The following is a 72,089-nucleotide window of genomic DNA, read 5'->3' as shown; positions in this document are numbered from 1 at the left end:
AGTGATAAGAATACAGTCGTTTATAAGTACATTAATTGTTATTTTTTTATTTTATTAATTTTTGAATTTTTAATCGCTTTAAATTACCAATAGATTCATCGATGCAGACTAAACTATTGAAACCTTCGTTACGAATCTACACGCTCACAGGGGGAATATTGTGTTAGACCTTTCTTTTGAACACCGAATCTTGCCTACGAATTAATTGAAGCTTAGCCCCCGCCGCACACCATTGTGTCAAGACATTTAATTAATTATATAATCTTGCCGATAAATCTATTGACGCATACTTTTGCCTTTGGGGTATAATAATTTGCTTTTATTGCCTTTCGTATGAATATCGTTGCATGCATGTTTCAAGGACTTTCCCTATCGCCGTCTATGCTCGCGTTACTAGGAGGAATTAATCAATTGTTCGGTTGCCTAGTGAAACAACGCAATCATTGATGGTTAAATGTGCTGCTCACTGAGGGAAATTTCCCCGATGATACTGTGGATAATTCCAAGCATGAGAGTTCGCGTATTAGAGTGTTACGTTTTTTTTATAATTAAAATTGTTTAACACAGAAGAGTCTGAGTGCTTCCTTCCAGAGTTCATGCGTAATAATCTTACTTATAAGAACTGTATCCTGCGTTGAGATTTGAATTTGGAGACCTGACATCAACACACTAAGACAATCAGTAAATGTTAAAGCGTGAATAATTGCATTATCCGGATTGATAATACGAACCTAGACAACGAAGCTAAGCCTAATTATCATAACTGCCCACATTAGCATCATCACATACAATCGCATAACTAATGCAAAAACTAATGCGATAATCTCCCTAATTAGCGCAATTTCTAATAATTATGCATTTTTCAAATCTTCATTTAATTTTTATTATTTTTTTTATCAATTTTTCAAAACCCGACATATACAACAACTCACTTGCCAGGTGTAGTTTGAACTCACATGCCAGGTGTAGTTTGAACTCACATGCCAGGTATAGTTTCAACTCACACGCCAGGGTGAAGTTTGAACTCACACGCCAGGGTGTAGTTTCAACTCACACGCCAGGGTGTAATTTCAACTCACACGCCAGGTGATGTTTGAACTCACTTGCCAGGTGTAGTTTCAACTCACACGCCAGGGTGAAGTTTGAACTCACACGCCAGGGTGTAGTTTCAACTCACACGCCAGGGTGAAGTTTCAACTCACTTGCCAGGTGTAGTTTCAACTCACACGCCAGGGTGAAGTTTCAACTCACACGCCAGGGTGTAGTTTCAACTCACACGCCAGGGTGTAGTTTTAACTCACACGCCAGGGTGTAGTGTGAACTCACACGCCAGGGTGAAGTTTCAACTCACACGCCAGGGTGTAGTGTGAACTCACACGCCAGGGTGAAGTTTTAACTCACACGCCAGGGTGTAGTGTGAACTCACACGCCAGGGTGTAGTGTGAACTCACACGCCAGGGTGTGGTTTCAACTCACACGCCAGGGTGTAATTTCAACTCACACGCCAGGGTGAAGTTTCAACTCACACGCCAGGGTGTAGTTTGAACTCACAGACCAGGGTGTAGTTTGAACTCACACACCAGGGTGAAGTGTGAACTCACACACCAGGGTGTAGTTTGAATTCACACACCAGGGTGTAGTTTGAACTTACACACCAGGGTGAAGTTTGAACTCACACACCAGGGTGAAGTTTTAACTCACACGCCAGGGTGTGGTTTCAACTCACACGCCAGGTGTAGTTTGAACCAACACGCCAAGGTGTAGTTTCAACTTACACGCCAGGGTGTAGTTTCAACTCACACGCCAGGGTGAAGTTTGAACTCACGCCAGGGTGAAGTTTGAACTCACACGCCACGGTGTATTTTCAACTCACGCCAGGGTGAAGTTTGAACTCACATCAGGGTGAAGTTTGAACTCACACGCCAGGGTGAAGTTTGAACTCACGCCAGGGTGAAGTTTGAACTCACACACCAGGGTGTAATTTCAACTCACACGCCAGGGTGTAATTTCAACTCACACACCAGGGTGTAATTTCAACTCACACGCCAGGGTGAAGTTTGAACTCACACACCAGGGTGAAGTTTGAACTCACACACCAGGGTGTAGTTTGAACTCACATCAGGGTGAAGTTTGAACTCACACGCCACGGTGTATTTTCAACTCACGCCAGGGTGAAGTTTGAACTCACATCAGGGTGAAGTTTGAACTCACACGCCAGGGTGAAGTTTGAACTCACACACCAGGGTGTAGTTTGAACTCACGCCAGGGTGAAGTTTGAACTCACACGCCACGGTGTATTTTCAACTCACGCCAGGGTGAAGTTTGAACTCACATCAGGCTGAAGTTTGAACTCACACGCCAGGGTGAAGTTTGAACTCACGCCAGGGTGTAGTTTGAACTCACACGCCAGGGTGTAGTTTGAACTCACACGCCAGGGTGTAATTTCAACTCACACGCCAGGGTGAAGTTTGAACTCACACACCAGGGTGAAGTTTGAACTCACACACCAGGGTGTAGTTTGAACTCACACGCCAGGGTGTAATTTCAACTCACACGCCAGGGTGTAGTTTCAACTCACACGCCAGGGTGTAGTTTCAACTCACACGCCAGGGTGAAGTTTGAACTCACACGCCAGGGTGAAGTGTGAACTCACGTCAGGGTGTAGTTTCAACTCACTCACCAGGTGATGTTTGAACTCACACGCCAGGGTGAAGTGTGAACTCACGTCAGGGTGTAGTTTCAACTCACACGCCAGGGTGTGGTTTGAACTCACACGCCAGGGTGAAGTGTGAACTCACGTCAGGGTGTAGTTTCAACTCACACGCCAGGGTGAAGTTTGAACTCACACGCCAGGGTGAAGTGTGAACTCACATGCCAGGGTGTAGTTTCAACTCACTCACCAGGTGATGTTTGAACTCACACGCCAGGGTGAAGTGTGAACTCACGTCAGGGTGTAGTTTCAACTCACACGCCAGGGTGTGGTTTGAACTCACACGCCAGGGTGAAGTGTGAACTCACGTCAGGGTGTAGTTTCAACTCACACGCCAGGGTGAAGTTTGAACTCACACGCCAGGGTGAAGTTTGAACTCACACGCCAGGGTGTGGTTTCAACTCACACGCCAGGGTGAAGTTTGAACTTAAGTCAGGGTGTAGTTTCAACTCACTCACCAGGTGATGTTTGAACTCACACGCCAGGGTGTAGTTTGAACTCACACGCCAGGGTGTAGTTTCAACTCACACGCCAGGGTGTAGTTTGAACTCACATGCCAGGGTGTATTTTGAACTCACACGCCAGGTTTAGTTTGAACTCACACGCCAGGTTTAGTTTGAACTCACATGCCAGGTAAAGTTTGAACTCACATGCCAGGTATAGTTTCAACTCACACGCCAGGGTGAAGATTTAATTCACGTCAGGGTGTAGTTTCAACTCACACGCCAGGGTGTAGTTTCAACTCACACACCAGGGTGTATTTTCAACTCACACGCCAGGGTGAAATTTCAACTCACACGCCAGGTGTAGTTTCAACTCACACACAAGGGTGAAGTTTGAACTCACATGCCAGGGTGTAGTGTGAACTCACACGCAAAGGTGTAGTTTGAACTCAGATGCCAGGGTGAAGTTTGAACTCACACGCTAGGGTGAAGTTTGAACTCACATGCCAGGGTGAAGTTTGAACTCACACGAGTGTACATACCAGCGACGCAACTCCGACTGGATGCAAATACATTGGGGATTGCGAACTTCTAGCAATTTAACGGGCCCTTGCCAAGGCCTGTGCACTTTAGGGGATGTACCCACAGGCACCTGCAGACATGGCATGTTGCGTCGCAACCGACGAGCATATCGCTCGTTCCGGGCCTGTGTCCGGGCCGTAGCGAGCTGGCGGCCTCCCGTGCCTCCGTGACACGGCGAAGCGACTCGCGGACGTGTTCAGGCAAGGACAGGGCAGGTTCCTTTGCGGCCGTAGCCAGTTGCACTTAAATGGGAGGCACGTTCTCCCGCCCGTACATAAGGAAAAATGGCGAGTATCCCGTAGAAGCGTGCGGGACCATGCGGTAGGCAAACAGAACGCCAGGTATGTGCAAGTCCCAGTCGGTCTGCTTTTCACTCACCGTGTGACAAAGCCTGGCCGACAGGGTACGGTTAAACCGTTCCACCATTCCATCCGTCTGCGGGTGGAAAGGGGAAGTGCAAATTTTCGTTGTGCCCAAAGCTGTGCACACATCCCGGAGCAATTTAGAGGAGACGTTACGGCCCTGGTCCATGAGTAACCTTTCCGGAGCACGTTTGTCCATCACGTAGCCATTCAGGAATGCTTCGGTGATGGACGAAGCCGATTGGTTGGGCAGGGGCCAGGCCATCAGCCAGCGAGAAAAATATTCAACTCCAACCAAGAGGAATTTGTTACCCCTAGCTGAAGGGGGGAACGGCCCAAGGATATCCAGAGCAACTAGCTCATTAATCCGCGACACTTCGATCGATTTCAAGGGCAGAATATATTTCTCACGCGGCGGTTTCCGCCTCGCACATTCCTGGCATGCCTGGATAGCCTTGATAACATCCGCCGTCATACCGGGCCAAAAGAAATCCCTCTGCATCGTGAGCAAGGTTTTCTGCACACCGAGACGCATCAACTTGTCGGCATGCAGCGCGCGGATAAGATCATGACGGAGTGATGTCGGCACGACAAGCCACAAACGGCCCAACAAGCAGTCTCTACACATAAGCAACCCATCCCGGTTGGTAATCAGCTGCGAGTTCCCGCAGGACGAATGAGATCCCAACCCTCCGGCCCAATCTCGCAGAGGAGCCAACGAGGCGTCGGCCATCTGGTCAGTGTGCATGATGAATTTTCTACCATAAAGATAGGGCCGGTACTGGCGAAAAAAATGGACGATCGCCAGCAACTCCCGGCGAGTGATGCAATAACGAGTTTCAGCGGGGGATAAAACCCTGCTGCCATACGCCACAACTCGTTCAATGTCGTTTTTACATTGAGACAGAACAGCACCGATGCCGGTGTCGCTAGCGTCCGTGTCAAGGATGAAAGGCTGTGAGAAATCCGGGTAGTCAAGCGTCGGTGCAGTAGCCAATCGATCCCGGAGGGACTGGAAGGCCAGTTCCTCCTCTGATCCCCATTTGAACCTCTGATTATTGCCCGTCAAGACATGCAGATGCTTTGCCAGCGTGGCGAAATTTTTAACGAACTTACGATAATAAGACGCAAAGCCAATGAACCGTCGCACGTCACCTACGGAAGTGGGCGTCGGCCACTCATGGACACAAGAAGTCTTGTCCGGGTCAGTGGAGACACCGCCAGAGCTGACAATATAGCCGAGGTAATGGACAGAATGCTTGAATAAATGGCACTTCTTAGGCTTAAACTTGAGCTGGTGTTCTTCGAAAGTGCGATTAAAGACAATAACGTCGTCTAAGTATATGAGGCTCACATCCCACTGCAGTCCTGCCAATACGAACTCCATCAGGCGTTGGAACGTCGTGGGCACGGCATTCAAGCCCATGGGGAAGCGGTTAAATTCGAACAAGCCTTGAGGCGTGCGAAACGCCGTTTTTGGCTTCGACGCATCATCGAGGGGAAGCTGCCAAAATCCCGACGAGAGGTCCAGGGTAGAGAAAAATTTAGCCCCCGGCAAGGCATCCAAAGAATCGTCCATCCGCGGCAGGGGGTAAGCATCTGCCACGGATATTTTGTTCAACCGGCGAAAATCAACGCCGTCCTTTTTAACTAACACAACCGGGGCGCCCCAAGGGCTGTTGAACGGCGATATGTCAGCCGCTAGCATGTCGTCCACTACGCCACGCATGTGCTCCCTTTCCGCAGGACTCATGCGGTGTGGGTTCATACGTATCGGGCCTGCCGCACCAGTGTCAATGTGGTGTGACAAGAGCGAGGTACGACCCAAATCAAAATCATCTTTGCTGAAGACGTCCGCGTACTGCGACAGCAGTGAACGCAGCGCGTCACGCTGCGGAAGGGACAGGGACGAATTCTCCCGGCACAATTCGGCGATCCATCTATCATCCGAATCAGCGGTACGAGATACGCCAGCAGCCAACTCATGCAGGCGGTCCCCATCGAGGCCAGTAAAGGCGGTAGTGGCATGGGCCAAAACCGCACCTACCGGAACGACTACCCGTTCCGGGCCCCCATTCAAGACTTGCAAGAATGGGGCTTGTCCGGCCTGAACAATGGTTTGAGCCGCGACAAAAGCGAAAGCCTTAAGCCAAGGAATTCGACGGGGATAGCAAAACACCTGCTGTCCCATCCGCAACCTCCAACCGTTTACGGTAACACAATGGGATGAGCATCTGCGTACCAGGAGGGATCTCTACCGCGATATCGGCAAGCGCGTGAACGGCGTGTTCTGGAGGTGGACGGCCCAACAGGGACGGTAGGAACCACAGTTTACGTCATTCAGGCATTTCCAAACAGCCCTGATCCACAAGGATCTTAACAGGCATCCGACGAAGTAAATCGGTGCCCAACAGACAGGGAACCGCCAATGACCACGAGATAAGGACCGAACCTGACGCGGCAACGTTCCCTATGGCAAGATGGACCTCGACCCTTCCAATGATACCCATGCTACCCCCATTAGCGGCAATACACGCATCAAAAGCCGGCTGAACCTGCGAAGCAGGGATGGACAGCAGGTGAAAAATAACATCGGAAATGATGGTGGCCGACGCTCCGGTGTCCACCAAAATACGAACGTCCACCCCTTGAATGGTGCCCGGCACCGTAGAAGACCCCGACGAAACCACCCACCGAGCCAATTTTTTCCACTGGGTAATAGTGCGCGGTGCCGAATCTACATGTCCACAATTATCATCAGATAGGCCCTCCGGGGTGTGAAGGGATGCATGAGGTGTCGGAATATGCCAGGTGTCTGATGCATGCCGACTTGCCCAAGCAGAACGGCGATCCGCCTCTAGGGGAAAGGATGGAGGGAGAGTCGACGGAGGCAGCGAAGGACGGGAACGGCGCCGACAATCTCGAGCGAAGTGGCCCAAGCGGCCACACTTGAAGCACGTCACGGCTGCCTGACGGCTGGCCTCCTCGGCACCGGCCCGCGGCATCCCGGCACCGTCGCGTCGCATCCCCGGCCGGCGCTGTGGCACCCAATGAGGAGCGGCGGCCGCCAAGTCGTTGTCGCTGGACCCGTCCGGAATGTGAACGACACGAGACGGGGCCCAACCCAGCAGTTCGCCGTCCTTGTCCCGGTCCCCGTCCACGCAGCCATCTGCTCCCAACGGCACAAGTTGATCTTGGCGTCCAGACACCGAGCTGCCCAGTGGGACGTCAGCGGCCCATGGCCACACACGGGCAGCGAGATGCCCATTTCCTGCGACAGTTCGACCATCCTCGTAAGGAGGAGAGGATCGAGAAGGTCGGCGGAGGAATCGGGGGGGAAGGGCATCACGACCGCCAACAGCGCTCCGCGATACGCAAGAGGCGTTTCGTCGGAGCCCCGACGCCACTGCATAAATTTCCTGTGAGCGGCCGACGGCGGCTCATAAACCTCCGCCATCTCAGCGAACGCGTCCTTCAGCATCTTCTTTTTGTCGGCAGGGATGGAGCGGAACACTGCCAACGACATGTCGTCCAGCAGTGTAGGCAAAGCGTCCAATGCCTCAGCCTCCATCCACCGTACAGATCGAAAAGCGGACTCAAGCCGCCAAGTAAAAGCGCTCCAGTCAGCACCGGTGACAAATTCCTTGATGTTGGGGAGGCGATGGCTGCGGCCACCGTTGTCGTCTTTGGGCGTGCCCGCTCCCGCCACCCGCGCAGCACGCAGCTCTACCAAAATGGCGGTCACAGGCGGCGTGGCTGCGACCGCGCCCAAGATGGCGGGCTCACTCCACGTGGCGGGCGTAATGGCGGCCGTCTCCTCCGAGACCCCCCATAGGAGGCCCTGGTCGTCCGCACTCGGCATCGCATCCCGAGGCCGTCCCGGGGCAGCAGATGACGTGACCAACTTGACGAGGCTCAGCAGCACCACAAGGAGAGATTCAATCTGCTCCGCCATCCGCCGCCAACCCTCGTCTGCAGCCGGAGTCGCATACGCGCCGGCCTCTCCGTGCAGCGCGGCGCCCAGTGCAGCAGCGGTCGCCGCAAGCGGGGCCGTCGCCCCCTGATGCAGCAAGCTCTGGTCGAGGGAGTCGTTGTCGTCGTCCGAAGGCGGGTCTGGTGGGTTCTTTTTCTTGAGGTGCCTGGACATCGTTGTTCTTGGCCCAAGCGGTCTCAAAAGTCACTTCTGACACCAATGTAATAAATCCGCTCCGGACGATATCGTGTCTTTTGTCTTTTCTTTGTTCGTTCTTCATTACACAGATCCCTCACACGCTGGGTTCCTTTTTCCCCGTTACTCCCGTTCCTTGAGCGTGGCGTTCGCTCGCTTCCTCGCTCCCTCACACCGCTGGCTGACGGCATGTGGGAGACAGCCTCCGGCCTGCCACATGGCCGCTGGCGTGCCGAAGGCACAGACGTGGTCTCTCTTCAGCCCCTCTCCACACTGACCCCGAGCTGTCTCTCTCCACCCCTTATAACACCTGGCCCACTTGATACCACGCAGCCAATCATCAGCCTCACCCCTGAAACCTTCCAGATGATGCTATGCAGCCACAGGGCTACGCCCCTGGCTCAATGTCCCATTGGCTGCGGGCTGAGGCCGGCAGAGCCTATCACCATCACCCAGTTACCCCCCGGGTGCATCCTCATATTACAAATATAAAGCAGAAAATACATCTGTTTGTGTGAAGCAGCAAAAACTCTGGAACGCTGAGCTCTGACGTCATTAATTTTACACAACTTATGCTGTCTGGAATTTGTAAGGGAACACGACAATTTTCAGCACTCACATCATTCCCTTCCCGAGTTGCCTAAATCGTTTAGCAAACTTCCCAAAATGCTACTAACTTGAAATTTGGCATGTCAGTAGCTTCCAGACTGTACACAATGCTAAAAGTAAAAAAATAGACTTTTGTATTTTGGGGGGGGGAGGGCGCAATTATGGATATAATATATTGCGTGGCAAGTGAGCGGTGACGTCACATCTGTGATGTCACCCGCATGCAGCAGCGTGACGCAGTGTGCCTGCTGACATCACGCATCCCCCCCCCACCCTCCGCGTAGGCTGTCTATTAATCCAAGACAAAAATCCAAGACAAGAATCCAAGTCTTGGGCGAAGTCGGGTAGTAAAGCTAGTTTGCTATATAGTCAGAGAATACGACAAATCGCTAACCTGAAATACCCAGCCCCGGCATTGTGTCTCACCAGCCGTGGTCTCAACAGGAGCCTCACTCTCCCCCCCTACTCCACACCCCTGCCCCCTGCATCTCTCCTCCCTGGCTCCTCCCCCCCTCTTTCTTACCTATAAAAGGCATTCTTTGTCTGCCTGTCCATCTGTCCCTGTGCGTACGCTCACTTGCGAGGGATTTGGCGCTCGGACCGTGGGGTACACGTAGAAACAAATTTGCCGGGCGGCACGCCCCGAGCCCCGCGGTGGGAATAGGATATTCAGTTTTCTCATCCGTAAGGTTTTTGTGCGATTCATCTTTATTCATTTATTTACTTTTGCCGCCCAAGCTGCAGGGGGGTTGCCCATGGCAACGCACACGAGCCATCGGTGGAGGGTGGGGGGGATTTCTCATTCCCGTTCAAAATGCACACAAATTTACACGCAACGCTGATGTAAATTCATCACAGTGTCACAACCTCTTCTCTCTCCCCCCGCACCCAATGTGTGCACTTACCATTATAGGGTCGTTAGATACTAGAATTATAGCGCCTAGACAGGATTATTGTAGCATGGACGGTGGGGGGGTAGCGGCCCAGCCCCCAGCCTCGCCCGGCTGGGCAATCTAGGCGAGGCCAGGGGCTCTGAACGGGGCTAGGCCTCTCTGTCAGGTGAGTACTTTGTTCTATAGAGTCGATATATACTGCTACTGGTGGGAAATACCCAGCGTTGCCCAGGGGAAAATATATTTTAAAACTTCTTAAAACTTAAAAACATAACATACAAATGAGAATAAAACGCAAATAAAATTAAACCCGAGCATGCCAAGAATCGATTATTTAAATCACGTAAAGGAATCGAAGGTTGTAGATTACTTTATAATCGTCTTGAAGCGACGACGCGCAACAGAAACATCCTGGATAAACCAGCAAATCTTACAAAAAATATATTACAACGCTGTGTGCTCAAATCCCAGTGTGATGCAAGTCAAACAATAACCATAAGATAGATTAAGCATATGTTTTCTATATCACCAAAATAAAGTGAAAAAAACAATGTAACAAGAGTAATCATAGGAACTGTGATTTTCAATTTAACAATAAACGATATACATGACATGTACGACCAAACTTGCAGCCATAGCTGGCAGCATGACACTCCCTGTGTATGATGTGTGAGTGAGTCAGTGGTAGTGTGAGTGAGTGTATGATGTGTGAGTGAGTCAGCGTATGATGAGTGAGTCAGCGTATGATGAGTGAGTGTATGATGAGTGAATTAGTGAATTATGTGTGAATGGGTCGGTGGTTATGAGTGAGTGTATGATGTGTGAGTGAGTCAGCGTATGACGATTGAGTCAGCGTATGATGAGTGAGTCAGCGTATGATGAGTGAGTCAGCGTATGATGAGTGAGTCAGTGTATGATGTGTGAGTGAGTCAGCGTATAATGAGTCAGCGTATGATGAGTGAGTCAGCGTATGATGAGTGAGTCAGCGTATGATGAGTGAGTGTATGATGAGTGAATGGCTCAGTGGTTGTGTGAGTGAGTGTATGATGTGAGTGAGTCAGCGTATGATGAGTGAGTCAGTGTATGATGTGTAAGTGAGTCAGTGTAAAATGAGTGAGTATCACGGCATCCTCCACGCCATCACGGCCTCCTCCCCGCCATCACGGTATGCTAAACATGTCGAACAGACAAACATATTCACAAATGAGCTTTTTCTGTATAAGATAGTGTCAGGATGTACTACTGTAGTGATAGCAGGTACCACCACAGTCGGTATCCACTGCTGTAATCATAGCAGGGACCACCACAATTTGCACGGCTGTAATCATACCAGGTACCACCACAGCAATATGCACTGCTGTAATCATAGCAGCTACCACCACAATATGGACTGCTGAAATCATAGCAGGTACCACCACAGTCAGTATGCACTGCTGTAATCATAGCAAGTACCACCAAAGCAGTATGCAATGCTGTAATCATAGCAGGTACCACCACAGCAGTATGCACTGCTGTAATCATAGCAGGTACCACCACAATATGCACTGCTGTAATCATAGCAGGTACCACCACAGTCAGTATGCACTGCTGTAATCATAGCAGGTAACACCACAATATGCACTGCTGTAATCATAGCAGGTACCACCACAGTATGCACTGCTGTAATCATAGCAGGCACCACCACAATATGCACTGATGTAATCATAGCAGGTACCAGCACAGTCACTATGCACTGCTGTAATCATAAAAAGGTACCACCACAAAATGTACTACTGTAATCATAGCAGGTATCACCACAGCAGTATGCACTGCTGTAATCATAGCAGGTACCACCACAGTGTGCACAGATGTAATCATAGCAGGTACCACCACAGTCGGTATGCACTGCTGTAGTGAAAGCAGTTACTATCACAGCAGTATGCACTGCTGTAATCATAGCAGGTACCAACACAGTCAGTATGCACTGCTGTAATCATAGCAGGTACCACCACAGCAGTATGCACTGCTGTAATCATAGCAGGTACCACCACAATATGCACTGCTGTAATCATAGCAGGTACCACCACAGTCAGTATGCACTGCTGTAATCATAGCAGGTACCACCACAACAGTATGCACTGCTGTAATCATAGCAGGTACCACCACAGTATGCACTGCTGTAATCATAGCAGGTACCACCACAATATGCACTGATGTAATCATAGCAGGTACCAGCACAGTAACTATGCACTGCTGTAATCATAGCAGGTACCACCACAAAATGTACTACTGTAATCATAGCAGGTATCACCACAGCAGTATGCACTGCTGTAATCATAGCAGGTACCACCACAGTATGCACAGATGTAATCATAGCAGGTACCACCACAGTCGGTATGCACTGCTGTAGTGAAAGCAGTTACTATCACAGCAGTATGCACTGCTGTAATCATAGCAGGTACCAACAGTCAGTATGCACTGCTGTAATCATAGCAGGTACCACCACAGTCGGTATGCACTGCTGTAGTGAAAGCAGGTACCACCACAGCAGTATGCACTGCTGTAATCATAGCAGATACCACCACAATATGCACTGCTGTAATCATAGCAGGTACCACCACAGTCAGTATGCACTGCTGTAATCATAGCAAGTACAACCAAAGCAGTATGCACTGCTGTAATCATAGCAGGTACCACCACAGCAGTATGCACTGCTGTAATCATAGCAGGTACCACCACAATATGCAATGCTGTAATCATAGCAGGTACCACCACAGTCAGTATGCACTGCTGTAATCATAGCAGGTACCACCACAGCAGTATGCACTGCTGTAATCATAGCAGGTACCACCACAGTATGCACTGCTGTAATCATAGCAGGTACCACCACAATATGCACTGATGTAATCATAGCAGGTACCAGCACAGTCACTATGCACTGCTGTAATCATAAAAAGGTACCACCACAAAATGTACTACTGTAATCATAGCAGGTATCACCACAGCAGTATGCACTGCTGTAATCATAGCAGGTACCACCACAGTATGCACAGATGTAATCATAGCAGGTACCACCACAGTCGGTATGCACTGCTGTAGTGAAAGCAGTTACTATCACAGCAGTATGTACTGCTGTAATCATAGCAGGTACCAACACAGTCAGTATGCACTGCTGTAATCATAGCAGGTACCACCACAGTCGGTATGCACTGCTGTAGTGAAAGCAGGTACCACCACAGCAGTATGCACTGCTGTAATCATAGCAGGTACCACCACAATATGCACTGCTGTAATCATAGCAGGTACCACCACAGTCAGTATGCACTGCTGTAATCATAGCAGGTACCACCACAGCAATATGCACTGCTGTAATCATAGCAGGTACCACCACAGTATGCACTGCTGTAATCATAGCAGGTACCACCACAATATGCACTGATGTAATCATAGCAGGTACCAGCACAGTCACTATGCACTGCTGTAATCATAGCAGGTACCACCACAAAATGTACTACTGTAATCATAGCAGGTATCACCACAGCAGTATGCACTGCTGTAATCATAGCAGGTACCACCACAGTCGGTATGCACTGCTGTAGTGAAAGCAGTTACTATCACAGCAGTATGCACTGCTGTAATCATAGCAGGTACCAACACAGTCAGTATGCACTGCTGTAATCATAGCAGGTACCACCACAGTCGGTATGCACTGCTGTAGTGAAAGCAGGTACCACCACAGCAGTATGCACTGCTGTAATCATAGCAGGTACCACCACAATATGCACTGCTGTAATCATAGCAGGTACCACCACAGTCAGTATGCACTGCTGTAATCATAGCAGGTACCACCACAGCAGTATGCACTGCTGTAATCATAGCAGGTACCACCACAGTATGCACTGCTGTAATCAGGTACCACCACAGCATTATGCACTGCTGTAATAATAGCAGGTACCAACACAGTCAGTATGCACTGCTGTAATCATAGCAGGTACCACCACAGTCGGTATGCACTGCTGTAGTGAAAGCAGGTCACACCACAGCAGTAAGCACTGCTGTAATCATAGCAGGTACCACCACAATATGCACTGCTGTAATCATAGCAGGTACCACCACAGTCAGTATGCACTGCTGTAATCATAGCAGGTACCACCACAGCAGTATGCACTGCTGTAATCATAGCAGGTACCACCACAGTATGCACTGCTGTAATCATAGCAGGTACCACCACAATATGCACTGATGTAATCATAGCAGGTACCAGCACAGTAACTATGCACTGCTGTAATCATAGCAGGTACAACCACAAAATGTACTGCTGCAATCATAGCAGGTATCACCACAGCAGTATGCAATGCTGTAATCATAGCAGGTACCACCACAGTATGCACAGATGTAATCATAGCAGGTACCACCACAGTCGATATGCACTGCTGTAGTGAAAGCAGTTACTATCACAGCAGTATGCACTGCTGTAATCATAGCAGCTACCACCACAGTCAGATTGCACTGCTGTAATCATAGCAGGTACCACCAAAGCAGTATGCACTGCTGTAATCATAGCAGGTACCACCACAGTATGCACTGCTGTAATCATAGCAGGTACCACCACAGCATTATACACTGCTGTAATCATAGCAGGTACCAACACAGTCAGTATGCACTGCTGTAATCATAACAGGTACCACCACAGTCGGTATGCACTGCTGTAGTGAAAGCAGGTACCACCACAGCAGTATGCACTGCTGTAATCATAGCAGGTACCACCACAGTCGGTATGCACTGCTGTAATCATAGCAGGTACCACCACAGCAGTATACACTGCTGTAATCATAGCAGGTACCACCACAGTATGCACTGCTGTAATCATAGCAGGAACCACCACAGCAGTATGCACTGCTGTAATCATAGCAGGTAACACAACAATATGCACTGCTGTAATCATAGCAGGTACCACCACAGCAGTATGCACTGCTGTAATAGCAAGTACCACCACAGCAGTATGCACTGCTGTAATCATAGCAGGTACCACCAGTCAGTATGATCTGCTGTAATCATAGCAGGTACCACCACAGTCGGTATGCACTGCTGTAGTGAAAGCAGGAACCACCACAGCAGTATGCACTGCTGTAATCATAGCAGGTACCACCACGGCAGTATACACTGCTGTAATCATAGCAGGTACCACCACAATATGCACTGCTGTAATCATAGCAGGTACAACCACAGTCATGTGCACTGCTGTAATCATAGCAGGTACCAACACAGTCAGTATGCACTGCTGTAATCATAGCAGGTACCACCACAGTCAGATTGCACTGCTGTAATCATAGCAGGTACCACCAAAGCAGTATGCACTGCTGTAATCATAGCAGGTACCACCACAGTATGCACTGCTGTAATCATAGCAGGTACCACCACAGCATTATGCACTGCTGTAATCATAGCAGGTACCAACACAGTCGGTATGCACTGCTGTAATCATAGCAGGTACCACCACAGTATGCACTGCTGTAATCATAGCAGGTACCACCACAGTATGCACTGCTGTAATCATAGCAGGTACCACCACAGCATTATGCACTGCTGTAATCATAGCAGGTACCAGCACAGTCAGTATGCACTGCTGTAATCATAGCAGGTACCACAACAATATGCACTGCTGTAATCATAGCAGGTACCACCACAGCAGTATGCACTGCTGTAATAGCATGTACCACCACAGCAGTATGCACTGCTGTAATCATAGCAGGTACCACCACAGTCAGTATGAACTGCTGTAATCATAGCAGGTACCACCACAGTCGGTATGCACTGCTGTAGTGAAAGCAGGAACCACCACAGCAGTATGCACTGCTGTAATCATAGCAGGTACCACCAGAGCAGTATGCACTGCTGTAATCATAGCAGGTACCACCACAGTCAGTATGCACTGCTGTAATCATAGCAGGTACCACCACAGCAGTATGCACTGCTCAAATCATAGTAGGGACCAGCACCGTCAATATGCACTGTTGTAATCATAGCAGGAACGACCACAATATGCATTGCTGTAATCATAGCAGGTACAACCACAGCAGTATGCACTGCTGTAATCATAGCAGGTACCACCACAGTATGCACTGCTGTAATCATAGCAGGTACCACCACAGCATTATGCACTGCTGTAATCATAGCAGGTACCAGTACAATCAGTATGCACTGCTGTAATCATAGCAGGTACCACTACAGCAGTATGCACTGCTGTAATAGCAAGTACCACCACAGCAATATGCACTGCTGTAATCATAGCAGGTACCACCACAGTCAGTATGATCTGCTGTAATCATAGCAGGTTCCACCACAGTCGGTATGCACTGCTGTAGTGAAAGCAGGAACCACCACAGCAGTATGCACTGCTGTAATCATAGCAGGTACCACCACGGCAGTATACACTGCTGTAATCATAGCAGGTACCACCACAATATGCACTGCTGTAATCATAGCAGGTACAACCACAGTCATGTGCACTGCTGTAATCATAGCAGGTACCACCACAGTCAGATTGCACTGCTGTAATCATAGCAGGTACCACCAAAGCAGTATGCACTGCTGTAATCATAGCAGGTACCACCACAGTATGCACTGCTGTAATCATAGCAGGTACCACCACAGCATTATGCACTGCTGTAATCATAGCAGGTACCAACACAGTCAGTATGCACTGCTGTAATCATAGCAGGTACCACCACAGTCGTTATGCACTGCTGTAGTGAAAGCAGGTACCACCACAGCAGTATGCACTGCTGTAATCATAGCAGGTACCAACACAGTCAGTATGCACTGCTGTAATCATAGCAGGTACCACCACAGCAGTATGCACTGCTGTAATCATAGCAGGTACCACCACAATATGCACTGCTGTAATCATAGCAGGTACCACCACAGTCAGTATGCACTGCTGTAATCATAGCAGGTACCACCACAACAGTATGCACTGCTGTAATCATAGCAGGTACCACCACAGTATGCACTGCTGTAATCATAGCAGGTACCACCACAATATGCACTGATGTAATCATAGCAGGTACCAGCACAGTAACTATGCACTGCTGTAATCATAGCAGGTACCACCACAAAATGTACTACTGTAATCATAGCAGGTATCACCACAGCAGTATGCACTGCTGTAATCATAGCAGGTACCACCACAGTATGCACAGATGTAATCATAGCAGGTACCACCACAGTCGGTATGCACTGCTGTAGTGAAAGCAGTTACTATCACAGCAGTATGCACTGCTGTAATCATAGCAGGTACCAACAGTCAGTATGCACTGCTGTAATCATAGCAGGTACCACCACAGTCGGTATGCACTGCTGTAGTGAAAGCAGGTACCACCACAGCAGTATGCACTGCTGTAATCATAGCAGATACCACCACAATATGCACTGCTGTAATCATAGCAGGTACCACCACAGTCAGTATGCACTGCTGTAATCATAGCAAGTACAACCAAAGCAGTATGCACTGCTGTAATCATAGCAGGTACCACCACAGCAGTATGCACTGCTGTAATCATAGCAGGTACCACCACAATATGCAATGCTGTAATCATAGCAGGTACCACCACAGTCAGTATGCACTGCTGTAATCATAGCAGGTACCACCACAGCAGTATGCACTGCTGTAATCATAGCAGGTACCACCACAGTATGCACTGCTGTAATCATAGCAGGTACCACCACAATATGCACTGATGTAATCATAGCAGGTACCAGCACAGTCACTATGCACTGCTGTAATCATAAAAAGGTACCACCACAAAATGTACTACTGTAATCATAGCAGGTATCACCACAGCAGTATGCACTGCTGTAATCATAGCAGGTACCACCACAGTATGCACAGATGTAATCATAGCAGGTACCACCACAGTCGGTATGCACTGCTGTAGTGAAAGCAGTTACTATCACAGCAGTATGTACTGCTGTAATCATAGCAGGTACCAACACAGTCAGTATGCACTGCTGTAATCATAGCAGGTACCACCACAGTCGGTATGCACTGCTGTAGTGAAAGCAGGTACCACCACAGCAGTATGCACTGCTGTAATCATAGCAGGTACCACCACAATATGCACTGCTGTAATCATAGCAGGTACCACCACAGTCAGTATGCACTGCTGTAATCATAGCAGGTACCACCACAGCAATATGCACTGCTGTAATCATAGCAGGTACCACCACAGTATGCACTGCTGTAATCATAGCAGGTACCACCACAATATGCACTGATGTAATCATAGCAGGTACCAGCACAGTCACTATGCACTGCTGTAATCATAGCAGGTACCACCACAAAATGTACTACTGTAATCATAGCAGGTATCACCACAGCAGTATGCACTGCTGTAATCATAGCAGGTACCACCACAGTCGGTATGCACTGCTGTAGTGAAAGCAGTTACTATCACAGCAGTATGCACTGCTGTAATCATAGCAGGTACCAACACAGTCAGTATGCACTGCTGTAATCATAGCAGGTACCACCACAGTCGGTATGCACTGCTGTAGTGAAAGCAGGTACCACCACAGCAGTATGCACTGCTGTAATCATAGCAGGTACCACCACAATATGCACTGCTGTAATCATAGCAGGTACCACCACAGTCAGTATGCACTGCTGTAATCATAGCAGGTACCACCACAGCAGTATGCACTGCTGTAATCATAGCAGGTACCACCACAGTATGCACTGCTGTAATCAGGTACCACCACAGCATTATGCACTGCTGTAATAATAGCAGGTACCAACACAGTCAGTATGCACTGCTGTAATCATAGCAGGTACCACCACAGTCGGTATGCACTGCTGTAGTGAAAGCAGGTCACACCACAGCAGTAAGCACTGCTGTAATCATAGCAGGTACCACCACAATATGCACTGCTGTAATCATAGCAGGTACCACCACAGTCAGTATGCACTGCTGTAATCATAGCAGGTACCACCACAGCAGTATGCACTGCTGTAATCATAGCAGGTACCACCACAGTATGCACTGCTGTAATCATAGCAGGTACCACCACAATATGCACTGATGTAATCATAGCAGGTACCAGCACAGTAACTATGCACTGCTGTAATCATAGCAGGTACAACCACAAAATGTACTGCTGCAATCATAGCAGGTATCACCACAGCAGTATGCAATGCTGTAATCATAGCAGGTACCACCACAGTATGCACAGATGTAATCATAGCAGGTACCACCACAGTCGATATGCACTGCTGTAGTGAAAGCAGTTACTATCACAGCAGTATGCACTGCTGTAATCATAGCAGCTACCACCACAGTCAGATTGCACTGCTGTAATCATAGCAGGTACCACCAAAGCAGTATGCACTGCTGTAATCATAGCAGGTACCACCACAGTATGCACTGCTGTAATCATAGCAGGTACCACCACAGCATTATACACTGCTGTAATCATAGCAGGTACCAACACAGTCAGTATGCACTGCTGTAATCATAACAGGTACCACCACAGTCGGTATGCACTGCTGTAGTGAAAGCAGGTACCACCACAGCAGTATGCACTGCTGTAATCATAGCAGGTACCACCACAGTCGGTATGCACTGCTGTAATCATAGCAGGTACCACCACAGCAGTATACACTGCTGTAATCATAGCAGGTACCACCACAGTATGCACTGCTGTAATCATAGCAGGAACCACCACAGCAGTATGCACTGCTGTAATCATAGCAGGTAACACAACAATATGCACTGCTGTAATCATAGCAGGTACCACCACAGCAGTATGCACTGCTGTAATAGCAAGTACCACCACAGCAGTATGCACTGCTGTAATCATAGCAGGTACCACCAGTCAGTATGATCTGCTGTAATCATAGCAGGTACCACCACAGTCGGTATGCACTGCTGTAGTGAAAGCAGGAACCACCACAGCAGTATGCACTGCTGTAATCATAGCAGGTACCACCACGGCAGTATACACTGCTGTAATCATAGCAGGTACCACCACAATATGCACTGCTGTAATCATAGCAGGTACAACCACAGTCATGTGCACTGCTGTAATCATAGCAGGTACCAACACAGTCAGTATGCACTGCTGTAATCATAGCAGGTACCACCACAGTCAGATTGCACTGCTGTAATCATAGCAGGTACCACCAAAGCAGTATGCACTGCTGTAATCATAGCAGGTACCACCACAGTATGCACTGCTGTAATCATAGCAGGTACCACCACAGCATTATGCACTGCTGTAATCATAGCAGGTACCAACACAGTCGGTATGCACTGCTGTAATCATAGCAGGTACCACCACAGTATGCACTGCTGTAATCATAGCAGGTACCACCACAGTATGCACTGCTGTAATCATAGCAGGTACCACCACAGCATTATGCACTGCTGTAATCATAGCAGGTACCAGCACAGTCAGTATGCACTGCTGTAATCATAGCAGGTACCACAACAATATGCACTGCTGTAATCATAGCAGGTACCACCACAGCAGTATGCACTGCTGTAATAGCATGTACCACCACAGCAGTATGCACTGCTGTAATCATAGCAGGTACCACCACAGTCAGTATGAACTGCTGTAATCATAGCAGGTACCACCACAGTCGGTATGCACTGCTGTAGTGAAAGCAGGAACCACCACAGCAGTATGCACTGCTGTAATCATAGCAGGTACCACCAGAGCAGTATGCACTGCTGTAATCATAGCAGGTACCACCACAGTCAGTATGCACTGCTGTAATCATAGCAGGTACCACCACAGCAGTATGCACTGCTCAAATCATAGTAGGGACCAGCACCGTCAATATGCACTGTTGTAATCATAGCAGGAACGACCACAATATGCATTGCTGTAATCATAGCAGGTACAACCACAGCAGTATGCACTGCTGTAATCATAGCAGGTACCACCACAGTATGCACTGCTGTAATCATAGCAGGTACCACCACAGCATTATGCACTGCTGTAATCATAGCAGGTACCAGTACAATCAGTATGCACTGCTGTAATCATAGCAGGTACCACTACAGCAGTATGCACTGCTGTAATAGCAAGTACCACCACAGCAATATGCACTGCTGTAATCATAGCAGGTACCACCACAGTCAGTATGATCTGCTGTAATCATAGCAGGTTCCACCACAGTCGGTATGCACTGCTGTAGTGAAAGCAGGAACCACCACAGCAGTATGCACTGCTGTAATCATAGCAGGTACCACCACGGCAGTATACACTGCTGTAATCATAGCAGGTACCACCACAATATGCACTGCTGTAATCATAGCAGGTACAACCACAGTCATGTGCACTGCTGTAATCATAGCAGGTACCACCACAGTCAGATTGCACTGCTGTAATCATAGCAGGTACCACCAAAGCAGTATGCACTGCTGTAATCATAGCAGGTACCACCACAGTATGCACTGCTGTAATCATAGCAGGTACCACCACAGCATTATGCACTGCTGTAATCATAGCAGGTACCAACACAGTCAGTATGCACTGCTGTAATCATAGCAGGTACCACCACAGTCGTTATGCACTGCTGTAGTGAAAGCAGGTACCACCACAGCAGTATGCACTGCTGTAATAATAGCAGGTACCACCACAGTCGGTATGCACTGCTGTAATCATAGCAGGTACCACCACAGCAGTATGCACTGCTGTAATCATAGCAGGTACCACCACAGTATGCACTGCTGTAATCATAGCAGGTACCACCACAGCATTATGCAATGCTGCAATCATAGCAGGTACCAGCACAGTCAGTATGCACTGCTGTAATCATAGCAGGAACCATCATAAGATGTACTGCTATAATTATAGCAGGTACCACCACAGCAGTATGCACTGCTGTAATCATAGCAGGTATCACCACAGCAATATGCACTGCTGTATTAACAGCAGGTACCACAACAGCAGTATGCACTGCTGTAATAGCAGGTACGACCACAACAGTATGCACTGCTGTAATCATACCAGGTACCACCACAGTCAGTATGAACTGCTGTAATCATAGCAGGTACCACCACAGTCGGTATGCACTGCTGTAGTGAAAGCAGGAACCACCACAGCAGTATGCACTGCTGTAATCATAGCAGGTACCACCACGGCAGTATACACTGCTGTAATCATAGCAGGTACCACCACAATATGCACTGCTGTAATCATAGCAGGCACAACCACAGTCATATGCACTGCTGTAATCATAGCAGGTACCGCCAGTCGATATGCATTGCTGTAGTGATAGCAGGTACCACCACAGTCATCATGCACTGCTGGAGTGAAAGCAGGTACCACCACAATATGCACTGCTGTAATCATAGCAGGTACCACCAGAGCAGTATGCACTGCTGTAATCATAGCAGGTACCAACACAGTCAGTATGCACTGCTGTAATCATAGCAGGTACCACCACAGTCGTTATGCACTGCTGTAGTGAAAGCAGGTACACCACAGCAGTATGCACTGCTGTAATAATAGCAGGTACCACCACAGTCGGTATGCACTGCTGTAATCATAGCAGGTACCACCACAGCAGTATGCACTGCTGTAATCATAGCAGGTACCACCACAGTATGCACTGCTGTAATCATAGCAGGTACCACCACAGCATTATGCAATGCTGCAATCATAGCAGGTACCAGCACAGTCAGTATGCACTGCTGTAATCATAGCAGGTACCATCATAAGATGTACTGCTATAATTATAGCAGGTACCACCACAGCAGTATGCACTGCTGTAATCATAGCAGGTATCACCACAGCAATATGCACTGCTGTATTAACAGCAGGTACCACAACAGCAGTATGCACTGCTGTAATAGCAGGTACGACCACAACAGTATGCACTTCTGTAATCATAGCAGGTACCACCACAGTCAGTATGAACTGCTGTAATCATAGCAGGTACCACCACAGTCGGTATGCACTGCTGTAGTGAAAGCAGGAACCACCACAGCAGTATGCACTGCTGTAATCATAGCAGGTACCACCACGGCAGTATACACTGCTGTAATAGCATGTACCACCACAGCAGTATGCACTGCTGTAATCATAGCAGGTACCACCACAGCAGTATACACTGCTGTAATAGCATGTACCACCACAGCAGTATGCACTGCTGTAATCATAGCAGGTACCACCACAGCAGTATGCACTGCTGTAATAGCATGTACCACCACAGCAGTATGCACTGCTGTAATCATAGCAGGTACCACCACAGTCAGTATGAACTGCTGTAATCATAGCAGGTACCACCACAGTCGGTATGCACTGCTGTAGTGAAAGCAGGAACCACCACAGCAGTATGCACTGCTGTAATCATAGCAGGTACCACCAGAGCAGTATGCACTGCTGTAATCATAGCAGGTACCACCACAGTCAGTATGCACTGCTGTAATCATAGCAGGTACCACCACAGCAGTATGCACTGCTCAAATCATAGTAGGGACCAGCACCGTCAATATGCACTGTTGTAATCATAGCAGGAACGACCACAATATGCATTGCTGTAATCATAGCAGGTACAACCACAGCAGTATGCACTGCTGTAATCATAGCAGGTACCACCACAGTATGCACTGCTGTAATCATAGCAGGTACCACCACAGCATTATGCACTGCTGTAATCATAGCAGGTACCAGTACAATCAGTATGCACTGCTGTAATCATAGCAGGTACCACTACAGCAGTATGCACTGCTGTAATAGCAAGTACCACCACAGCAATATGCACTGCTGTAATCATAGCAGGTACCACCACAGTCAGTATGATCTGCTGTAATCATAGCAGGTTCCACCACAGTCGGTATGCACTGCTGTAGTGAAAGCAGGAACCACCACAGCAGTATGCACTGCTGTAATCATAGCAGGTACCACCACGGCAGTATACACTGCTGTAATCATAGCAGGTACCACCACAATATGCACTGCTGTAATCATAGCAGGTACAACCACAGTCATGTGCACTGCTGTAATCATAGCAGGTACCACCACAGTCAGATTGCACTGCTGTAATCATAGCAGGTACCACCAAAGCAGTATGCACTGCTGTAATCATAGCAGGTACCACCACAGTATGCACTGCTGTAATCATAGCAGGTACCACCACAGCATTATGCACTGCTGTAATCATAGCAGGTACCAACACAGTCAGTATGCACTGCTGTAATCATAGCAGGTACCACCACAGTCGTTATGCACTGCTGTAGTGAAAGCAGGTACCACCACAGCAGTATGCACTGCTGTAATAATAGCAGGTACCACCACAGTCGGTATGCACTGCTGTAATCATAGCAGGTACCACCACAGCAGTATGCACTGCTGTAATCATAGCAGGTACCACCACAGTATGCACTGCTGTAATCATAGCAGGTACCACCACAGCATTATGCAATGCTGCAATCATAGCAGGTACCAGCACAGTCAGTATGCACTGCTGTAATCATAGCAGGAACCATCATAAGATGTACTGCTATAATTATAGCAGGTACCACCACAGCAGTATGCACTGCTGTAATCATAGCAGGTATCACCACAGCAATATGCACTGCTGTATTAACAGCAGGTACCACAACAGCAGTATGCACTGCTGTAATAGCAGGTACGACCACAACAGTATGCACTGCTGTAATCATAGCAGGTACCACCACAGTCAGTATGAACTGCTGTAATCATAGCAGGTACCACCACAGTCGGTATGCACTGCTGTAGTGAAAGCAGGAACCACCACAGCAGTATGCACTGCTGTAATCATAGCAGGTACCACCACGGCAGTATACACTGCTGTAATCATAGCAGGTACCACCACAATATGCACTGCTGTAATCATAGCAGGCACAACCACAGTCATATGCACTGCTGTAATCATAGCAGGTACCGCCAGTCGATATGCATTGCTGTAGTGATAGCAGGTACCACCACAGTCATCATGCACTGCTGGAGTGAAAGCAGGTACCACCACAATATGCACTGCTGTAATCATAGCAGGTACCACCAGAGCAGTATGCACTGCTGTAATCATAGCAGGTACCAACACAGTCAGTATGCACTGCTGTAATCATAGCAGGTACCACCACAGTCGTTATGCACTGCTGTAGTGAAAGCAGGTACACCACAGCAGTATGCACTGCTGTAATAATAGCAGGTACCACCACAGTCGGTATGCACTGCTGTAATCATAGCAGGTACCACCACAGCAGTATGCACTGCTGTAATCATAGCAGGTACCACCACAGTATGCACTGCTGTAATCATAGCAGGTACCACCACAGCATTATGCAATGCTGCAATCATAGCAGGTACCAGCACAGTCAGTATGCACTGCTGTAATCATAGCAGGTACCATCATAAGATGTACTGCTATAATTATAGCAGGTACCACCACAGCAGTATGCACTGCTGTAATCATAGCAGGTATCACCACAGCAATATGCACTGCTGTATTAACAGCAGGTACCACAACAGCAGTATGCACTGCTGTAATAGCAGGTACGACCACAACAGTATGCACTTCTGTAATCATAGCAGGTACCACCACAGTCAGTATGAACTGCTGTAATCATAGCAGGTACCACCACAGTCGGTATGCACTGCTGTAGTGAAAGCAGGAACCACCACAGCAGTATGCACTGCTGTAATCATAGCAGGTACCACCACGGCAGTATACACTGCTGTAATCATAGCAGGTACCACCACAATATGCACTGCTGTAATCATAGCAGGTACCACCAGAGCAGTATGCACTGCTGTAATCATAGCAGGTACCACCACAGTCAGTATGCACTGCTGTAATCATAGCAGGTACCACCAGAGCAGTATGCACTGCTGTAATCATAGCAGGTACCACCACAGCAGTATGCACTGCTCAAATCATAGTAGGGACCAGCACAGTCAATATGCACTGTTGTAATCATAGCAGGTACGACCACAATATGCATTGCTGTAATCATAGCAGGTACAACCACAGCAGTATGCACTGCAGTAATCATCGCAGGTACCAACACAATATGCATTGCTGTAATCATAGCAGGTACCACCACAGCATTATGCACTGCTGTAATCATAGCAGGTACCGCCAGTCGGTATGCACTGCTGTAGTGATAGCAGGTACCACCACAGTTGGTATGCACTGCTGTAATCATAGCAGGTACCACCACAGCATTATGCACTGCTGTAATCATAGCAGGTAGCAGCACAGTCAATATGCACTGCTGTAATCATAGCAGGTACCACCACAATATGTACTTGTGTAATCATAGCAGGTACCACCACAATATGTACTGCTGTAACCATAGCAGTTACCACCACAGCAGTATGCACTGCTGTAATCATAGCAGGTACCACCACAGCAGTATGCACTGCTGTAATCATAGGAGGTACCATCATAAGATGTACTGCTGTAATTATAGCAGGTACCACCACAGCAGTATGCACTGCTGTAATCATAGCAGGTATCACCACAGCAATATGCACTGCTGTATTAACAGCAGGTACCACCACAGCAGTATGCACTGCTGTAATAGCAGGTACCACCACAACAGTATGCATTGCTGTAATCATAGCAGGTACCACCACAGTCAGTATGAACTGCTGTAATCATAGCAGGTACCACCACAGTCGGTATGCACTGCTGTAGTGAAAGCAGGAACCACCACAGCAGTATGCACTGCTGTAATCATAGCAGGTACCACCACGGCAGTATACACTGCTGTAATCATAGCAGGTACCACCACAATATGCACTGCTGTAATCATAGCAGGCACAACCACAGTCATATGCACTGCTGTAATCATAGCAGGTACCAATACAGCAGTATGCACTGCTCAAATCATAGTAGGGACCAGCACAGTCAATATGCACTGTTGTAATCATAGCAGGTACGACCACAATATGCATTGCTGTAATCATAGCAGGTACAACCACAGCAGTATGCACTGCAGTAATCATCGCAGGTACCACCACAATATGCATTGCTGTAATCATAGCAGGTACCACCACAGCATTATGCACTGCTGTAATCATAGCAGGTACCGCCAGTCGGTATGCACTGCTGTAGTGATAGCAGGTACCACCACAGTTGGTATGCACTGCTGTAATCATAGCAGGTACCACCACAGCATTATGCACTGCTGTAATCATAGCAGGTAGCAGCACAGTCAATATGCACTGCTGTAATCATAGCAGGTACCCACCACAATATGTACTGCTGTAATCATAGCAGATACCACCACAATATGTACTGCTGTAATCATAGCAGGTACCACCACAGCAGTATGCACTGCTGTAATCATAGCAGGTACCACCACAGCAGTATGCACTGCTGTAATCATAGGAGGTACCATCATAAGATGTACTGCTATAATTATAGCAGGTACCACCACAGCAGTATGCACTGCTGTAATCATATCAGGTATCACCACAGCAATATGCACTGCTGTATTAACAGCAGGTACCACAACAGCAGTATGCACTGCTGTAATAGCAGGTACGACCACAACAGTATGCACTGCTGTAATCATAACAGGTACCACCACAGTCAGTATGCACTGCTGTAATCATAACAGGTACCACCACAGTCGGTATGCACTGCTGTAGTGAAAGCAGGTACCACCACAGCAGTATGCACTGCTGTAATCATAGCAGATACCACCACAGTCGGTATGCACTGCTGTAATCATAGCAGGTACCACCACAGCAGTATACACTGCTGTAATCATAGCAGGTACCACCACAGTATGCACTGCTGTAATCATAGCAGGAACCACCACAGCAGTATGCACTGCTGTAATCATAGCAGGTAACACAACAATATGCACTGCTGTAATCATAGCAGGTACCACCACAGCAGTATGCACTGCTGTAATAGCAAGTACCACCACAGCAGTATGCACTGCTGTAATCATAGCAGGTACCACCAGTCAGTATGATCTGCTGTAATCATAGCAGGTACCACCACAGTCGGTATGCACTGCTGTAGTGAAAGCAGGAACCACCACAGCAGTATGCACTGCTGTAATCATAGCAGGTACCACCACGGCAGTATACACTGCTGTAATCATAGCAGGTACCACCACAATATGCACTGCTGTAATCATAGCAGGTACAACCACAGTCATGTGCACTGCTGTAATCATAGCAGGTACCAACACAGTCAGTATGCACTGCTGTAATCATAGCAGGTACCACCACAGTCAGATTGCACTGCTGTAATCATAGCAGGTACCACCAAAGCAGTATGCACTGCTGTAATCATAGCAGGTACCACCACAGTATGCACTGCTGTAATCATAGCAGGTACCACCACAGCATTATGCACTGCTGTAATCATAGCAGGTACCAACACAGTCGGTATGCACTGCTGTAATCATAGCAGGTACCACCACAGTATGCACTGCTGTAATCATAGCAGGTACCACCACAGTATGCACTGCTGTAATCATAGCAGGTACCACCACAGCATTATGCACTGCTGTAATCATAGCAGGTACCAGCACAGTCAGTATGCACTGCTGTAATCATAGCAGGTACCACAACAATATGCACTGCTGTAATCATAGCAGGTACCACCACAGCAGTATGCACTGCTGTAATAGCATGTACCACCACAGCAGTATGCACTGCTGTAATCATAGCAGGTACCACCACAGTCAGTATGAACTGCTGTAATCATAGCAGGTACCACCACAGTCGGTATGCACTGCTGTAGTGAAAGCAGGAACCACCACAGCAGTATGCACTGCTGTAATCATAGCAGGTACCACCAGAGCAGTATGCACTGCTGTAATCATAGCAGGTACCACCACAGTCAGTATGCACTGCTGTAATCATAGCAGGTACCACCACAGCAGTATGCACTGCTCAAATCATAGTAGGGACCAGCACCGTCAATATGCACTGTTGTAATCATAGCAGGAACGACCACAATATGCATTGCTGTAATCATAGCAGGTACAACCACAGCAGTATGCACTGCTGTAATCATAGCAGGTACCACCACAGTATGCACTGCTGTAATCATAGCAGGTACCACCACAGCATTATGCACTGCTGTAATCATAGCAGGTACCAGTACAATCAGTATGCACTGCTGTAATCATAGCAGGTACCACTACAGCAGTATGCACTGCTGTAATAGCAAGTACCACCACAGCAATATGCACTGCTGTAATCATAGCAGGTACCACCACAGTCAGTATGATCTGCTGTAATCATAGCAGGTTCCACCACAGTCGGTATGCACTGCTGTAGTGAAAGCAGGAACCACCACAGCAGTATGCACTGCTGTAATCATAGCAGGTACCACCACGGCAGTATACACTGCTGTAATCATAGCAGGTATCACCACAATATGCACTGCTGTAATCATAGCAGGTACAACCACAGTCATGTGCACTGCTGTAATCATAGCAGGTACCACCACAGTCAGATTGCACTGCTGTAATCATAGCAGGTACCACCAAAGCAGTATGCACTGCTGTAATCATAGCAGGTACCACCACAGTATGCACTGCTGTAATCATAGCAGGTACCACCACAGCATTATGCACTGCTGTAATCATAGCAGGTACCAACACAGTCAGTATGCACTGCTGTAATCATAGCAGGTACCACCACAGTCGTTATGCACTGCTGTAGTGAAAGCAGGTACCACCACAGCAGTATGCACTGCTGTAATAATAGCAGGTACCACCACAGTCGGTATGCACTGCTGTAATCATAGCAGGTACCACCACAGCAGTATGCACTGCTGTAATCATAGCAGGTACCACCACAGTATGCACTGCTGTAATCATAGCAGGTACCACCACAGCATTATGCAATGCTGCAATCATAGCAGGTACCAGCACAGTCAGTATGCACTGCTGTAATCATAGGAGGTACCATCATAAGATGTACTGCTGTAATTATAGCAGGTACCACCACAGCAGTATGCACTGCTGTAATCATAGCAGGTATCACCACAGCAATATGCACTGCTGTATTAACAGCAGGTACCACCACAGCAGTATGCACTGCTGTAATAGCAGGTACCACCACAACAGTATGCATTGCTGTAATCATAGCAGGTACCACCACAGTCAGTATGAACTGCTGTAATCATAGCAGGTACCACCACAGTCGGTATGCACTGCTGTAGTGAAAGCAGGAACCACCACAGCAGTATGCACTGCTGTAATCATAGCAGGTACCACCACGGCAGTATACACTGCTGTAATCATAGCAGGTACCACCACAATATGCACTGCTGTAATCATAGCAGGCACAACCACAGTCATATGCACTGCTGTAATCATAGCAGGTACCAATACAGCAGTATGCACTGCTCAAATCATAGTAGGGACCAGCACAGTCAATATGCACTGTTGTAATCATAGCAGGTACGACCACAATATGCATTGCTGTAATCATAGCAGGTACAACCACAGCAGTATGCACTGCAGTAATCATCGCAGGTACCACCACAATATGCATTGCTGTAATCATAGCAGGTACCACCACAGCATTATGCACTGCTGTAATCATAGCAGGTACCGCCAGTCGGTATGCACTGCTGTAGTGATAGCAGGTACCACCACAGTTGGTATGCACTGCTGTAATCATAGCAGGTACCACCACAGCATTATGCACTGCTGTAATCATAGCAGGTAGCAGCACAGTCAATATGCACTGCTGTAATCATAGCAGGTACCACCACAATATGTACTGCTGTAATCATAGCAGATACCACCACAATATGTACTGCTGTAATCATAGCAGGTACCACCACAGCAGTATGCACTGCTGTAATCATAGCAGGTACCACCACAGCAGTATGCACTGCTGTAATCATAGGAGGTACCATCATAAGATGTACTGCTATAATTATAGCAGGTACCACCACAGCAGTATGCACTGCTGTAATCATATCAGGTATCACCACAGCAATATGCACTGCTGTATTAACAGCAGGTACCACAACAGCAGTATGCACTGCTGTAATAGCAGGTACGACCACAACAGTATGCACTGCTGTAATCATAACAGGTACCACCACAGTCAGTATGCACTGCTGTAATCATAACAGGTACCACCACAGTCGGTATGCACTGCTGTAGTGAAAGCAGGTACCACCACAGCAGTATGCACTGCTGTAATCATAGCAGATACCACCACAGTCGGTATGCACTGCTGTAATCATAGCAGGTACCACCACAGCAGTATACACTGCTGTAATCATAGCAGGTACCACCACAGTATGCACTGCTGTAATCATAGCAGGAACCACCACAGCAGTATGCACTGCTGTAATCATAGCAGGTAACACAACAATATGCACTGCTGTAATCATAGCAGGTACCACCACAGCAGTATGCACTGCTGTAATAGCAAGTACCACCACAGCAGTATGCACTGCTGTAATCATAGCAGGTACCACCAGTCAGTATGATCTGCTGTAATCATAGCAGGTACCACCACAGTCGGTATGCACTGCTGTAGTGATAGCAGGTACCACCACAGTTGGTATGCACTGCTGTAATCATAGCAGGTACCACCACAGCATTATGCACTGCTGTAATCATAGCAGGTAGCAGCACAGTCAATATGCACTGCTGTAATCATAGCAGGTACCACCACAATATGTACTGCTGTAATCATAGCAGATACCACCACAATATGTACTGCTGTAATCATAGCAGGTACCACCACAGCAGTATGCACTGCTGTAATCATAGCAGGTACCACCACAGCAGTATGCACTGCTGTAATCATAGGAGGTACCATCATAAGATGTACTGCTATAATTATAGCAGGTACCACCACAGCAGTATGCACTGCTGTAATCATATCAGGTATCACCACAGCAATATGCACTGCTGTATTAACAGCAGGTACCACAACAGCAGTATGCACTGCTGTAATAGCAGGTACGACCACAACAGTATGCACTGCTGTAATCATAACAGGTACCACCACAGTCAGTATGCACTGCTGTAATCATAACAGGTACCACCACAGTCGGTATGCACTGCTGTAGTGAAAGCAGGTACCACCACAGCAGTATGCACTGCTGTAATCATAGCAGATACCACCACAGTCGGTATGCACTGCTGTAATCATAGCAGGTACCACCACAGCAGTATACACTGCTGTAATCATAGCAGGTACCACCACAGTATGCACTGCTGTAATCATAGCAGGAACCACCACAGCAGTATGCACTGCTGTAATCATAGCAGGTAACACAACAATATGCACTGCTGTAATCATAGCAGGTACCACCACAGCAGTATGCACTGCTGTAATAGCAAGTACCACCACAGCAGTATGCACTGCTGTAATCATAGCAGGTACCACCAGTCAGTATGATCTGCTGTAATCATAGCAGGTACCACCACAGTCGGTATGCACTGCTGTAGTGAAAGCAGGAACCACCACAGCAGTATGCACTGCTGTAATCATAGCAGGTACCACCACGGCAGTATACACTGCTGTAATCATAGCAGGTACCACCACAATATGCACTGCTGTAATCATAGCAGGTACAACCACAGTCATGTGCACTGCTGTAATCATAGCAGGTACCAACACAGTCAGTATGCACTGCTGTAATCATAGCAGGTACCACCACAGTCAGATTGCACTGCTGTAATCATAGCAGGTACCACCAAAGCAGTATGCACTGCTGTAATCATAGCAGGTACCACCACAGTATGCACTGCTGTAATCATAGCAGGTACCACCACAGCATTATGCACTGCTGTAATCATAGCAGGTACCAACACAGTCGGTATGCACTGCTGTAATCATAGCAGGTACCACCACAGTATGCACTGCTGTAATCATAGCAGGTACCACCACAGTATGCACTGCTGTAATCATAGCAGGTACCACCACAGCATTATGCACTGCTGTAATCATAGCAGGTACCAGCACAGTCAGTATGCACTGCTGTAATCATAGCAGGTACCACAACAATATGCACTGCTGTAATCATAGCAGGTACCACCACAGCAGTATGCACTGCTGTAATAGCATGTACCACCACAGCAGTATGCACTGCTGTAATCATAGCAGGTACCACCACAGTCAGTATGAACTGCTGTAATCATAGCAGGTACCACCACAGTCGGTATGCACTGCTGTAGTGAAAGCAGGAACCACCACAGCAGTATGCACTGCTGTAATCATAGCAGGTACCACCAGAGCAGTATGCACTGCTGTAATCATAGCAGGTACCACCACAGTCAGTATGCACTGCTGTAATCATAGCAGGTACCACCACAGCAGTATGCACTGCTCAAATCATAGTAGGGACCAGCACCGTCAATATGCACTGTTGTAATCATAGCAGGAACGACCACAATATGCATTGCTGTAATCATAGCAGGTACAACCACAGCAGTATGCACTGCTGTAATCATAGCAGGTACCACCACAGTATGCACTGCTGTAATCATAGCAGGTACCACCACAGCATTATGCACTGCTGTAATCATAGCAGGTACCAGTACAATCAGTATGCACTGCTGTAATCATAGCAGGTACCACTACAGCAGTATGCACTGCTGTAATAGCAAGTACCACCACAGCAATATGCACTGCTGTAATCATAGCAGGTACCACCACAGTCAGTATGATCTGCTGTAATCATAGCAGGTTCCACCACAGTCGGTATGCACTGCTGTAGTGAAAGCAGGAACCACCACAGCAGTATGCACTGCTGTAATCATAGCAGGTACCACCACGGCAGTATACACTGCTGTAATCATAGCAGGTACCACCACAATATGCACTGCTGTAATCATAGCAGGTACAACCACAGTCATGTGCACTGCTGTAATCATAGCAGGTACCACCACAGTCAGATTGCACTGCTGTAATCATAGCAGGTACCACCAAAGCAGTATGCACTGCTGTAATCATAGCAGGTACCACCACAGTATGCACTGCTGTAATCATAGCAGGTACCACCACAGCATTATGCACTGCTGTAATCATAGCAGGTACCAACACAGTCAGTATGCACTGCTGTAATCATAGCAGGTACCACCACAGTCGTTATGCACTGCTGTAGTGAAAGCAGGTACCACCACAGCAGTATGCACTGCTGTAATAATAGCAGGTACCACCACAGTCGGTATGCACTGCTGTAATCATAGCAGGTACCACCACAGCAGTATGCACTGCTGTAATCATAGCAGGTACCACCACAGTATGCACTGCTGTAATCATAGCAGGTACCACCACAGCATTATGCAATGCTGCAATCATAGCAGGTACCAGCACAGTCAGTATGCACTGCTGTAATCATAGCAGGTACCATCATAAGATGTACTGCTATAATTATAGCAGGTACCACCACAGCAGTATGCACTGCTGTAATCATAGCAGGTATCACCACAGCAATATGCACTGCTGTATTAACAGCAGGTACCACAACAGCAGTATGCACTGCTGTAATAGCAGGTACGACCACAACAGTATGCACTGCTGTAATCATAGCAGGTACCACCACAGTCAGTATGAACTGCTGTAATCATAGCAGGTACCACCACAGTCGGTATGCACTGCTGTAGTGAAAGCAGGAACCACCACAGCAGTATGCACTGCTGTAATCATAGCAGGTACCACCACGGCAGTATACACTGCTGTAATCATAGCAGGTACCACCACAATATGCACTGCTGTAATCATAGCAGGCACAACCACAGTCATATGCACTGCTGTAATCATAGCAGGTACCGCCAGTCGATATGCATTGCTGTAGTGATAGCAGGTACCACCACAGTCATCATGCACTGCTGGAGTGAAAGCAGGTACCACCACAATATGCACTGCTGTAATCATAGCAGGTACCACCAGAGCAGTATGCACTGCTGTAATCATAGCAGGTACCAACACAGTCAGTATGTACTGCTGTAATCATAGCAGGTACCACCACAGTCGTTATGCACTGCTGTAGTGAAAGCAGGTACACCACAGCAGTATGCACTGCTGTAATAATAGCAGGTACCACCACAGTCGGTATGCACTGCTGTAATCATAGCAGGTACCACCACAGCAGTATGCACTGCTGTAATCATAGCAGGTACCACCACAGTATGCACTGCTGTAATCATAGCAGGTACCACCACAGCATTATGCAATGCTGCAATCATAGCAGGTACCAGCACAGTCAGTATGCACTGCTGTAATCATAGCAGGTACCATCATAAGATGTACTGCTATAATTATAGCAGGTACCACCACAGCAGTATGCACTGCTGTAATCATAGCAGGTATCACCACAGCAATATGCACTGCTGTATTAACAGCAGGTACCACAACAGCAGTATGCACTGCTGTAATAGCAGGTACGACCACAACAGTATGCACTTCTGTAATCATAGCAGGTACCACCACTGTCGGTATGCACTGCTGTAGTGAAAGCAGGAACCACCACAGCAGTATGCACTGCTGTAATCATAGCAGGTACCACCACGGCAGTATACACTGCTGTAATCATAGCAGGTACCACCACAATATGCACTGCTGTAATCATAGCAGGCACAACCACAGTCATATGCACTGCTGTAATCATAGCAGGTACCGCCAGTCGATATGCATTGCTGTAGTGATAGCAGGTACCACCACAGTCATCATGCACTGCTGGAGTGAAAGCAGGTACCACCACAATATGCACTGCTGTAATCATAGCAGGTACCACCAGAGCAGTATGCACTGCTGTAATCATAGCAGGTACCACCACAGTCAGTATGCACTGCTGTAATCATAGCAGGTACCACCAGAGCAGTATGCACTGCTGTAATCATAGCAGGTACCACCACAGTCATTATGCACTGCTGTAATCATAGCAGGTACCACCACAGCAGTATGCACTGCTCAAATCATAGTAGGGACCAGCACAGTCAATATGCACTGTTGTAATCATAGCAGGTACGACCACAATATGCATTGCTGTAATCATAGCAGGTACAACCACAGCAGTATGCACTGCAGTAATCATCGCAGGTACCAACACAATATGCATTGCTGTAATCATAGCAGGTACCACCACAGCATTATGCACTGCTGTAATCATAGCAGGTACCGCCAGTCGGTATGCACTGCTGTAGTGATAGCAGGTACCACCACAGTTGGTATGCACTGCTGTAATCATAGCAGGTACCACCACAGCATTATGCACTGCTGTAATCATAGCAGGTAGCAGTACAGTCAATATGCACTGCTGTAATCATAGCAGGTACCACCACAGCAGTATGCACTGCTGTAATCATAGCAGGTACCACCACAGTATGCACTGCTGTAATCATAGCAGGTACCACCACAGCATTATGCAATGCTGCAATCATAGCAGGTACCAGCACAGTCAGTATGCACTGCTGTAATCATAGCAGGTACCATCATAAGATGTACTGCTATAATTATAGCAGGTACCACCACAGCAGTATGCACTGCTGTAATCATAGCAGGTATCACCACAGCAATATGCACTGCTGTATTAACAGCAGGTACCACAACAGCAGTATGCACTGCTGTAATAGCAGGTACGACCACAACAGTATGCACTTCTGTAATCATAGCAGGTACCACCACAGTCGGTATGCACTGCTGTAGTGAAAGCAGGAACCACCACAGCAGTATGCACTGCTGTAATCATAGCAGGTACCACCACGGCAGTATACACTGCTGTAATCATAGCAGGTACCACCACAATATGCACTGCTGTAATCATAGCAGGCACAACCACAGTCATATGCACTGCTGTAATCATAGCAGGTACCGCCAGTCGATATGCATTGCTGTAGTGATAGCAGGTACCACCACAGTCATCATGCACTGCTGGAGTGAAAGCAGGTACCACCACAATATGCACTGCTGTAATCATAGCAGGTACCACCAGAGCAGTATGCACTGCTGTAATCATAGCAGGTACCACCACAGTCAGTATGCACTGCTGTAATCATAGCAGGTACCACCAGAGCAGTATGCACTGCTGTAATCATAGCAGGTACCACCACAGTCATTATGCACTGCTGTAATCATAGCAGGTACCACCACAGCAGTATGCACTGCTCAAATCATAGTAGGGACCAGCACAGTCAATATGCACTGTTGTAATCATAGCAGGTACGACCACAATATGCATTGCTGTAATCATAGCAGGTACAACCACAGCAGTATGCACTGCAGTAATCATCGCAGGTACCAACACAATATGCATTGCTGTAATCATAGCAGGTACCACCACAGCATTATGCACTGCTGTAATCATAGCAGGTACCGCCAGTCGGTATGCACTGCTGTAGTGATAGCAGGTACCACCACAGTTGGTATGCACTGCTGTAATCATAGCAGGTACCACCACAGCATTATGCACTGCTGTAATCATAGCAGGTAGCAGTACAGTCAATATGCACTGCTGTAATCATAGCAGGTACCACCACAATATGTACTTGTGTAATCATAGCAGGTACCACCACAATATGTACTGCTGTAACCATAGCAGTTACCACCACAGCAGTATGCACTGCTGTAATCATAGCAGGTACCACCACAGCAGTATGCACTGCTGTAATCATAGGAGGTACCATCATAAGATGTACTGCTGTAATTATAGCAGGTACCACCACAGCAGTATGCACTGCTGTAATCATAGCAGGTATCACCACAGCAATATGCACTGCTGTATTAACAGCAGGTACCACCACAGCAGTATGCACTGCTGTAATAGCAGGTACCACCACAACAGTATGCATTGCTGTAATCATAGCAGGTACCACCACAGTCAGTATGAACTGCTGTAATCATAGCAGGTACCACCACAGTCGGTATGCACTGCTGTAGTGAAAGCAGGAACCACCACAGCAGTATGCACTGCTGTAATCATAGCAGGTACCACCACGGCAGTATACACTGCTGTAATCATAGCAGGTACCACCACAATATGCACTGCTGTAATCATAGCAGGCACAACCACATTCATATGCACTGCTGTAATCATAGCAGGTACCAATACAGCAGTATGCACTGCTCAAATCATAGTAGGGACCAGCACAGTCAATATGCACTGTTGTAATCATAGCAGGTACGACCACAATATGCATTGCTGTAATCATAGCAGGTACAACCACAGCAGTATGCACTGCAGTAATCATCGCAGGTACCACCACAATATGCATTGCTGTAATCATAGCAGGTACCACCACAGCATTATGCACTGCTGTAATCATAGCAGGTACCGCCAGTCGGTATGCACTGCTGTAGTGATAGCAGGTACCACCACAGTTGGTATGCACTGCTGTAATCATAGCAGGTACCACCACAGCATTATGCACTGCTGTAATCATAGCAGGTAGCAGCACAGTCAATATGCACTGCTGTAATCATAGCAGGTACCACCACAATATGTACTGCTGTAATCATAGCAGGTACCACCACAATATGTACTGCTGTAATCATAGCAGGTACCACCACAGCAGTATGCACTGCTGTAATCATAGCAGGTACCACCACAGCAGTATGCACTGCTGTAATCATAGGAGGTACCATCATAAGATGTACTGCTATAATTATAGCAGGTACCACCACAGCAGTATGCACTGCTGTAATCATAGCAGGTATCACCACAGCAATATGCACTGCTGTATTAACAGCAGGTACCACAACAGCAGTATGCACTGCTGTAATAGCAGGTACGACCACAACAGTATGCACTGCTGTAATCATAGCAGGTACCACCACAGTCAGTATGAACTGCTGTAATCATAGCAGGTACCACCACAGTCGGTATGCACTGCTGTAGTGAAAGCAGGAACCACCACAGCAGTATGCACTGCTGTAATCATAGCAGGTACCACCACGGCAGTATACACTGCTGTAATCATAGCAGATACCACCACAATATGCACTGCTGTAATCATAGCAGGCACAACCACAGTCATATGCACTGCTGTAATCATAGCAGGTACCGCCAGTCGATATGCATTGCTGTAGTGATAGCAGGTACCACCACAGTCATCATGCACTGCTGGAGTGAAAGCAGGTACCACCACAATATGCACTGCTGTAATCATAGCAGGTACCACCAGAGCAGTATGCACTGCTGTAATCATAGCAGGTACCACCACAGCCAGTAAGCACTGCTGTAATCATAGCAGGTACCACCAGAGCAGTATGCACTGCTGTAATCATAGCAGGTACCACCACAGTCAGTATGCACTGCTGTAATCATAGCAGGTACCGCCAGTCGATATGCATTGCTGTAGTGATAGCAGGTACCACCACAGTCATCATGCACTGCTGGAGTGAAAGCAGGTACCACCACAATATGCACTGCTGTAATCATAGCAGGTACCACCAGAGCAGTATGCACTGCTGTAATCATAGCAGGTACCACCACAGCCAGTATGCACTGCTGTAATCATAGCAGGTACCACCAGAGCAGTATGCACTGCTGTAATCATAGCAGGTACCACCACAGTCATTATGCACTGCTGTAATCATAGCAGGTACCACCACAGCAGTATGCACTGCTCAAATCATAGTAGGGACCAGCACAGTCAATATGCACTGTTGTAATCATAGCAGGTACAACCACAGCAGTATGCACTGCAGTAATCATCGCAGGTACCAACACAATATGCATTGCTGTAATCATAGCAGGTACCACCACAGCATTATGCACTGCTGTAATCATAGCAGGTACCGCCAGTCGGTATGCACTGCTGTAGTGATAGCAGGTACCACCACAGTTGGTATGCACTGCTGTAATCATAGCAGGTACCACCACAGCATTATGCACTGCTGTAATCATAGCAGGTAGCAGCACAGTCAATATGCACTGCTGTAATCATAGCAGGTACCACCACAATATGTACTGCTGTAATCATAGCAGGTACCACCACAATATGTACTGCTGTAATCATAGCAGGTACCACCACAGCAGTATGCACTGCTGTAATCATAGCAGGTACCACCACAGCAGTATGCACTGCTGTAATCATAGGAGGTACCATCATAAGATGTACTGCTGTAATTATAGCAGGTACCACCACAGCAGTATGCACTGCTGTAATCATAGCAGGTATCACCACAGCAATATGCACTGCTGTATTAACAGCAGGTACCACCACAGCAGTATGCACTGCTGTAATAGCAGGTACCACCACAACAGTATGCATTGCTGTAATCATAGCAGGTACCACCACAGTCAGTATGAACTGCTGTAATCATAACAGGTACCACCACAGTCGGTATGCACTGCTGTAGTGAAAGCAGGAACCACCACAGCAGTATGCACTGCTGTAATCATAGCAGGTACCACCACGGCAGTATACACTGCTGTAATCATAGCAGGTACCACCACAATATGCACTGCTGTAATCATAGCAGGCACAACCACAGTCATATGCACTGCTGTAATCATAGCAGGTACCACCAGTCGATATGCATTGCTGTAGTGATAGCAGGTACCACCACAGTCATCATGCACTGCTGGAGTGAAAGCAGGTACCACCACAATATGCACTGCTGTAATCATAGCAGGTACCACCAGAGCAGTATGCACTGCTGTAATCATAGCTGGTACCACCACAGTCAGTATGCACTGCTGTAATCATAGCAGGTACCACCAGAGCAGTATGCACTGCTGTAATCATAGCAGGTACCACCACGGCAGTATACACTGCTGTAATCATAGCAGGTACCACCACAATATGCACTGCTGTAATCATAGCAGGCACAACCACAGTCATATGCACTGCTGTAATCATAGCAGGTACCACCAGTCGATATGCATTGCTGTAGTGATAGCAGGTACCACCACAGTCATCATGCACTGCTGGAGTGAAAGCAGGTACCACCACAATATGCACTGCTGTAATCATAGCAGGTACCACCAGAGCAGTATGCACTGCTGTAATCATAGCTGGTACCACCACAGTCAGTAAGCACTGCTGTAATCATAGCAGGTACCACCAGAGCAGTATGCACTGCTGTAATCATAGCAGGTACCACCACAGTCAGTATGCACTGCTGTAATCATAGCAGGTACCACAACAGCAGTATGCACTGCTGTAATCATAGCAGGTACCACCACAGTCAGTATGCACTGCTGTAATCATAGCAGGTACCACCACAGCAGTATGCACTGCTCAAATCATAGTAGGGACCAGCACAGTCAATATGCACTGTTGTAATCATAGCAGGTACGACCACAATATGCATTTCCGTAATCATAGCAGGTACAACCACAGCAGTATGCACTGCTGTAATCATAGCAGGTACCACCACAGTCAGATTGCACTGCTGTAATCATAGCAGGTACCACCAAAGCAATATGCACTGCTGTAATCATAGCAGGTACCACCACAGTATGCACTGCTGTAATCATAGCAGGTACCACCACAGCATTATGCACTGCTGTAATCATAGCAGGTACCAACACAGTCAGTATGCACTGCTGTAATCATAGCAGGTACCACCACAGTCGGTATGCACTGCTGTAGTGAAAGCAGGTACCACCACAGCAGTATGCACTGCTGTAATCATAGCAGGTACAACCACAGTCGGTATGCACTGCTGTAATCATAGCAGGTACCACCACAGCAGTATGCACTGCTGTAATCATAGCAGGTACCACCACAGCATTATGCACTGCTGTAATCATAGCAGGTACCAGTACAGTCAGTATGCACTGCTGTAATCATAGCAGGTACCACCACAGCAGTATGCACTGCTGTAATAGCAAGTACCACCACAGCAGTATGCACTGCTGTAATCATAGCAGGTACCACCACAATCGGTATGCACTGCTGTAGTGAAAGCAGGAACCACCACAGCAGTATGCACTGCTGTAATCATAGCAGGTACCACCACGGCAGTATACACTGCTGTAATCATAGCAGGTACCAGCACAGTCAGTATGCACTGCTGTAATCATAGCAGGTATCACCACAGCAATATGCACTGCTGTATTAACAGCAGGTACCACAACAGCAGTATGCACTGCTGTAATAGCAGGTACGACCACAACATTATGCACTGCTGTAATCATAGCAGGTACCACCACAGTCAGTATGAACTGTTGTAATCATAGCAGGTACCACCACAGTCGGTATGCACTGCTGTAGTGAAAGCAGGAACCACCACAGCAGTATGCACTGCTGTAATCATAGCAGGTACCACCACGGCAGTATACACTGCTGTAATCATAGCAGGTACCACCACAATATGCACTGCTGTAATCATAGCAGGTACCGCCAGTCGATATGCATTGCTGTAGTGATAGCAGGTACCACCACAGTCATCATGCACTGCTGGAGTGAAAGCAGGTACCACCACAATATGCACTGCTGTAATCATAGCAGGTACCACCAGAGCAGTATGCACTGCTGTAATCATAGCAGGTACCACCACAGCCAGTATGCACTGCTGTAATCATAGCAGGTACCACCAGAGCAGTATGCACTGCTGTAATCATAGCAGGTACCACCACAGTCATTATGCACTGCTGTAATCATAGCAGGTACCACCACAGCAGTATGCACTGCTCAAATCATAGTAGGGACCAGCACAGTCAATATGCACTGTTGTAATCATAGCAGGTACGACCACAATATGCATTGCTGTAATCATAGCAGGTACAACCACAGCAGTATGCACTGCAGTAATCATCGCAGGTACCAACACAATATGCATTGCTGTAATCATAGCAGGTACCACCACAGCATTATGCACTGCTGTAATCATAGCAGGTACCGCCAGTCGGTATGCACTGCTGTAATCATAGCAGGTACCACCACAGCATTATGCACTGCTGTAATCATAGCAGGTAGCAGCACAGTCAATATGCACTGCTGTAATCATAGCAGGTACCACCACAATATGTACTGCTGTAATCATAGCAGGTACCACCACAATATGTACTGCTGTAATCATAGCAGGTACCACCACAGCAGTATGCACTGCTGTAATCATAGCAGGTACCACCACAGCAGTATGCACTGCTGTAATCATAGGAGGTACCATCATAAGATGTACTGCTGTAATTATAGCAGGTACCACCACAGCAGTATGCACTGCTGTAATCATAGCAGGTATCACCACAGCAATATGCACTGCTGTATTAACAGCAGGTACCACCACAGCAGTATGCACTGCTGTAATAGCAGGTACCACCACAACAGTATGCATTGCTGTAATCATAGCAGGTACCACCACAGTCAGTATGAACTGCTGTAATCATAGCAGGTACCACCACAGTCGGTATGCACTGCTGTAGTGAAAGCAGGAACCACCACAGCAGTATGCACTGCTGTAATCATAGCAGGTACCACCACGGCAGTATACACTGCTGTAATCATAGCAGGTACCACCACAATATGCACTGCTGTAATCATAGCAGGTACCACCACAATATGCACTGCTGTAATCATAGCAGGCACAACCACAGTCATATGCACTGCTGTAATCATAGCAGGTACCACCAGTCGATATGCATTGCTGTAGTGATAGCAGGTACCACCACAGTCATCATGCACTGCTGGAGTGAAAGCAGGTACCACCACAATATGCACTGCTGTAATCATAGCAGGTACCACCAGAGCAGTATGCACTGCTGTAATCATAGCTGGTACCACCACAGTCAGTATGCACTGCTGTAATCATAGCAGGTACCACCAGAGCAGTATGCACTGCTGTAATCATAGCAGGTACCACCACGGCAGTATACACTGCTGTAATCATAGCAGGTACCACCACAATATGCACTGCTGTAATCATAGCAGGCACAACCACAGTCATATGCACTGCTGTAATCATAGCAGGTACCACCAGTCGATATGCATTGCTGTAGTGATAGCAGGTACCACCACAGTCATCATGCACTGCTGGAGTGAAAGCAGGTACCACCACAATATGCACTGCTGTAATCATAGCAGGAACCACCAGAGCAGTATGCACTGCTGTAATCATAGCTGGTACCACCACAGTCAGTATGCACTGCTGTAATCATAGCAGGTACCACCAGAGCAGTATGCACTGCTGTAATCATAGCAGGTACCACCACAGTCAGTATGCACTGCTGTAATCATAGCAGGTACCACAACAGCAGTATGCACTGCTGTAATCATAGCAGGTACCACCACAGTCAGTATGCACTGCTGTAATCATAGCAGGTACCACCACAGCAGTATGCACTGCTCAAATCATAGTAGGGACCAGCACAGTCAAAATGCACTGTTGTAATCATAGCAGGTACGACCACAATATGCATTGCCGTAATCATAGCAGGTACAACCACAGCAGTATGCACTGCTGTAATCATAGCAGGTACCACCACAGTCAGATTGCACTGCTGTAATCATAGAAGGTACCACCAAAGCAATATGCACTGCTGTAATCATAGCAGGTACCACCACAGTATGCACTGCTGTAATCATAGCAGGTACCACCACAGCATTATGCACTGCTGTAATCATAGCAGGTACCAACACAGTCAGTATGCACTGCTGTAATCATAGCAGGTACCACCACAGTCGGTATGCACTGCTGTAGTGAAAGCAGGTACCACCACAGCAGTATGCACTGCTGTAATCATAGCAGGTACCACCACAGTCGGTATGCACTGCTGTAATCATAGCAGGTACCACCACAGCAGTATGCACTGCTGTAATCATAGCAGGTACCACCACAGCATTATGCACTGCTGTAATCATAGCAGGTACCAGTACAGTCAGTATGCACTGCTGTAATCATAGCAGGTACCACCACAGCAGTATGCACTGCTGTAATAGCAAGTACCACCACAGCAGTATGCACTGCTGTAATCATAGCAGGTACCACCACAGTCAGTATGATCTGCTGTAATCATAACAGGTACCACCACAATCGGTATGCACTGCTGTAGTGAAAGCAGGAACCACCACAGCAGTATGCACTGCTGTAATCATAGCAGGTACCACCACGGCAGTATACACTGCTGTAATCATAGCAGGTACCAGCACAATATGCACTGCTGTAATCATAGCAGGTACAACCACAGTCATGTGCACTGCTGTAATCATAGCAGGTACCAACACAGTCAGTATGCACTGCTGTAATCATAGCAGGTACCACCACAGTCGGTATGCACTGCTGTAGTGAAAGCAGGTACCGCCACAGCAGTATGCACTGCTGTAATCATAGCAGGTACCACCACAGCAGTATGCACTACTGTAATCATAGCAGGTATCACCACAGCAATATGCACTGCTGTATTAACAGCAGGTACCACCACAGCAGTATGCACTGCTGTAATAGCAGGTACCACCACAACAGTATGCACTGCTGTAATCATATCAGGTACCACCACAGTCAGTATGAACTGCTGTAATCATAGCAGGTACCACCACAGTCGGTATGCACTGCTGTAGTGAAAGCAGGAACCACCACAGCAGTATGCACTGCTGTAATCATAGCAGGTACCACCACGGCAGTATACACTGCTGTAATCATAGCAGGTACCACCACAATATGCACTGCTGTAATCATAGCAGGCACAACCACAGTCATATGCACTGCTGTAATCATAGCAGGTACCGCCAGTCGATATGCATTGCTGTAGTGATAGCAGGTACCACCACAGTCATCATGCACTGCTGGAGTGAAAGCAGGTACCACCACAATATGCACTGCTGTAATCATAGCAGGTACCACCACAGCAGTATGCACTGCTCAAATCATAGTAGGGACCAGCACAGTCAATATGCACTGTTGTAATCATAGCAGGTACGAACACAATATGCATTGCTGTAATCATAGCAGGTACAACCACAGCAGTATGCACTGCAGTAATCATCACAGGTACCAACACAATATGCATTTCTGTAATCATAGCAGGTACCACCACAGCATTATGCACTGCTGTAATCATAGCAGGTACCGCCAGTCGGTATGCACTGCTGTAGTGATAGCAGGTACCACCACAGTTGGTATGCACTGCTGTAATCATAGCAGGTACCACCACAGCATTATGCACTGCTGTAATCATAGCAGGTAGCAGCACAGTCAATATGCACTGCTGTAATCATAGCAGGTACCACCACAATATGTACTGCTGTAATCATAGCAGGTACCACCACAATATGTACTGCTGTAATCATAGCAGGTACCACCACAGCAGTATGCACTGCTGTAATCATAGCAGGTACCACCACAGCAGTATGCACTGCTGTAATCATAGGAGGTACCATCATAAGATGTACTGCTGTAATTATAGCAGGTACCACCACAGCAGTATGCACTGCTGTATTAACAGCAGGTACCACCACAGCAGTATGCACTGCTGTAATAGCAGGTACCACCACAACAGTATGCACTGCTGTAATCATAGCAGGTACCACCACAGTCAGTATGAACTGCTGTAATCATAGCAGGTACCACCACAGTCGGTATGCACTGCTGTAGTGAAAGCAGGAACCACCACAGCAGTATGCACTGCTGTAATCATAGCAGGTAACCACCACGACAGTATACACTGCTGTAATCATAGCAGGTACCACCACAATATGCACTGCTGTAATCATAGCAGGCACAACCAGTCATATGCACTGCTGTAATCATAGCAGGTACCGCCAGTCGATATGCATTGCTGTAGTGATAGCAGGTACCACCACAGTCATCATGCACTGCTGGAGTGAAAGCAGGTACCACCACAATATGCACTGCTGTAATCATAGCAGGTACCACCAGAGCAGTATGCACTGCTGTAATCATAGCAGGTACCACCACAGTCAGTATGCACTGCTGTAATCATAGCAGGTACCACCAGAGCAGTATGCACTGCTGTAATCATAGCAGGTACCACCACAGTCAGTATGCACTGCTGTAATCATAGAAGGTACCACCACAGCAGTATGCACTGCTCAAATCATAGTAGGGACCAGCACAGTCAATATGCACTGTTGTAATCATAGCAGGTACGACCACAATATGCATTGCCGTAATCATAGCAGGTACAACCACAGCAGTATGCACTGCTGTAATCATAGCAGGTACCACCACAGTCAGATTGCACTGCTGTAATCATAGCAGGTACCACCAAAGCAATATGCACTGCTGTAATCATAGCGGGTACCACCACAGTATGCACTGCTGTAATCATAGCAGGTACCACCACAGCATTATGCACTGCTGTAATCATAGCAGGTACCAACACAGTCAGTATGCACTGCTGTAATCATAGCAGGTGCCACCACAGTCGGTATGCACTGCTGTAGTGAAAGCAGGTACCACCACAGCAGTATGCACTGCTGTAATCATAGCAGGTACCACCACAGTCGGTATGCACTGCTGTAATCATAGCAGGTACCACCACAGCATTATGCACTGCTGTAATCATAGCAGGTACCAGTACAGTCAGTATGCACTGCTGTAATCATAGCAGGTACCACCACAGCAGTATGCACTGCTGTAATAGCAAGTACCACCACAGCAGTATGCACTGCTGTAATCATAGCAGGTACCACCACAGTCAGTATGATCTGCTGTAATCATAACAGGTACCACCACAATCGGTATGCACTGCTGTAGTGAAAGCAGGAACCACCACAGCAGTATGCACTGCTGTAATCATAGCAGGTACCACCACGGCAGTATACACTGCTGTAATCATAGCAGGTACCACCACAGTCGGTATGCACTGCTGTAGTGAAAGCAGGTACCACCACAGCAGTATGCACTGCTGTAATCATAGCAGGTACCACCAAAGCAGTATGCACTGCTGTAATCATAGCAGGTACCACCAAAGCAGTATGCACTGCTGTAATCATAGCAGGTACCACCACAGTATGCACTGCTGTAATCATAGCAGGTACCACCACAGCATTATGCACTGCTGTTATCATAGCAGGTACCACCACAATATGCACTGCTGTAATCATAGCAGGTATAACCACAGTCATGTGCACTGCTGTAATCATAGCAGGTACCAACACAGTCAGTATGCACTGCTGTAATCATAGCAGGTACCACCACAGTCGGTATGCACTGCTGTAGTGAAAGCAGGTACCACCACAGCAGTATGCACTGCTGTAATCATAGCAGGTACCACCAAAGCAGTATGCACTGCTGTAATCATAGCAGGTACCACCAAAGCAGTATGCACTGCTGTAATCATAGCAGGTACCACCACAGTATGCACTGCTGTAATCATAGCAGGTACCACCACAATATGTACTGCTGTAAACATAGCAGGTACCACCACAATATGTACTGCTGTAATCATAGCAGGTACCACCACAGCAGTATGCACTGCTGTAATCATAGCAGGTACCACCACAGTCGTTATGCACTGCTGTAGTGAAAGCAGGTACCACCACAGCAGTATGCACTGCTGTAATAATAGCAGGTACCTCCACAGTCGGTATGCACTGCTGTAATCATAGCAGGTACCACCACAGTATGCACTGCTGTAATCATAGCAGGTACCACCACAGCATTATGCACTGTTGTAATCATAGCAGGTACCAGCACAGTCAGTATGCACTGCTGTAATCATAGCAGGTACCACAACAATATGCACTGCTGTAATCATAGCAGGTACCACCACAGCAGTATGCACTGCTGTAATAGCATGTACCACCACAGCAGTATGCACTGCTGTAATCATAGCAGGTACCACCACAGTCAGTATGAATTGCTGTAATCATAGCAGGTACCACCACAGTCGGTATGCACTGCTGTAGTGAAAGCAGGAACCACCACAGCAGTATGCACTGCTGTAATCATAGCAGGTACCACCACGGCAGAAACACTGCTGTAATCATAGCAGGTACCACCACAATATGCACTGCTGTAATCATAGCAGGCACAACCACAGTTATATGCACTGCTGTAATCATAGCAGGTACCGCCAGTCGATACGCATTGCTGTAGTGATAGCAGGTACCACCACAGTCATCATGCACTGCTGGAGTGAAAGCAGGTACCACCACAATATGCACTGCTGTAATCATAGCAGGTACCACCACATCATTATGCACTGCTGTAATCATAGCAGGTACTGCCAGTCGGTATGCACTGCTGTAGTGATAGCAGGTACCACCACAGTTGGTATGCACTGCTGTAATCATAGCAGGTACCACCACAGCATTATGCACTGCTGTAATCATAGCAGGTAGCAGCACAGTCAATATGCACTGCTGTAATCATAGCAGGTACCACCACAATATGTACTGCTGTAATCATAGCAGGTACCACCACAATATGTACTGCTGTAATCATAGCAGGTACCACCACAGCAGTATGCACTGCTGTAATCATAGCAGGTACCACCACAGCAGTATGCACTGCTGTAATCATAGGAGGTACCATCATAAGATGTACTGCTGTAATTATAGCAGGTACCACCACAGCAGTATGCACTGCTGTAATCATAGCAGGTATCACCACAGCAATATGCACTGCTGTATTAACAGCAGGTACCACCACAGCAGTATGCACTGCTGTAATAGCAGGTACCACCACAACAGTATGCACTGCTGTAATCATAGCAGGTACCACCACAGTCAGTATGAACTGCTGTAATCATAGCAGGTACCACCACAGTCGGTATGCACTGCTGTAGTGAAAGCAGGAACCACCACAGCAGTATGCACTGCTGTAATCATAGCAGGTACCACCACGACAGTATACACTGCTGTAATCATAGCAGGTACCACCACAATATGCACTGCTGTAATCATAGCAGGCACAACCAGTCATATGCACTGCTGTAATCATAGCAGGTACCGCCAGTCGATATGCATTGCTGTAGTGATAGCAGGTACCACCACAGTCATCATGCACTGCTGGAGTGAAAGCAGGTACCACCACAATATGCACTGCTGTAATCATAGCAGGTACCACCAGAGCAGTATGCACTGCTGTAATCATAGCAGGTACCACCACAGTCAGTATGCACTGCTGTAATCATAGCAGGTACCACCAGAGCAGTATGCACTGCTGTAATCATAGCAGGTACCACCACAGTCAGTATGCACTGCTGTAATCATAGAAGGTACCACCACAGCAGTATGCACTGCTCAAATCATAGTAGGGACCAGCACAGTCAATATGCACTGTTGTAATCATAGCAGGTACGACCACAATATGCATTGCCGTAATCATAGCAGGTACAACCACAGCAGTATGCACTGCTGTAATCATAGCAGGTACCACCACAGTCAGATTGCACTGCTGTAATCATAGCAGGTACCACCAAAGCAATATGCACTGCTGTAATCATAGCGGGTACCACCACAGTATGCACTGCTGTAATCATAGCAGGTACCACCACAGCATTATGCACTGCTGTAATCATAGCAGGTACCAACACAGTCAGTATGCACTGCTGTAATCATAGCAGGTGCCACCACAGTCGGTATGCACTGCTGTAGTGAAAGCAGGTACCACCACAGCAGTATGCACTGCTGTAATCATAGCAGGTACCACCACAGTCGGTATGCACTGCTGTAATCATAGCAGGTACCACCACAGCATTATGCACTGCTGTAATCATAGCAGGTACCAGTACAGTCAGTATGCACTGCTGTAATCATAGCAGGTACCACCACAGCAGTATGCACTGCTGTAATAGCAAGTACCACCACAGCAGTATGCACTGCTGTAATCATAGCAGGTACCACCACAGTCAGTATGATCTGCTGTAATCATAACAGGTACCACCACAATCGGTATGCACTGCTGTAGTGAAAGCAGTAACCACCACAGCAGTATGCACTGCTGTAATCATAGCAGGTACCACCACGGCAGTATACACTGCTGTAATCATAGCAGGTACCACCACAGTCGGTATGCACTGCTGTAGTGAAAGCAGGTACCACCACAGCAGTATGCACTGCTGTAATCATAGCAGGTACCACCAAAGCAGTATGCACTGCTGTAATCATAGCAGGTACCACCAAAGCAGTATGCACTGCTGTAATCATAGCAGGTACCACCACAGTATGCACTGCTGTAATCATAGCAGGTACCACCACAGCATTATGCACTGCTGTTATCATAGCAGGTACCACCACAATATGCACTGCTGTAATCATAGCAGGTATAACCACAGTCATGTGCACTGCTGTAATCATAGCAGGTACCAACACAGTCAGTATGCACTGCTGTAATCATAGCAGGTACCACCACAGTCGGTATGCACTGCTGTAGTGAAAGCAGGTACCACCACAGCAGTATGCACTGCTGTAATCATAGCAGGTACCACCAAAGCAGTATGCACTGCTGTAATCATAGCAGGTACCACCAAAGCAGTATGCACTGCTGTAATCATAGCAGGTACCACCACAGTATGCACTGCTGTAATCATAGCAGGTACCACCACAATATGTACTGCTGTAAACATAGCAGGTACCACCACAATATGTACTGCTGTAATCATAGCAGGTACCACCACAGCAGTATGCACTGCTGTAATCATAGCAGGTACCACCACAGTCGTTATGCACTGCTGTAGTGAAAGCAGGTACCACCACAGCAGTATGCACTGCTGTAATAATAGCAGGTACCTCCACAGTCGGTATGCACTGCTGTAATCATAGCAGGTACCACCACAGTATGCACTGCTGTAATCATAGCAGGTACCACCACAGCATTATGCACTGTTGTAATCATAGCAGGTACCAGCACAGTCAGTATGCACTGCTGTAATCATAGCAGGTACCACAACAATATGCACTGCTGTAATCATAGCAGGTACCACCACAGCAGTATGCACTGCTGTAATAGCATGTACCACCACAGCAGTATGCACTGCTGTAATCATAGCAGGTACCACCACAGTCAGTATGAATTGCTGTAATCATAGCAGGTACCACCACAGTCGGTATGCACTGCTGTAGTGAAAGCAGGAACCACCACAGCAGTATGCACTGCTGTAATCATAGCAGGTACCACCACGGCAGAAACACTGCTGTAATCATAGCAGGTACCACCACAATATGCACTGCTGTAATCATAGCAGGCACAACCACAGTTATATGCACTGCTGTAATCATAGCAGGTACCGCCAGTCGATACGCATTGCTGTAGTGATAGCAGGTACCACCACAGTCATCATGCACTGCTGGAGTGAAAGCAGGTACCACCACAATATGCACTGCTGTAATCATAGCAGGTACCACCACATCATTATGCACTGCTGTAATCATAGCAGGTACTGCCAGTCGGTATGCACTGCTGTAGTGATAGCAGGTACCACCACAGTTGGTATGCACTGCTGTAATCATAGCAGGTACCACCACAGCATTATGCACTGCTGTAATCATAGCAGGTAGCAGCACAGTCAATATGCACTGCTGTAATCATAGCAGGTACCACCACAATATGTACTGCTGTAAACATAGCAGGTACCACCACAATATGTACTGCTGTAATCATAGCAGGTACCACCACAGCAGTATGCACTGCTGTAATCATAACAGGTACCACCACAGCAGTATGCACTGCTGTAATCATAGGAGGTACCATCATAAGATGTACTGCTGTAATTATAGCAGGTACCACCACAGCAGTATGCACTGCTCTAATCATAGCAGGTATCACCACAGCAATATGCACTGCTGTATTAACAGCAGGTACCACCACAGCAGTATGCACTGCTGTAATAGCAGGTACCACCACAACAGTATGCACTGCTGTAATCATAGCAGGTACCACCAGTCTGTATGCACTGCTGTATTCATAGTAGGAACCACCAGTCAGTATGCACTGCTGTAATCATAGCAGGTACCACCACAGTATGCACTGCTGTAATCATAGCAGGTACCACCACAGCATTATGCACTGCTGTAATCATAGCAGGTACCAACACAGTTAGTATGCACTGCTGTAATCATAGCAGGTACCACCACAGTCGTTATGCACTGCTGTAGTGAAAGCAGGTACCACCACAGCAGTATGCACTGCTGTAATAATAGCAGGTACCACCACAGTCGGTATGCACTGCTGTAATCATAGCAGGTACCACCACAGTATGCACTGCTGTAATCATAGCAGGTACCACCACAGTATGCACTGCTGTAATCATAGCAGGTACCACCACAGCATTATGCACTGCTGTAATCATAGCAGGTACCAGCACAGTCAGTATGCACTGCTGTAATCATAGCAGGTACCACAACAATATGCACTGCTGTAATCATAGCAGGTACCACCACAGCAGTATGCACTGCTGTAATAGCATGTACCACCACAGCAGTATGCACTGCTGTAATCATAGCAGGTACCACCACAGTCAGTATGAACTGCTGTAATCATAGCAGGTACCACCACAGTCGGTATGTACTGCTGTATTGAAAGCAGGAACCACCAGAGCAGTATGCACTGCTGTAATCATAGCAGGTACCACCACAGTCAGTATGCACTGCTGTAATCATAGCAGGTACCACCAGAGCAGTATGCACTGCTGTAATCATAGCAGGTACCACCACAGTCAGTATGCACTGCTGTAATCATAGCAGGTACCACCACAGCAGTATGCACTGCTCAAATCATAGCAGGGACCAGCACAGTCAATATGCACTGCTGTAATCATAGCAGGTACGACCACAATATGCATTGCTGTAGTGATAGCAGGTACCACCACAGTCGGTATCCACTGCTGTAATCATAGCAGGTACCACCACAGCATTATGCACTGCTGTAATCATAGCAGGTAGCAGCACAGTCAATATGCACTGCTGTAATCATAGCAGGTACCACCACAATATGTACTGCTGTAATCATAGCAGGTACCACCACAATATGTACTGCTGTAATCATAGCAGGTACCACCACAGCAGTATGCACTGCTGTAATCATAGCAGGTACCACCACAGCAGTATGCACTGCTGTAATCATAGGAGGTACCATCATAAGATGTAATGCTGTAATCATAGCAGGTACCACCACAGTCGGTATGCACTGCTGTTGTGAAAGAAGGAACCACCACAGCAGTATGCACTGCTGTAATCATAGCAGGTACCACCACGGCAGTATACACTGCTGTAATCATAGCAGGTACCACCACAAATATGCAGTGCTGTAATCATAGCAGGTACAACCACAGTCATATGCACTGCTGTAATCATAGCAGGTACCGCCAGTCGATATGCATTGCTGTAGTGATAGCAGGTACCACCACAGTCATCATGTACTGCTGTAGTGAAAGCAGGTACCACCACAATATGCACTGCTGTAATCATAGCAGGTACCACCAGAGCAGTATGCACTGCTGTAATCATAGCAGGTACCACCACAGTCAGTATGCACTGCTGTAATCATAGCAGGTACCACCAGAGCAATATGCACTGCTGTAATCATAGCAGGTACCACCACAGTCAGTATGCACTGCTGTAATCATAGCAGGTACCACCACAGCAGTATGCACTGCTCAAATCATAGTAGGGACCAGCACAGTCAATATGCACTGTTGTAATCATAGCAGGTACGACCACAATATGCATTGCCGTAATCATAGTAGGTACAACCACAGCAGTATGCACTGCTGTAATCATAGCAGGTACCACCACAGTCAAGATTGCACTGCTGTAATCATAGCAGGTACCACCAAAGCAATATGCACTGCTGTAATCATAGCAGGTACCACCACAGTATGCACTGCTGTAATCATAGCAGGTACCACCACAGCATTATGCACTGCTGTAATCATAGCAGGTACCAACACAGTCAGTATGCACTGCTGTAATCATAGCAGGTACCACCACAGTCGGTATGCACTGCTGTAGTGAAAGCAGGTACCACCACAGCAGTATGCACTGCTGTAATCATAGCAGGTACCACCACAGTCGGTATGCACTGCTGTAATCATAGCAGGTACCACCACAGCAGTATGCACTGCTGTAATCATAGCAGGTACCACCACAGCATTATGCACTGCTGTAATCATAGCAGGTACCAGTACAGTCAGTATGCACTGCTGTAATCATAGCAGGTACCACCACAGCAGTATGCACTGCTGTAATCATAGCAGGTACCACCACAGTCAGTATGATCTGCTGTAATCATAACAGGTACCACCACAATCGGTATGCACTGCTGTAGTGAAAGCAGGAACCACCACAGCAGTATGCACTGCTGTAATCATAGCAGGTACCACCACGGCAGTATACACTGCTGTAATCATAGCAGGTACCACCACAATATGCACTGCTGTAATCATAGCAGGTACAACCACAGTCATGTGCACTGCTGTAATCATAGCAGGTACCAACACAGTCAGTATGCACTGCTGTAATCATAGCAGGTACCACCACAGTCGGTATGCACTGCTGTAGTGAAAGCAGGTACCACCACAGCAGTATGCACTGCTGTAATCATAGCAGATACCACCAAAGCAGTATGCACTGCTGTAATCATAGCAGGTACCACCAAAGCAGTATGCACTGCTGTAATCATAGCAGGTACCACCACAGTATGCACTGCTGTAATCATAGCAGGTACCACCACAGCATTATGCACTGCTGTTATCATAGCAGGTACCAACACAGTCAATATGCACTGCTGTAATCATAGCAGGTACCACCACAGTCGTTATGCACTGCTGTAGTGAAAGAAGGTACCACCACAGCAGTATGCACTGCTGTAATCATAGCAGGTACCTCCACAGTCGGTATGCACTGCTGTAATCATAGCAGGTACCACCACAGCAGTATGCACTGCTGTAATCATAGCAGGTACCACCACAGTATGCACTGCTGTAATCATAGCAGGTACCACCACAGCATTATGCACTGTTGTAATCATAGCAGGTACCAGCACAGTCAGTATGCACTGCTGTAATCATAGCAGGTACCACAACAATATGCACTGCTGTAATCATAGCAGGTACCACCACAGCAGTATGCACTGCTGTAATAGCATGTACCACCACAGCAGTATGCACTGATGTAATCATAGCAGGTACCACCACAGTCAGTATGAATTGCTGTAATCATAGCAGGTACCACCACAGTCGGTATGCACTGCTGTAGTGAAAGCAGGAACCACCACAGCAGTATGCACTGCTGTAATCATAGCAGGTACAACCACGGCAGTATACACTGCTGTAATCATAGCAGGTACCGCCACAATATACACTGCTGTAATCATAGCAGACACAACCACAGTTATATGCACTGCTGTAATCATAGCAGGTACCGCTAGTCGATACGCATGGCTGTAGTGATAGCAGGTACCACCACAGTCATCATGCACTGCTGGAGTGAAAGCAGGTACCACCACAATATGCACTGCTGTAATCATAGCAGGTACCACCAGAGCAGTATGCACTACTGTAATCATAGCAGGTACCACCACAGTCAGTATGCACTGCTGTAATCATAGCAGGTACCACCAGAGCAGTATGCACTTCTGTAATCATAGCAGGTACCACCACAGTCAGTATGCACTGCTGTAATCATAGCAGGTACCACCACAGCAGTATGCACTGCTCAAATCATAGTAGGGACCAGCACAGTCAATATGCACTGTTGTAATCATAGCAGGTACGACCACAATATGCATTGCTGTAATCATAGCAGGTACAACCACAGCAGTATGCACTGCAGTAATCATCGCAGGTACCACCACAATATGCATTGCTGTAATCATAGCAGGTACCACCACATCATTATGCACTGCTGTAATCATAGCAGGTAGCAGCACAGTCAATATGCACTGCTGTAGTGATAGCAGGTACCACCACAGTTGGTATGCACTGCTGTAATCATAGCAGGTACCACCACAGCATTATGCACTGCTGTAATCATAGCAGGTAGCAGCACAGTCAATATGCACTGCTGTAATCATAGCAGGTACCACCACAATATGTACTGCTGTAATCATAGCAGGTACCACCACAATATGTACTGCTGTAATCATAGCAGGTACCACCACAGCAGTATGCACTGCTGTAATCATAGCAGGTACCACCACAGCAGTATGCACTGCTGTAATCATAGGAGGTACCATCATAAGATGTACTGCTGTAATTATAGCAGGTACCACCACAGCAGTATGCACTGCTGTAATCATAGCAGGTATCACTACAGCAATATGCACTGCTGTATTACCAGCAGGTACCACCACAGCAGTATGCACTGCTGTAATAGCAGGTACCACCACAACAGTATGCACTGCTGTAATCATAGCAGGTACCACCAGTCTGTATGCACTGCTGTATTCATAGTAGGAACCACCAGTCAGAATGCACTGCTGTAATCATAGCAGGTACCACCACAGTATGCACTGCTGTAATCATAGCAGGTACCACCACAGCATTATGCACTGCTGTAATCATAGCAGGTACCAACACAGTTAGTATGCACTGCTGTAATCATAGCAGGTACCACCACAGTCGTTATGCACTTCTGTAGTGAAAGCAGGTACCACCACAGCAGTATGCACTGCTGTAATAATAGCAGGTACCACCACAGTCGGTATGCACTGCTGTAATCATAGCAGGTACCACCACAGCAGTATGCACTGCTGTAATCATAGCAGGTACCACCACAGTATGCACTGCTGTAATCATAGCAGGTACCATCACAGCATTATGCACTGCTGTAATCATAGCAGGTACCAGCACAGTCAGTATGCACTGCTGTAATCATAGCAGGTACCACAACAATATGCACTGCTGTAATCATAGCAGGTACCACCACAGCAGTATGCACTGCTGTAATAGCATGTACCACCACAGCAGTATGCACTGCTGTAATCATAGCAGGTACCACCACAGTCAGTATGAACTGCTGTAATCATAGCAGGTACCACCACATTCGGTATGCACTGCTGTAGTGAAAGCAGGAACCACCACAGCAGTATGCACTGCTGTAATCATAGCAGGTACAACCACGGCAGTATACACTGCTGTAATCATAGCAGGTACCACCAGAGCAGTATGCACTGCTGTAATCATAGCAGGCACAACCACAGTAATATGCACTGCTGTAATCATAGCAGGTACCGCCAGTCGATATGCATTGCTGTAGTGATAGCAGGTACCACCACAGTCATCATGCACTGCTGGAGTGAAAGCAGGTACCACCACAATATGCACTGCTGTAATCATAGCAGGTACCACCAGAGCAGTATGCACTGCTGTAATCATAGCAGGTACCACCACAGTCAGTATGCACTGCTGTAATCATAGCAGGTACCACCAGAGCAGTATGCACTGCTGTAATCATAGCAGGTACCACCACAGTCAGTATGCACTGCTTTAATCATAGCAGGTACCACCACAGCAGTATGCACTGCTCAAATCATAGTAGGGACCAGCACAGTCAATATGCACTGCTGTAATCATAGCAGGTACGACCACAATATGCATTGCTGTAGTGATAGCAGGTACCACCACAGTCGGTATCCACTGCTGTAATCATAGCAGGTACCACCACAGCATTATGCACTGCTGTAATCATAGCAGGTAGCAGCACAGTCAATATGCACTGCTGTAATCATAGCAGGTACCACCACAATATGTACTGCTGTAATCATAGCAGGTACCACCACAATATGTACTGCTGTAATCATAGCAGGTACCACCACAGCAGTATGCACTGCTGTAATCATAGCAGGTACCACCACAGCAGTATTCACTGCTGTAATCATAAGAGGTACCATCATAAGATGTAATGCTGTAATCATAGCAGGTACCACCACAGTCGGTATGCACTGCTGTAGTGAAAGAAGGAACCACCACAGCAGTATGCACTGCTGTAATCATAGCAGGTACCACCACGGCAGTATACACTGCCGTAATCATAGCAGGTACCACCACAATATGCAGTGCTGTAATCATAGCAGGTACAACCACAGTCATATGCACTGCTGTAATCATAGCAGGTACCGCCAGTCGATATGCATTGCTGTAGTGATAGCAGGTACCACCACAGTCATCATGTACTGCTGTAGTGAAAGCAGGTACCACCACAATATGAACTGCTGTAATCATAGCAGGTACCATCAGAGCAGTATGAACTGCTGTAATCATAGCAGGTACCACCAGAGTCAGTATGCACTGCTGTAATCATAGCAGGTACCACCACAGCAGTATGCACTGCTCAAATCATAGCAGGGACCAGCACAGTCAATATGCACTGCTGTAATCATAGCAGGTACCACCACAATATGTACTGCTGTAATCATAGCAGGTACGACCACAATATGCATTGCTGTAATCATAGCAGTTACAACCACAGCAGTATGCACTGCAGTAATCATCGCAGGTACCACCACAATATGCATTGCTGTAATCATAGCAGGTACCACCACAGCATTATGCACTGCTGTAATCATAGCAGGTACCGCCAGTCGGTATGCACTGCTGTAGTGATAGCAGGTACCACCACAGTCGGTATGCACTGCTGTAATCATAGCAGGTACCACCACAATATGTACTGCTGTAATCATAGCAGGTACAACCACGGCAGTATACACTGCTGTAATCATAGCAGGTACCACCAGAGCAGTATGCACTGCTGTAATCATAGCAGGCACAACCACAGTAATATGCACTGCTGTAATCATAGCACGTACCGCCAGTCGATATGCATTGCTGTAGTGATAGCAGGTACCACCACAGTCATCATGCACTGCTGGAGTGAAAGCAGGTACCACCACAATATGCACTGCTGTAATCATAGCAGGTACCACCAGAGCAGTATGCACTGCTGTAATCATAGCAGGTACCACCACAGTCAGTATGCACTGCTGTAATCATAGCAGGTACCACCAGAGCAGTATGCACTGCTGTAATCATAGCAGGTACCACCACAGTCAGTATGCACTGCTTTAATCATAGCAGGTACCACCACAGCAGTATGCACTGCTCAAATCATAGTAGGGACCAGCACAGTCAATATGCACTGCTGTAATCATAGCAGGTACGACCACAATATGCATTGCTGTAGTGATAGCAGGTACCACCACAGTCGGTATCCACTGCTGTAATCATAGCAGGTACCACCACAGCATTATGCACTGCTGTAATCATAGCAGGTAGCAGCACAGTCAATATGCACTGCTGTAATCATAGCAGGTACCACCACAATATGTACTGCTGTAATCATAGCAGGTACCACCACAATATGTACTGCTGTAATCATAGCAGGTACCACCACAGCAGTATGCACTGCTGTAATCATAGCAGGTACCACCACAGCAGTATTCACTGCTGTAATCATAAGAGGTACCATCATAAGATGTAATGCTGTAATCATAGCAGGTACCACCACAGTCGGTATGCACTGCTGTAGTGAAAGAAGGAACCACCACAGCAGTATGCACTGCTGTAATCATAGCAGGTACCACCACGGCAGTATACACTGCCGTAATCATAGCAGGTACCACCACAATATGCAGTGCTGTAATCATAGCAGGTACAACCACAGTCATATGCACTGCTGTAATCATAGCAGGTACCGCCAGTCGATATGCATTGCTGTAGTGATAGCAGGTACCACCACAGTCATCATGTACTGCTGTAGTGAAAGCAGGTACCACCACAATATGAACTGCTGTAATCATAGCAGGTACCATCAGAGCAGTATGAACTGCTGTAATCATAGCAGGTACCACCAGAGTCAGTATGCACTGCTGTAATCATAGCAGGTACCACCACAGCAGTATGCACTGCTCAAATCATAGCAGGGACCAGCACAGTCAATATGCACTGCTGTAATCATAGCAGGTACCACCACAATATGTACTGCTGTAATCATAGCAGGTACGACCACAATATGCATTGCTGTAATCATAGCAGTTACAACCACAGCAGTATGCACTGCAGTAATCATCGCAGGTACCACCACAATATGCATTGCTGTAATCATAGCAGGTACCACCACAGCATTATGCACTGCTGTAATCATAGCAGGTACCGCCAGTCGGTATGCACTGCTGTAGTGATAGCAGGTACCACCACAGTCGGTATGCACTGCTGTAATCATAGCAGGTACCACCACAATATGTACTGCTGTAATCATAGCAGGTACCACCACAGCAGTATGCACTGCTGTAATCATAGCAGGTACCACCACAGCAGTATGCACTGCTGTAATCATAGGAGGTACCATTATAAGATGTACTGCTGTAATTATAGCAGGTACCACCACAGCAGTATGCACTGCTGTAATCATAGCAGGTATCACCACAGCAATATGCACTGCTGTATTAACAGCAGGTACCACCACAGCAGTATGCACTGCTGTAATAGCAGGTACCATTACAACAGTATGCACTGCTGTAATCATAGCAGGTACCACCACAGTCTGTATGCACTGCTGTAATCATAGCAGCTATCACCACAGTCCGTATGCACTGCTGTAATCATAGCAGGAACCACCACAGCAGTATGTACTGCTGTAATCATAGCAGGTACCACCACAGTCAGTATGCACAGCGGTAGTCATAGGATACCACCACAGTCAGTATCCACTGCTGTAATCATAGCAGGTACCACCAGTCAGTATGCACTGCTGTAATCATAGCAGGTACCACCACAGTATGCACTGCTGTAATCATAGCAGGTACCACCACAATATGTACTGCTGTAATCATAGCACGTACCAATACAATATGCACTGCTGTATTTATAGCATGTACCACCACAGTCAGTATGCACTGCTGTAATCATAGTATGTGTCTGACCAGCTAGTTGTGCCTCAGGCTTGTTCCATCTGGCCCGGCCCTCTAGCTGCTACCGTAGGCGCACACCAGGCTCAACATCCCTGGTGAGTCGGTACAGTCAGCAGCTGCCAACGCCGAACCCCGGGCGGCGGTTAACTAACCCGGCAAACTCAGCTTGTCTGAGCCTGGGCGTGTGGAACCCCTGGTGGAGGAAATTCCACCAAAACGGATATTTGGACCTTCCACTGCAACCAGGACCATCTCCAGTTGTCTTGACTACGTCTTGCCACTGGGTACAGATGCGGCTGGTCGAGAGAGTGAGGTTGACGCTGCACAAATCACCCTCACTTAAATCCAAGTTCTCTGCGCAAGTCATGGCACTTTATTTACCATCGTCATTATCCAAGTCCTGTGGCGATGGGTGAGCGACGAAGCAGCAGGCACGGATATGCTGGAAGCTGTAGCCGCAAACCTGCACGCAGGCGGCTCAGGATATTGGTCGTTCCCTCACTGGACCGAAGCAGCAGTGAAGTCCGGCAGCACCCTGAGTGACTGAGCAGCCCTATTTAGGATCACACTGCTCACCTCCGTAGTGAGGAAAGGGTTAGAAAAGGTACCCTAAACATTGTCTGCTTCAAAACATCCTGGCCAGCCTACCGCAGCTGGCGGGATCCCATACTTGCGGTCGAAAAACAAAAACAAATAAAATGAAAAAGACCAAAGTGATACCACTCACTGTTGGCGCCTGGAATGTGCGCACTTTGATGGACACATCTGGATCAAAAAGACCTGACAGACGCACCGCCCTCGTGGGCAGAGAGCTCGCCAGATACAATGTGGATGTTGCTGCCCTTAGTGAGACCCGACTGGCCGATACTGGACAAGTGACTGAAGTGAGTGCAGGTTACACATTCTTTTGGAGCGGACGAGGCCAGGAGGAGAGACGTGATGCTGGTGTTGGTTTTGCAGTAAAAAACCACCTGGTCAACCAACTGGCAAGCCAACCCAAGGGGATAAGCGACCGTTTAATGACCTTACAGCTCCACCTATTGGGTAAAAAGGTGGCCACCATCATCAGTGCCTATGCCCCTACCATGACCAACTCTGACGAGGTCAAAACCAAGTTTTATAATGACCTGGAAGTCATTATTGCTGCCACAGCCAGCTCGGACAAACTCCTGATACTGGGTGATTTCAACGCCAGAGTTGGAAGTGACCATCAATCATGGAATGGAGTCATAGGTGCACATGGCATTGGAAAATGTAACAGCAACGGTCTTCTACTGCTGAAAACATGCTCATCACCAACACGATATTCCAACTACCAAAGCGCAAGAAAACCTCATGGATGCATCCTTGTTCACACCACTGGCACTTGATTGACTACGTCATCGTGAGGAGGAGCGACCGGCACGATGTCAGGGTGACCAAGTCAATGTGCGGTGCTGAATGTTGGACTGACCATCGTCTCATTATCTCCAAACTGAACATCCGGATTAAGCCTCCCAGACGCCCACAAGGAAATAGACGCATCAAGCGTCTTAACATCACTCGCCTACAACAGGAACACACCAGACTGGCCTTTGTTGAGGCTCTAGACCAGAGGTCTCAAACTCAAATTACCTGGGGGCCGCTGGAGGCAGTATCTGGGTGAGGCTGGGCCGCATCAGGTATTCCACAAAAAAAAACTTTGCTAAAAAAATCCAAACTTCTCAAATGTCATTACTAACAGTTATTTAACTTCAATGGGTTCTTCTGAACATGAATAGAATATTGAAGAATATGAACGGTTCTTCTGAACATGGCTTCTCTTGCTAACTTCTTGCTGCCAGAGACCTGGCAGCGCTTCCTCTCACATAGCTGAGCCACATTTGACTTGAGGGAGGAAGCAGTTGAGACCCTCAGTATGGCTTGAAGATGATCATCAGTAAGTCTGGACCTGTACTTGGACTTATTGAAGTTCAAGGTGGAGAAGAGCTTTTCACACAAATATGTGCTCCCAAAAAGGCACATGGTCCGCTTGAACATTCGGGAAAGCTCAGGGAAGCTGGGGTTCAATTCTTGCAAAAATTGCCCAAGCTTGTCTTCTTTTCCACTCACCTCCCTGAACTTGGCTTTGAGGTCAGAGTTGCACTGCAGGTCATTGAGCTCCATTTGAAGCACAGGAGGGGCATCTTGCACATCAATGGAGAAGGGATCCGCAAAAATTTGAAAAGTGGCTCTGTGCGTCTTGAAGTCTGCAAATCTGTGATCAAATTCCTCCTGTAGCCTCAAAATGGCATCAACATACTTCTCACCACTGAATGGTGTGCCTGCATTCAGGAGTGCCTTGCATGCTGGGAAATGGCAAAGGTTTGTCTGAGAGACCTGGGCTTTCCATAACACAAGTTTTGTGGAGAATGCTCTCACGTCATAGGCAGCACTGACGAGCTGCCCCTGGCCTTGTAACTTCTTGTTCAGTACATTCAGCTCATGCGTGATGTCAACAAGAAAAGCTAAGTCCATGAGCCATTTGGGATCACTTAGCAGAGGAACAGCCACCCCATCCTTCTCCATGAAGGCTTTCACTTCTGCTCTCAACTCAAAAAATCTCTTCAAGACGTTTCCCCTGCTGAGCCAACGTACCTCGGTGAAGTAGAGCACATCCTCATATTCTGACTCCATTTCCTCTAAAAAAGTACGGAAGATCCGGTGCTTTAAGCCCCTGGATCTGATTTCGTTGATGCATTTCACAACAACAGACATCACATTGTCAAACTTCAGGCATTTGCTGCAAAGCGCCTGTTGATGGATGATGCAGTGCAGAGCAATGGCCTCCTCCACACCCTCCTCTTCTAGTTTTCTTTGAACAAGTGCCACCAGTCCATTTTTCCTCCCTGTCATTGATGGCGCTCCGTCGGTTGTTATTCCAACAAACTTCTTCCATGGCAAACCGACATTTACAATGGCATCACACAGCTGGCAAAATATCTCCTGAGTGGTGGTGTGGCCATGCATTGGAATTACTGTGAGCAACTCCTCCATCACTTCAAAATTGTCATCAACACCACGGACATATATTGTGAGCTGGGCAGTGTCAGTGATGTCTGAACTCTCGTCAAGAGCGACTGAGTATGCATTGAAAAATTTGGCTTTCTCACGCAGTTCATCATAAATGTCACTTGACAGGTCAGAAATGCGCTCTGCCACGGTGTTAGCAGAAAGGCTGATGTTGCCAAACTGACTTTTCTTTTCCGAACAGACTATACTTGCAGCCTGTAAGATGCACTTTTTGATAAACTCGCCTTCTGTGAATGGCTTTCCTGCCTTAGCAATCATCTCACTAACCACGTAGCTTACTTCGACTGCTGCATTATCTCTTTGGTTGCTTTCTTGAAGACATTTTGTTGCCTCAGTAGACATGTTTTAAGATTGGCAACCCGGTTGGCTCTCTCATCTCCCTGGTATTTTGCATACTCCTCAGCATGTATAGTTGAGTAATGACGTTTGAGGTTGTATTCCTTGTGCACCGCAACTTTTTCTGTACAAATAAGACACGTCGGGGTGCTCATGTGCTCAACAAATAAATATTGCATCTCCCACTTTTCCTGAAATTGTCTGTGCTCGTCACCAACCTTTCTCTTCACTGCAGGCTTTGAAAAAGACATGATTGGGGATGTGTGACAAGATATATATTCATTCCACTTGCTGTCGGTCACGCAATAAAGTTTCAGTCAAGTGTTTAGCCAACCAGCGACGCACGGAGACGTAATTTCCGCAAATGCACATCATTTCTGCTTTTTTCCGGTAACAACAGGTGCGTAGATTATGGGGGAGGGGGGGGGGGTAATGCGTTCCCATCAGATTTCGTCCCCACACCCCAGTCACAGGCAGACACAGCTGTAGCGGCTGCTACTATACACGCTTCTCTGTTCAAAGCACGGGGATCTGAGCCGGGATGAACTGTGGATCTGCGCTTTGACGCGCTCCGGTGCGCGCACAGTGGAGAGCCGAAAGAGGGAGAGGAGAGGACTATATGAGGCAGCGTCATTGTGTGACCACGGGGTTCAAATGCTGCTGGCCACTGTCGGGGCTTTCGCTGCCTTCAGTCACATCATCACATTTTTCTATGCATTTTTGTGCTTACTTTGTGCCGGGTTGTTGGCTTGCCTGCGTTCCGGGACTTATTTGAGCAGATCCGGTACCTCTCGTATCGAAAAAAATATGAATATTAAAAAAAGTTTTTTAAGAAATTATTAAAATAAAATATAACAATATAATGTAATCACTAGAAAATTACGGAGCCCCTGTTGACATCGGTGGATGAATTACTAATTTGTGGCCACGCAATAACAAGATAATCTAATAAGTTATATATAAAGCTTTCTTAACAACAGCATCACAATTTCATAAATAATAACAAATGCAGACTTCTAAGATGAACCAAAATAATTATGCACATCGTCATGTACAGTCTATGGCTCGGTGCGTAAATGTCACCACCAGAGGATGAGGGAATTTAAATCATTAAAATTCATCCACACATATCAGGTGTAAATAATAATTTAAAACAGACCAGACTGTAAAATGAAGATATTAGCTCAATGACATGTTATAAACTGCTGCGGTTTAGAATAATCTGTCTGCGTAAAGAAGCTCCCAAAACCTCACAGCGCAGCGTGTGCGTAAAGGAGCCGTGGTGTCCCTTGAATTTGCCTTCAATTTAACAAATTGTGTGTGTGTGTGTTCCGTTCGTTTTCTCGGCTGGACACAGAAGTCGCCTTTGCTCAAGATGCCACTTTATTAATCACTGACACAAAGACTGATACCGTCACTGCAGTATAGCCTAAATAAGTCCCACTGCATTGTAAGTGGCATGTGTGTGCTGTTTTAAGCGTCGTTTTATGTGCGTTCCGGGACCTGCGCTCGTCGTACCTGTGCTGTCATATGTACTTAGCGTTCCGGCACCTTGGGATTTACAAATGAAGCACTGGATACATCATGACCTGCGCGAAAGAGGGCGGAAAACTATGAATTTCACCCTCCTGCTCTCCGCACATCCAAAGCCACTCTTTTCTCTCCCGGCTCTCTCTCTCTCACTCACTCTCACACGTACACAAACACACACACACACGACCCACCCCCCATGTCATGCATGCCGCATTCACTGGACAGGCACACAGTAGGAAACCAGAGCATCATACATTGTCCCACACAGCAGCTAACAGCGGGGTTGCTACAATATAAAACTCGCGGGCCGCACTAACATTAAACTTTCATATTAAGGTGGGGGCCACAAAATATCGTCCCGAGGGCCGCAATTGGCCCGCGGGCCGCGAGTTTGAGACCCCTGCTCTAGACCATCATCTGGAATCTCTAAGCTTCGAGCATACAGACGCTGAGGCGGACTGGACTGCTCTCAAGACCGTGCTGCATTCTACAGCCCTTGAATCACTTGGTGTTCCATTACGTACACATCAATATTGGTTTGATGAGAACGATGCAGAAATCCGAGCACTCCTTGACGAAAAACACCGTCTGCATAAAGCATATCTGAATGACAGCAGCTCAAGTTTAAAGAAAACTGCCTTCCTCAACATTCGCAGGATTGTCCAGCAGAGACTCAGAGTCATGCAAGACGCCTGGCTGTTCGCAAAAGCTGAGGAGATTCAATCCTACGCTGACAGTAACAACACCAAGTGCCTCTATTATGCACTCAAGCAGGTCTATGGTCCGCAACACTCAGGAACTTCACCTCTCCTGAATTCAGATGGAACAACACTCCTCACAGAGAAGCACAAAATACTTGCAAGATGGGTCGAACACTACAGCGCGGTCCTCAACCGGCCATCATGCATAAATGAGGAGGCAATTGCGAGATTGCCTCAAGTTGAAATAAACCAGTCCCTGGCTGTTCTACCATCCATTGAGGAAACAGCAAAGCCATAACACTCCTCTCATCAGGCAGAGCTCCAGGGTCCGATGCCATTCCAGCAGAAATCTACAAGGCTGGAGGGCCTCGCTTAGTCGAGAAACTGACCGACCTCTTCCAGTCTCTGTGGAAATTAGAAGCCCGTTCCCAAGGAGTTCAAGGATACTACTATAATCAATCTATATAAAAGGAAAGGCAATCGGCAGGACTGCGACAACCATAGAGGCATCTCCATACTATCAGTCGCTGGCAAAATCTTGGCAAGAATCCTTCTGAACCGCCTAATTGTCCACCTAGACCAGGGTCTGCTACCTGAGAGTCAGTGTGGTTTCAGAAAAGACCGCGGAACCACTGACATGGTATTTACTGCCCGGCAGTTACAGGAAAAATGCCAAGAACAAAATGTTGATCTATATATGGCTTTCGTTGATCTAACAAAAGCATTCGATACAATCAGCCGGGAGGGCCTATGGAAAATCATGGCCAAGTATGGGTGTCCAGACAAGTTCATTGGCATCGTGCGCAAACTCCATGATGGCATGATGGCCAGCGTCAGAGACCAGCAAGAACTCTCTGATCCGTTCCCAATCACAAACGGGGTGAAGCAAGGCTGCGTTTTAGCGCCAACGCTCTTCAGCATGGTGTTTTCTGCCATGCTGCAAGACTCCTTCCAGAACCACAACACTGGGATTAACTTTTTCTACCGTTTTGAAGGTGGGCTATTCAATCTGCGGAGGATGCAAGCCAAATCTAGAGTGGAGGGAAATCACTGTTCGAGAACTTTTGTTTGCTGATGACTGTGCTCTGGCTGCTGACTCAAATAAAGATCTACAGGACAGTATGGACAACCTCTCCTCAGCCTGCACAAACTTTGGCCCTAACAATCAGCACAAAGAAGACTGAAGTCCTATACCAACCTGCTCCTGGGAAACCCTACACTGAGCCAACCATCTTTGTGAATGGGCAAAAAGCTTTCAGCCGTTGACAAGTTACTTACCTTGGTAGTACACTGTCTCGCGCTGTGCACATAGATGATGAAGTTAACATCAGGATTCTCAAGGCCAGTGCAGCCTTTGGACGTCTACGTGACTCGGTATGGGAAAAGACTGGCATCAAGCAGGAGACAAAACTGAATGTCTACCGGGGCTGTTGTCTTACCAACTCTTCTGTATGGGTGCGAAGCCTGGACAGTTTACCAGCGCCCATGCCAAGAAATTGAATCATTTCCACTTGAGCTGTCTGAGGAAACTGCTGAGGATCAAGTGGCAAGACAGAATCCCTGACACGGACGTCCTCAGCAAGGCAATATCCCCAGCATCTACACCTTGCTTGCGAAGGAACAGCTTAGATGGACTGGCCACGTGACCAGAATGTCCTACGCGAGACTTCCAAAACAAGTCTTCTTTTGGCGAGCTGAGGAATGGCAAGCGAGCACAAGGTGGCCTCAAAAAGCGCTACAAGGACACCCTTAAAGCTTCCTTGAAGAGCCTTGGATTCGACCTGAAAGCTGGGAATCCCTAGCACAGGACCGACCTGCCTCGAGAAGAAAAGTACAGGACGGTGCAGTCCTCTGTGAGAGTAGGAGACGCTCCTGTGCTATCTTGAAGAGGCAGCAGCGCAAATCTACCAAGGAAGGACGTGTGGCTGCACCTCAGATCTCTACATCCTCCCTGACCTGTCCAGTGTGCCACAGGAAATTCCGGGCTCGGATTGGCCTCTTCAGCCATCTACGCCACTCATCAAAACCCAACAAATGACAAACGTGCCATGGTCATCATCAACTTTGATGGACAAACAAGAAGAAGAATCATAGTAGGTACCACCACAGCAGTATACACTGCTGTAATTATAGCAGGTACCACCACAATATGCACTGCTGTAATCATAGCAGGTACCACCACAGCAGTATGCACTGCTGTAATCATAGCAGGTACCACCACAGTCAGATTCCAAAGAACACAGGATGAGATGTTACTATCCTTTTTGCAAGAACTTCCAAGAGTTCATGAACAGTGAGCCTGGTGAAATTTGGGGAGCGCATCGTCAGTAGTGACCCTTTGGTTCCTAGGGTGTTTCGGCCTTTCATACTATACACCCTCCCAAAGGCGGCCAGCGACAGGGTGATCAATCCTACGCTTGCGTCCCATTCCAATTAGTCATAGGAGTTGCCTTGTTGTTGGTAGCCAACATCCCATGGGACTATGCATGGCAGGGGCGTCCTCCTCCCTGAGTCAAGCATTGTTGACTGCATAACCTCCTGGCCCTCTCACTTTGGGCCCAGCTGGGGTCTGTAATCATAGCAGGTCTCACCACAGCAGTATGCACTCCTGTAATCATAGCAGGTTACCACACAGCAGTATGCACTGCTGTAATCATAGCAGGTACCATCACTATGCACTGCTGTAATCATAGCAGGTACCACCACAGCAGTATGCAATGCTGCAATCATAGCAGGTACCACCACAGTCAGTATGCACTCCGTAATCATAGCAGGTACCACCACAGCAGTATGCACTGCTGTAATCATAGCAGGTACCACCACAGTCGGTATGCACTGCTGTAGTGAAAGCAAGAACCACCACAGACAGTATGCACTGCTGTAATTATAGCAGGTACCACCACGGTAGTATTACACTGCTGTAATCATAGCAGGTACCCACCAAATATGCATGCTGTAATCATAGCAGGCACAACCACAGTCATATGCACTGCTGTAATCATAGCAGGTACCGCCAGTCGATATGCATTGCTGTAGTGATAGCAGGTACCACCCACAGTCATCATGCACTTGCTGTAGTGAAAGCAGGTACACCAGAGCAGTATGCACTGCTGTAATCATAGCAGGTACCACCACAGTCAGTATGCACTGCTGTAATCATAGCAGGTACCACCACCGCAGTCTGCACTGCTCCAATCATAGTAGGGACCAGCACAGTCAATATGCACTGCTGTAATCATAGCAGGTACCACAATATGTACTGCTGTAATCATAGCAGGTACGACTAAAATATGCATTGCTGTAATCATCGCAGGTACAACCACAGCAGTATGCACTGCAGTAATCATCGCAGGTACCACCACAATATGCATTGCTGTAATCATAGCAGGTACACGCCAGTCGGTATGCACTGCTGTAGTGATAGCAGGTACCACCACAGTCGGTATGCACTGCTGTAATCATAGCAGGTACCACCACAGTCCGTATGCACTGAATGTAATCATAGCAGGAACCACCACATCAGTATGCACTGCTGTAATCATAGCTGGTACCACCACGGTCAGTATGCACAAGCAGTAGTCATAGGATACCACCACAGTCAGTATGCACTGCTGTAATCATAGTAGGCACCACCACAGCAGTATACACTGCTGTAATTATCGCAGGTACCACCACAATTATGCACTGCTGTAATCAGCAGGTACCACCACAGCAGTATGCACTGCTGTAATCATAGCAGGTACCACCACAGCAGTATGCACGTGCTGTAATCATAGCAGGTAACCACCACAGTCAGTATGCACTCCTGTAATCATAGCAGGTACCACCACAGCAGTATGCACTGCTGTAATCATAGCAGGTACCACCATTATGCACTGCTGTAATCATAGCAGGTACCACCACAGTATGCACTGCTGTAATCATAGCCTGAACCACCAGTCAGTATGCACTGCTGTAGTGAAAGCAGGTACCTCAGTCGGTATGCACTGCTGTTAGTGATAGTAGATACTGCTATCGAGTGTGGTAGATACTGCTATATAGTTAGTAGATACTAAAAGTCAGTATATATCACTACAGTCAGTCAATACTGCTACAGTCAGTATTATTACTACTATACAGTCAGTACATATACTACGGTGAGTAGCTACTAGGTCAGTAGATACTACTATAGAGTGAGTAGATACTGCTATAGAGTTAGTAGTTACTACTATAGAGTCGATAGATACTGCTGTAGGCCCAGTAGTTACTAGTCACTAAATACTACTACAGTCAGTAGCTACTACTGGCTCAGCAGATGCTACTGAACAGTCAGTAGATACAACTACAGAGACAATAGATACTTCTTTCTCTGTTGTATGTAGGGTGTGTAGGTATAAATACCTACGCGGGGGTAAATATATTTTTTCAGGGAGGGGGGTCCACAATTTTCGGAAACCTTTTACATCAACTATTTACCCCACACTTTCTATAACTTTTGGACTTGTGCAAGCCTCTTATAATTTTGTTGGTGGAGAAATGGACAAACGGCCCACCGAGCTTTCACAATACCTTAGTATCTGTGTATGTATAATTAAGGTTTTTAAGATAAGTTTTGAAGTACAGTATATTTCCCCCCAGGCAACGCCGGGTACTTCCCGCTAGTACTGTACCTCTTATAATAGCTTGTCACAAACAGCTGTCTTTGTCCACTAAAGTAATTGTTCTTTCTTGCTGTGGTTGTCCCACCTGATGACGGAAGCTTGTGTTGCTTCCGAAACGTCGTGATTTAATTTAGTTATTTCAATTTTTTATTCTTATTATTTTTATTTTTTCACCTACGTGACTTTACCGAAAGAACCAAAGAGTATGGATCCTTGCAGTCACTAAAACTTTAAAATCTAGTCTATAGGTATCCCTGTAAGTAGCCTATGGGTCTCTGTGTGAGTCTATGTACGTTGAACTTCTTTGCACCGTGCGTAGCCAACCGTGCTAATCTGGGAGGTGCGGGGCGAGGACAACAAACACGAAAAAACAGATACCCAGACTCACTCAC

Source organism: Lethenteron reissneri, chromosome 44 (assembly GCF_015708825.2).
Source record: "Lethenteron reissneri isolate LAM-NWPU_2019-01 chromosome 44, ASM1570882v1, whole genome shotgun sequence".
Taxonomy (NCBI): domain Eukaryota; kingdom Metazoa; phylum Chordata; class Hyperoartia; order Petromyzontiformes; family Petromyzontidae; genus Lethenteron; species Lethenteron reissneri.
Note: the sequence above shows the minus strand (reverse complement) of the source record.